Raw genomic sequence first — 72,089 nt, forward strand, 5'->3', positions numbered from 1 at the left:
GAAGAATATTTGAAAGAGCTCAAGTTGAGGCTGAAAAAGCAGCAGTTGATTTTTAAACCAATAACTTGGGCCGAGCAAATGATACTTGCTTTCGAACAGATTCGAGATTTCTTTACAAGGCACGGCATTCGATAGAGTATCAAGCATGTTGAAACCATTACGTAACATTTGACTCGCACAGTGCGAGTGCACTGGATGTGCAAGAAACTATGAACTAGCGATAATAGTGAGCTATGGCTCTGCTTAGTAAACTCTGACAATTCCGTGAAACACTGGAGTAAGTAGCATTAATTGTTACCACTGTTTGAACAAATTTACAAATGGTTCAAATGGCTCTGAGCACTATGGGACTTAACATCTGAGGTCATCAGCCCCCTAGAACTTAAAACTACTTAAACCTAACTAACCTAAGGACATCACACACATCCATGCCCGAGGCACGATTCGAACCTGCGACCGTAGCGGTTGCGCTGTTCCAGACATAAATTTACAATACGAGTTCTCATAGTGTACGGGTTGTATGGATATACAAAGATTTATGCTGATTTTGAAGTAAAGGTAACAATCAAAGACGAAAATATTATCCTCCCAGAAATACTGCTTCATTGGTCCCAATACGATACTTTACTTGTTTGTGAGAAGTGTTAATAATTGACCAAGTAGGTTGCAAAGGAGCATTTCAATCCCTGTTCACATATTAGAATAACAGACATAAACGTTACCAGATTTAAACAGTTTGAAAACTTGATGGCAACATTCAGATGAAACGATCAAGACAATCAGTAATTAATTGCTGAACAAACGAAATAAGCCATAATATAGTAACTAAAATTTCTGTAGCGAGAATGAAGTATGGCAGCAAGACCCGTCTTGGTGATAGTACCATCAGACATCACTATATTGCGGGGATGAGTGGAAGCTCGGGAATTGGACAAAATCATGATTGCACGCTTTTATGACTTTATTAGTTGCCGTTGTTACTCATGACTAGCACTCTACAAAATTTTTCAGTCCATGCTTCACGGTTATTTTTGTTATTAAAATCCATAGTGCATTAAAAAAGCTAAGAGAGTTCGATGCGATAGTACTAACAAAAGTCACACAATCGAAGGCCAATCAGAAGATCGAACAGAACCTGAGATTCCCCTAACTGTGACACAAACTGTTCCATCAGTTCGAGTGGTGAACAAACATAGCCCTACCAGTAAAAAAAGAAAGTAATGTTGCAGTGAATGCAAGTTATGTCTTGTCAGCGTTGATAGCTAAACACTCAAAAGCTTTTACTGAAGGAGATTTCACAAAAGAATATTTAATAAAAACTGCACAAACTTTTTGCCCAGGAAATACGAGGTATTTTCAAACATTCACTTTGTCTTCAAACATATTTGAGGGAAGAGTTACCGGTTTGGCCGTCAATTTAAATATTCAGACCAAATAAAAATCATGTAGTTTCTAAGCTATTTCCATTGCTTGCGTCGAGAATACGGACATTGAGGGCGTACCTCAAGTAGCCGAGCTTTTGACACTGGTTTCGACTTTTTGAGGAGTTATTAGAACGAGTTTCGATGCAAAACACTTGTAAGGCACGAAATATTTTATTCTGTTTTTGAACTCCTAAAAAAGTACGAACTGCCCCTGTCAGTGTCAACTTCTGTAGCTACAGATGGAGCTTCAATGACTGGAAAAAAAATGGCTTTGTGACATCGCTGGAAAAAAAGAAGCGAAATTTATGATCGATTGAAAATTCATCTTACAGATCGTGCTATAAATGAAGAATTATGTACAAAGGTAATGAATGTGGGACCTGTGTTAAAACCTACAAAAAACTTTAACTGCTTTAAATATCAAGGTTCAAAACAGCGACAGTTCTCTTTTCTTTTGTCACACTATACGCTGGGTATTCTGCGCCACCATTCTTAAACGATTCTGAAACTTGAAAGAAAAAACCAACACACAGGGCTGTTTCTGCAGAAGATCGTCACAAGACCTATCCTTTACGACTGATACAACAAAAAACATATCTGATTTACATCTCAAACTTCTAGGAAAAGATCAGATCATCGGGAATATGCGTGATCAATTTAAAGCATTTAAACATAAGCTAGATTTTTGGAGAAATCAGTTGATAAATTACGATTTAATGTACTTTTTGACATGCCCTATGAACAAATCTAGTTGGTGAAACATCACACACAACACATATAGAAAAAAAATCTTGATGCTCAGAAACTAGTTTTAATCAAGATTTGCAGATTTTAAATTACTGGAAAACAGGGTTTTTATTCTCTTCGATTTATACAATAAATATAGAATCAGCAACTAAAAAATTCAAATGGAGGTAACTGAGATTCAGTGTGAGTCAGATTTTGAGACAAAATTTAATGAAGCTGACATACCTGAATCTTGTAAAATTGGCCTATCTGATTTGTAAGTACTCAAAAATTTACGTATTAAATTACTTCCATGTTTGGAAGCGCTTATGAACAGCTACTTTCAGCTATGAAAGCTAATAAATCTCGTGTCAGATCCAGAATTTCAGGCATTGACATTGGGTCAGTTTTCAAGTAATTACTACAAATGAATTTCCTCCCAAGATAAAGACTACAGTAGCAGAAAATTGTTAGTAGGAAAACAGTTATGCTGTCTTTTTTATTTTTCTAAATAAATTTACGTATCTACGAAAACTGAATTTGAAGTACTTTTGTTTTCTTTTTTACTTCCCGCTTAAATTTGAACCTTGTTTATTTGATCTATGTTGGTTTTTGATTTTGGCACCCTCGTGCTAAGGCTTCTCTGATAGTGTGTCACCTCTGAAGAATGCTTGCAGGCAGACATCGACGACAAAAAGAAGAGAGAATCCTTACAGCCTGTCTGCAGTAGATATTGACGTCATTACATATGGACTAGAAGAGGACGACTTAAGGAAATACCTTCCATAAGAACAACCCCAGATAACAATGAAGAGGAGTCCACTGGACTAATACTGAGTTCCGTGGTGGGCACCGGACGGTGGAGTCTTTCCGGTATAGTATGGGTTAGTAACGTGTGTCATGCTCATAGTGCTCAAGACAACAAATGGCGACAAAATTCCACATACATAAGAAGCATACTAATTTCACATGGTTAACCAACAGATATTCATATTTTTCAGGTGTCCATATTCCGAATACGTACGCGTCTTGCTTGCATTAGGTCAGGTAGGAAACTTATCTCCTATTTGTGACGAGAACAGAGCCTTGCGTTGATGCAGACCTTCCACTTTTCCTCCCCTGAAACCATATAGGCGATTCCGGTGGCGGATTTTTAAATAATTATTCTTACTTACTCCTGGTCCAACGGTCTTAGCACACTATTATTTATGTTCTTGTTGCCCCATGTCTCTCATTCGAGCGCAGTCAGTATCAATAACACATATGAAAACGTAGAAGGTGTTTGGAAAATTCCACGGAAGTCTCCTAAAACAAATAGATTCTGCTGACAGATATGTGCTTTGAATAGGAACGATTGTCACAGGAAGGAACTAATTGAACAATATGAAGTGAAGGTAAACCAGTCCTCAACCGGAAGTCTGTTTCGAGCACCACAGCGCTTCACTGAGCATATCATATTGTAGGTGGAATGTCCTGCCTTTCCTACGACATTTAACTGAGTTGCCCGCCCAGTTACAGTTTTACATGAACTACGAAGTATAAAAGGTATACTTTCAGCTCCGTCTTTGGTCACAGAGTAGCCTCTTACCAGTCTAACATTTATCAGGAATGTACAGTACACTTGCATTAAGCCAATCTTATGAAGTTATTTTGTTTATTTTATGTCTTATTGTAAGTGAAAAATGTAAGAAAAAAGTTGTACAAATCTGTAATATCATTCTGTCAATGCCATTATATGTGTCACCTGTGTATTATGAAGCTTTGATTCAGTAGGGAACGTTTAATCTATGAAACATTTTGTAAGTGCTGAAATAACAAGTGAATGAGTCAGGTTTGGTCGATACCCGGATGCGCATAAACGGACGGACGGACGGGCGCTGCCACAGAGTTAATTAGTAAAAAATTAATTACTTGTTTTGTGGGAGGCAGAGCAGTTTTCGCAGTAGCTGAAAGCGAAGAAGTTTACCAACATCACAGGAACACCGTACACAGACAGAGAACACGGCAATATTGTGAGGAGGCAAGAAGAACTCAGAAATCTCTAAAACACGGTTCCTTTCCTATTGTTGCAATAGCTACTCCTGAAAGTCGACACAGAAGAATGTATCACAAGAGGTGAAAAATTTGAAGAAAAGGGGAGAAACGAGAACCAAGAATTACAAGAGAGAATATTCTCCAAGATCCAGTGTAGAAGACATTGGGACACAGAGTTGAAGAATACATCGAGCAACATAAAACCAGAAGCAGTCTCATCAACAGAACGCATATGCGCCGTGGTTTCTCTTAGCAGTATACCGAACTGTTTTTCGTGTTGTTTTGGACGGAAGAGAAGCTGTGATTTTGCCAAATTCCATGGACTGGCTAAGGACTAGAGGCTGACAGCTATTGTTTGCTTACTGAACTTTGGAACATTTCGAAGGTTAATTTGACCAGCCCAAAGATCAAAGCCTGATATAACGTAAGACTGAACAACAATAAATGAGACGGCTCGCCACTTAAAAGATAGATACGCAGTCTTCCCGTGTTAAACTATGAAAATAAATCAACGTACTTCAACCCGGCATAATCCAGTCCCGGCTCCTATTTGGAATCAGTTCCAAAATTTTACATTGCGCGTTCTGCGCAGCAGCAATAGGAATTGTTTTTGCCTTTTTTATCAATTAACTTTCGTGTGGACCAAATAGCAACTACCATCTTGTTGTGGTTCAGAGGTTATCAAAAATATATGCTGCATTCCGGCTGCGGCAGCGCGGTTTCTCTTCGTTCTTTGACCTGCCCCTACCTGTAAACTCGTCGCAGTACATCACCGGTAGAAAAGCCGAGCAGAAACCTACCGTACTGCGACTCGCAACAGGGTGCATACAACGTAACTATTCTAAAAATCGGGAAAAGGTCTTAATTTTGAATGAAAGATGAAAATACTAGCAAAACATCGGTATATTGTGAAATTGAGAATTACAAGTTCACTGCCAAGCCCGTGCTAATCCTAACACATTAGTCATGCACAACCCCCTTCATTAACTTTAGCAAGTTTATAGTAACGCATTTCCCGAAATCTGAACAGCTACTAAGCACGGATTGTTCTTAAATGAAAATGCTCGCCACACTATTAAGGTGTCTAATGGACTCAAGGTTTTTGGTCACCGATCTGCTCAATATGCCACGCGGAATTACTGATTACTGTCTTTTCTCATACACAAATTACTTAAAAAATGTGTACTTTCTAAAAAAACACACCGGAATATAGACGCCTTCACTTTAAAACACTTTTGAAACATGTAGCGCAACTAAAACCGTCAAATTATAACTTCCTTCGGAGTTCATACTACACACGACCGTACCATTGAAAGGCCGGGGTCCGACACCTTAGACTGCTGTAAGCTTCCTCTATCTCCAAGAGAAAAGACGCGCGAAGAATACACCGTTCTGATTGGTCAGTTTTCTTTAAGGCCAATAGAAAAACGTTATTCTCCCGCGTTAGTCCGCGCTTTTCATGAGTAACCTATCCACAAATAACACACTTTAGAACTGTACTTTTTCCAGAAATAAATATTTAACATCTGATGTTTTGTTTTTATTTTACGTTATTAACCATTTTCACTTGCACTCGAACTGGCTTTCCTTTTACCACAAACTTACTTAACTTATTATGATACAAAATTCCCCGTCGTCTGCTTTTACACTGTCTTAAAAATTTCTCACGCTAGTTTGTACAGCGATTGTCACTATAACAATGATCTACATATTTACTTTAGACCACATACACGCATCATTCACACTACTAAAAACATATATAAAACTGTACAAGCATAAATAAACATAAAGCCTTCAAGAAATAAACAGAACAATTCACAAAAACATTCTCTTGATCTGTTTCTTGAATGTCTCTGTCCGCTACTGTACTCTGGTGGATGAAAAATAGAACTACGTACTCGACTGCACCCGCTTCAGACCATCTGTCAGTCTGCACGCATGAGACATTATCCCGATACGCTGTAGCTCAGTTCATATTAAACTTTTCATTTTCATACACATCAGATATTTTACAGTCAGTGCTTAATCGTGGTTCTAGGCGCGCAGTCCGGAACCGTGCGACTGGTACGGTCGCAGGTTCGAATCCTGCCTCGGGCATGGATGTGTGTGATGTGTTTAGGTTAGTTAGGTTTAAGTAGTTCTAAGTTCTGGGGGACTGATGACCACAGCAGTTGAGTCCCATAGTGCTCAGAGCCATTTGAACCATTAGTGCTTATCGTACCCTTCAGTAAGGTATTCTTATAAAATACCTATCTGTCAGTTTGTGTGATAATGTTCTGCGGTTTACTTGCTCTTAGTTCACAATGTATCTGACGTAACCACTGCTATTATCCACAACAGCTAAACTATTGAGTAATTATAATTACTGCAGACATTCTGCTATACATATGTAGATATTGTATTAGCTATTTAGTAAGAGTGCATGAGACTGTATAAATATGTTAATTGCCCATCAGAAACCGAAGCCATAGGAAAGCTACCCACAAGCTGATTCTATTGGTATATTCACTTGGCATGGAAGTAACCTGTGTTAAGCAGGACCTTACTGAAGGGGAAGTGGCACTTCGAGAGAGTTTTAATTGGGTAGGCTCGATTGTGGCTTCGTTGGTCACAGGTGTACTAAATACTTGTGGCAGTAAACCGAAACTTTCCCATTGGTGCATTATAGTCAGTGAGGGGGGACAATTTGGTTTGGTTATGTTAGTCAAGGTAGGGCGTATTCTGGGTTCCCCCAAAGCATATCAAACTTATTAAAATTTGTGAAAACAGCCTCAACTCAAACCTGATGGAAGCAGAAGAAATGAATCAAGATTTGTGCCGCAGCTAGGACTCGAACATGGATCTCCTTGCATGCTAGGTAGAGGCTCTAGCCATTACCCCACCGTAGCAAGATAAAGAACAGCCCTGCACGGTCTACCCTAATCGAATGCCCTCCCTAACAACAACTACAGTTCACGTTTTTAGCCTATTTTCCCCTTCTTCACTCGTCACTCTTGCCGAAGCTCTCTGGAATTGAAATAGCACCCGCCTAATGATAAAAAAGACAGATTCATATCCTGGCTGTCGCACAAATTTTTATCTATTCCTTCATCTTCCATCATCATCGTAGATGAAGTTGAGACTCACATGTCTCAAGGAAAATTTAATTATATCAACTGATTCAGTTCAGTTTAGTACGTTCGGTGAAAGATTTATTTTTAAATTTTAGATCAGGATATTTTAGAACCTCATTGCAACTTGGCGTCTCCATATACAAAATCACCGTGAATGGTTAAACAAGTGCTAAATGGAAAAAGAAAGTCTGGCTTCGACTGAGAGTTAAACCTTGAACCTTGGAATTGTCTCACAGTTATCAATTTGATCACAGAGTCACACGCCAGTTCATTAGAAACAGTAATTAACTGAACCTCTCGTAATTTCGACATTTGTAGCTACGCTCCTTGCCATTAAAACGGAAACACCGTAAAGGTTCCTCGCAAAAGACGTCAACTTGCCAGTTTGTAAGCTCTGTTCCATGGTAAGAACTGCTGAGTAATTAGACGAACCCCTGATCTCTGAATCTATGCTTAATTTTCTGAATGTTCCTAACCCAATATTTAATTTGTAAACCAATCTGACCCCAACAAAATGAATAAATTTGTCACAGAACGCACTCTAGCATAAATCTGCGCAACGAAAAGAAGAATGCCCATATCGTACGTAAGTGAATATTAAATACCAGATAATCACTCACAAAATCCAACGAAACTTATGTAGTGTGAACACGTTAAACATGCAGTTAAACGGAGTGAACTGAAGATGGTTCCCCCTTATTGTAAATCGGTACGCATGTGGCAGCATACTCCACCTAATATTCTGCAAAACACCGCGTATGAAAACGGATTCTTCCGGTGTTCTTTCTTTTATTGATAGAATAGTGGGGTAAAGTGTTTTGGATAGCCCCTGGGATAGAGACCATTTTTACACTCAATCGAAGGTTCGTCTTAGTGTCAGTACGCTACAGTACAGGATCAAGTATAAATATTACACACTTCTTCCTACTTAGGTAAATGGAGCAACTCGGTTGGTTCTTTTTGCATTTGATGTGGTATACGGTGGGACTTAAGGGAATTATGGAGCACAACTAGTTCATGGACCGTTCCTTAGAAAACAACTACTTTTTTGCTATTCTTCAGTGTCAGAACCGAGCAGCGGATTTCAAAATCGCTATGCAAAGTAAATGTCTGAAGTTTTTCCGATATGTTCCAAAGATCTAGATCTCGAACAGCCTTGAAACTTTTTTTGGTATCTTTATCCGTTTCCGATGTACAGAGGTTCAAAGTTACCCTACTTGTACACGTAAAATTCGCACTCAAAATCCGGTTTATGGCGACGACGTAGTTTATGAAGTGATGTAGCACGAAGAAATCTGCTGCAAAGTTTCTCCATTATCATCAGAATGGTTCTGGGAACCCCATGTTGCAATAATGAAACACATGTAATATTAGTGCACTTAAAATACGATCTGAGATGTAAAATTAGTTTTGCGTTATTTCAATTTTATACAAGTAAACTATCAAATTTTTACTAACGTATAAAGTACTTTTCATCTGATTAACATGCCCTGCGGTGGCAGCGAATATAAGGGAACCAGAGGAAAAATGCTCCTAACGGAGCACAAAAAAATTAGACTATATTCCTGTCTATTTGAGACTCTGACTGAAAAGTGGGGTACCAGCTACATCATTCTACCTTACTCAGCACCTTTAAGAACATATTCGCTATTTTTATGCTGAGAGAGAAGGAAATAGTGGCAATGGAAAGAGGCGGAAAAGTAATAAATACTGGAAGACAGTAAACAGCGTTTGTGGCGTAGAAAGAGTGAAGGAGACAACGGCAGTGTGAGAGAAGCAGAGGGACACTGTGTCAGTGGAACATAGTTGGCAGTGACGGAACAGTGCTAGCCAAAGAGTGAAGGAGCTTTAATGGAATAAAGAGAAGGAGAATGGGGAAGAGGGTGTGGGCCAGTGATAATGACAGAGAGAGTCTATGACAATGAGAACGAGAAAGAGAGAGAATGTGTGTGTGACAGTGAGAAGAGATAGCACCAGTAGGAAATAATGAAAGAGTAGCAGATGACAGAAAGGTGGGATTGTGGCTGCGACACAGGAGACAATGACAGGGAGACACAAAGAGATGATGACAATGAGTTGGGCTGAATGAGTGAGTGAGAATGAGCAAGTGGGAGTAGGTGAATATGAGAGAAGGGCTAGTGGGTGTGAATTATATTTAGGGGAGCTTGTGGGAGTGGGAGGTGAGTAGCATGTTAAAAAGAGCGCGAATATGTTTGCATGACAAAATATTTGGGAAAAATTTTAAATGTACTGCGGGAGGCTGAATGAGCTGGTAGTCCACTTTTCAGTCAGAATGTTTCAAACTGGAACGCATTCGCCTTTTTTTTTTCTTTTTTTTTTTTTTTTTTTTGCTCCGATAGTAGCATTTTACCGTTTTGTTATGATACTTGCATTCAAAAAGTTTTTTCACTCTAATGACTCATCAAAGTAACAGGAAACAGGAACATAACGTAGCTCAAAGACAAATCTGCACATACTGCTAAAAAAAGGCGAAATCATTATTACTATGTATTACACATTACGCCCCGTTGTAGCAATATACGTACAGCAAAATCTGCCACAGCACCCTGAATTCTACATACATGTCCGTACCGGCAAATTTCTCATGCATAGAGCGGGATATCTAACGTTAATAAAGAGGAAAGATGTCTACGATCTAATTGTGACCGTATTCATTCATTCTTTGAAAATACAAAGGGGGACTTGGCAAACATGTGTCGAGAAGATGGCGTCGCACCAAGCATGCATTAATCGTACATGCAATAACTGATAATTTAGAAAGAACAAATATGAGTAGTAGTAATACTGAAGTAAGAAACTATACTGATTTCAAATTGGTCAAATGGCTCTGAGAACTATGGGACTTAACATCTGAGGTCATCAGTCCCCTAGAACTTAGAACTACTTAAACCTAACTAACCTAAGGACATCACACATATCCATGCCCGAGGCAGGATTCGAACCTGCGACCGTAGCAGGCTCGTGGTTCCGGACTGAAGCACCTAGAACCGCACGGCCACCGCGGCCGGCTCAAATTGGTCAGTCAAATCATATAAACACCTTGGGTTTCTAACTACATTTGACATAAATCGAAGTTCGAAGACGCCATTAATGATATGTTCTCTGTGCACGTTTTGCAGCAAAGCTAAAAACTACACTCCTGGAAATTGAAATAAGAACACCGTGAATTCATTGTCCCAGGAAGGGGAAACTTTATTGACACATTCCTGGGGTCAGATACATCACATGATCACACTGACAGAACCACAGGCACATAGACACAGGCAACAGAGCATGCACAATGTCGGCACTAGTACAGTGTATGTCCACCTTTCGCAGCAATGCAGGCTGCTATTCTCCCATGGAGACGATCGTAGAGATGCTGGATGTAGTCCTGTGGAACGGCTTGCCATGCCATTTCCACCTGGCGCCTCAGTTGGACCAGCGTTCGTGCTGGACGTGCAGACCGCGTGAGACGACGCTTCATCCAGTCCCAAACATGCTCAATGGGGGACAGATCCGGAGATCTTGCTGGCCAGGGTAGTTGACTTACACCTTCTAGAGCACGTTGGGTGGCACGGGATACACGCGGACGTGCATTGTCCTGTTGGGACAGCAAGTTCCCTTGCCGGTCTAGGAATGGTAGAACGATGGGTTCGATGACGGTTTGGATGTACCGTGCACTATTCAGTGTCCCCTCGACGATCACCAGTGGTGTACGGCCAGTGTAGGAGATCGCTCCCCACACCATGATGCCGGGTGTTGGCCCTGTGTGCCTCGGTCGTATGCAGTCCTGATTGTGGCGCTCACCTGCACGGCGCCAGACACGCATACGACCATCATTGGCACCAAGGCAGAAGCGACTCTCATCGCTGAAGACGACACGTCTCCATTCGTCCCTCCATTCACGCCTGTCGCGACACCACTGGAGGCGGGCTGCACGATGTTGGGGCGTGAGCGGAAGACGGCCTAACGGTGTGCGGGACCGTAGCCCAGCTTCATGGAGACGGTTGCGAATGGTCCTCGCCGATACCCCAGGAGCAACAGTGTCCCTAATTTGCTGGGAAGTGGCGGTGCGGTCCCCTACTGCACTGCGTAGGATCCTACGGTCTCGGCGTGCATCCGTGCGTCGCTGCGGTCCGGTCCCAGGTCGACGGGCACGTGCACCTTCCGCCGACCACTGGCGACAACATCGATGTACTGTGGAGACCTCACGCCCCACGCGTTGAGCAATTCGGGGGTACGTCCACCCGGCCTCCCGCATGCCCACTATACACCCTCGCTCAAAGTCCGTCAACTGCACATACGGTTCACGTCCACGCTGTCGCGGCATGCTACCAGTGTTAAAGACTGCGATGGAGCTCCGTATGCCACGGCAAACTGGCTGACACTGACGGCGGCGGTGCACAAATGCTGCGCAGCTAGCGCCATTCGACGGCCAACACCGCGGTTCCTGGTGTGTCCGCTGTGCCGTGCGTGTGATCACTGCTTGTACAGCCCTCTCGCAGTGTCCGGAGCAAGTATGGTGGGTCTGACACACCGGTGTCAATGTGTTCTTTTTTCCATTTCCAGGAGTGTATTTAGACTCGCGGGGTGGCTGAGCGGGCTGATCCGCCTTGCCACGGTTCGAGCGGCTGTCCCAGCCGGAGGTTCGGGTCCTCCAATTCGAGGATTTTAGCATCAAATGGCATGGCACCAAGTAGTGAAAGAGACACTACAACAAATTGTTTGGGCAATTAGTACTTCAGGAAAGTATGTTCCATTGTTTTTTTTATTATTTTTAAGAAGAAGCCAATGAATACCCAGTTACAGCCTGGAGACAATGCTGATATGATAGCAGCAGTTACCGATTCGGGTTGGATCAAAGTGAACCTGTTCGTAGATTGGCTACAACATTTCATTTCTTATGCTAAGCCAACTGTTGCACAACCAATTCTACTTTTTTTAGACATAAAAATCACGTTTGCGTTGCCTGCTGTCTGCTTTGTAGCCACAATGGATAAATATAGTTATCCCATCATCGTATACATCAAATTGTATGCAGCCAAAGACCTGACATATTCGGAATTCTCAGTGCTTCACGTAAAAAGACAATGCGACTTTTTCATGGCTTCAAATGTACGCCCACGAATTACACGGAGTGAAGTTGCCTAACATTCCACGAAAGCCATCAATGGCATTAGCAATACAGAGAAAGCAGCAAACTATTTCCGAACAGCTCGTATTTGGCCAATAGATAGAACTAATATGATGAACGTTTCGTAGATATGTCATCAGTGACAGCTGAAGCATAGGCAGCATTGATATCAAATATGCAAAGAGCACTGACACTTGTTATGCAGGCAGGCCTGGTATCGACATGAAATGTGCAACAGTGGCCAGTGACCCCTGTAGCTGTTTAGGACAAATGGATTCCACCGAATGATATTATTAGGCCTAATGTTCTCAAACTGCCACGTCCTAAACGTTTAATGCCGGCCGAAGTGGCCGAGCGGTTAAAGGCGCTGCAGTCTGGAACCGCAAGACCGCTACGGTCGCAGGTTCGAATCCTGCCTCGGGCATGAATGTTTGTGATGTCCTTAGGTTAGTTAGGTTTAACTCGTTCTAAGTTCTAGGGGACTAATGACCTCAGCAGTTGAGTCCCATAGTGCTCAGAGCCATTTGAACCTAAACGTTTAATGTTCTTAAAAAAATTCTTTTGCAATACTTGAATGAAATTGTGAACTGGGAATACATACAATACTGGAGTTATCGTGTAGCGTGTTGTAACTACAAGTGCCGTGCTTGCGCTGTGTTCTTATTAGCAAAAACTTTATACAAACTGATTGGCAATGCAGTTCCAAATACCAATAAAGAAATGCAGTCATTGCAAAATACATTCAGCCCCTTAGGTACTGAATCTTCTGGCCCTGTTCAAAACTGATAAATTTGGTCCCTATACACACAAAAAATTAATAAAATTGCCTTACCTCTAAAGCAGCATCGGTGGAACGCGATATATTCTAGTCTCTCAGGAAGAAGAATAAATATAGTAGCTACAGACTCAGCAGTGTCCAATGCTGACTGTAATACTTTGAAACGTACATGAAATTCTTTTGGCTAATAAATGAAAACATTTCATCTACATCGTACTCCGCAAGCCACGTAATGGTGTGTGACGGAGGGTACTTTCGGTACCACTATTTGATCCCTCTAACCCTGTACCAATCGCTAACAGTGCGAGGAAAAAATCTCGAATTTTCTCCTCGTGATGAATACGCGAGATGTATGTGGGGAGAGTGTTGTCTGACTTCTCCTGAAAAGTGCTGTCCCGATATTTCAATAGTAAATCTCTCCGTGATGCACAACGTCTCTCTTGTAACGTCTACCAGTGGAGTTTGTTCAGCAACTCCGCAACGCTCTCTCGCCAGCTGAACGAAACCGCGACGAAACGCGCCGCTCTTCGTTGGATCTTCTCTATCTCCTCTATCAGTCCTACCTGATAGGGATCCCAGGCAGATGAACAATACTCAGTAATCGCGCGAGCAATCGCCTTATAAGCCACTTCTTTCGTGGATGAGTTACACTTCCTTAAGATTCTTTCGATGAATCTGTGTCTGATGTCTGCTTTTCCCACTATCTGCTTTATATGGTCATTCCACTTAAGGTCGCTCTGGATAATTAAGCCTATATATTTTACGGCAGACGCTGTCTCCAGCTGTTTGTTATCAATAGTGTATCTGTGCAGCAGTGGATTCCTTTTCCTATGTATGCGCAATATGTTGCATTTATTTACGTTCAGGGTCAGTTGCCAGAGTCTGTACCACTCACCAATTCTCTGCAGGTCGTTCTGCAAATTCTTAGTATCTTCTGGCGATGCTACTTTGGTATAAACAACTGCATCATCTGCGAATGGCCTTAAAGAGCATCCGACGCTATCTACTAGATAGTTTATATAGACTGTGAACAGCAACGGTCCTATCACAGTTCCCTGTGATACTCCGGATATTACCTTTACATCTGTCAATTTAGTTCCGTTAAGAGGGACGTGCTGAGTTCTGTCTGCAAGAAAGTCTTGAATCCAATCGCAGGTCTGCTCCGATACTTCGTAAGTTCGTATTTTTTTCACTAAACGGCAGTGTGGGACGGTGTTAAATGCGTCACTGAAATCAAGAAACACGGCATCAGCCTGAGCGCCGTCGTCCACTGCGCTGTGGATCTCACGGAGGAACAGAGCGAGCTGAGTTTCCCAGCATCTCTGTTTGCGGAATCCAAGTTGATTTTTATAGAGAATCGGTTTATTTTCCAAGAACGTCATAATTATTGAACATAAAACATGTTCCATGATTCTACAACAGATTGACGTCAATGATAAAGGTCTATAATTGTGTGGATCTGTCTTACCCCCTTTCTTAAAAACGGGAATGACCTGCGCTTTTTTTTCCAGTCATTAGGTACCTTTCGTTGCTCAAGCGATCTCCGATAAATTACTGCTAGAAGGGGAGCAAGTTCTTTCGCATAATTATTATAGAATCTTCTAGCTATCTCATCTGGTGCTGAACTCTTTCCATTACTAAGCGATTGTAGCTACTTTCCAATTCCGCAATCGGTTATCTCAATATCTGCCATTTCGACGTTCGCACGACGATCTTACGCGGTGAAGCAACTTGGGAAGACCAAATTCAGTATTTCGGCCTTCTCTCTGTTATCTTCCGTTTCACTGCCTGTGTGGTCGCCGAGAGAATTAATAGATGATTTAGACCCATTTACTGATTTTACATACGACCAATATCTCTTAGAGTTTTTACTCAGGTCGGTTGACAACGTCTTACTTTCAAAATCATTGAACGCTTCTCTCATTGCTCTCCTTACGCTCATTTTCTCTTTGTTCAGCTTTTGTTTGTCATTAAGGTTTTTACTTCTCTTGAATCTGAGATGAAGTGCTCTTTGTTTACGTAGCGCTTTCCTAACACGGCTATTAAACCATGGTGAATCTTTCCCATCCCTTAAAATCTTACTCGGAACATACTTGCCTAGGGCATATTGAATGGTGCCTTTGAATTTTTTCCATTTGTTCTCCATATCTTCGTCCTCATCACCGAATATTTGATGCTGAGTGCTGAGATATTCTGAAATTCGTATCCTGTCAACCTTGCTGAGCAAATATGTCTTCCTACCTTTCTTAACATTCCTTGTAGGACCCGTCGTCATAGATGCTGTCACAGCCTTATGATCAATGATACCCTCCCCTACGTTAACTTGTAACACCACAGCTCTAATGCTCTATTGATTTATTTTGCCTTTTGTTTTATTTAATGTTACATCATTGAGCTTCTGTAAATTTGTTTGATTGAATCGATAACACAAAATTGTATACTCCTTTCTTTGTAAAAACTTTGATGTCTTTTAGAGTGTAGGAAGTGTAATCTCTGTAATATATACAATATGAGCAAATTATATGTTTTGTCTTTGTCATATAAGCTCTTTGGTTATCTTTAAAATTTAATAATTTTATTTAAATAATTTTGTGCAGAACTACCAATATATGCAAATGTTCTGTTTTATTTAAAATGTTTTTTTGCTGTTACGTAAACTGCTTACCTTCACTTAGGGTTCTTAGTTATTTTGTATGTAAAAGGTGTTGCGGTTCCCCTTGGGAACGGAACTGTGTAGCGCGCGCAAATTGTGGTTGGCCTAGGCAGAAAAGGCGGAACAAAGAGTCAGTCGGGGACGAGCTACCAAACAATAAACTGCTCATGTAAAAGTTGTGTGTTGTGCTGGTTCCGAGAGAGGCTTTTCCTGACGCTTTCCAATGCCTCTAATGGATGGATAAAGGGCTGGAACTATTCTGGAATTGATATTTATCATCGCCACCAAGAAATGACAGAGTCCAGCAATTCTACCTCCAAATCCACCTACCAACATGCAATTGCCACCACATTGTGCAATCACTGTAATGGAACACTATAGTAATGTGTAGTGAAGGATCAGCTCATTAATGTGCTCAAATGTAAGGTAATTTATAAATTTATGTACCTACCTCGATTTTTTCCTTGTCACAACACCTCTCAGATTCCTCTGCGTTTGAACGATGATTACCAAGTGTCCTTTATTGAAAGCATATTAAAATTAATAGGGCAATAGAGTGTGCTAAGATTAATAATGTTTGTTGAAAGGATCTAACAAATATCTCAATTTTGTGTTTCACTGCAGTAAAAGTGCAGAACTGCAACTGTTGAGCGTTATATGTTCATGCTTGCTAAGTGTTTCACTGATGTAATGAAAGAGTGTTTAGTTTGCTCTGCTACAGTGGTCAAGATTAAGTCACCACCCCCCCCCCCCCCCTCGAATTGAAAGTAGTTCAAGTAGTTCAAATGCACAAAGTTACTTAATTACAGAAAGTTTCAATTACTCTTGCTGTTCAAGTCAAAATCTGTACAATATTGAATTCCTCATGTATATTAAAAGTGCATATTAATGTTGTAACAGAATCCATAGTTTGTCTATTGTGCTTATGCTATATAACGATTACTAGAAAGACAACTATCTATGCAAACAGTAACTTCTTTATTCAAAAGACAGTGAGAAGTAATCTGTTAGTGAATTCCATTTCATTTTCATTCTAAATAAAAAGGTGTTTAGTAGTGAGAGACTTAGTCTATGCACAATAACTAATTTTGCTGTGCACCATATTCATATTTCATGTCAGATAGGAATATGTTTGAAAAGTAATATTGAACCTATGTCCAAATTTTGATCCTAAAGTCCACTGTAATGGTAATATTATTGAAACCACTCAGTTTGGCCAAGCCTTGAAGGCAAAAGTATATGTCATGTTCTGTTACCATTATGCAAATAGCCATGTCCTCTTGTAACTGTTAGCACTGTCTTTAACGTGAACATATGCAGGCGACAGAGTTCATTGCACTCTCGTGTGACAAAGTATAGGCTATGATTGCCCATTGAAGTTACTTATTTTTACTTTCTTGAACAAGAATGTTACTCGTTCTTACGCCTTATTAGGCTGGCGACAGTTGTTATTATCATTTGGACACTGTGGATAGGCCAATTATTGTTCGTTACTGTTTAAATATTTACGTAATTCTGACTTTCACTTCCGATAAGCTACCTCCGTTAGGTATATCACGGTCAACACAACAAAAATCCTTTCAGAGGGTAACACTGCTCTGCTTCTTAATACTATAACTGCTTGAATAAAAATAATTTCATTATACGAACTGCCTCCAGTTTTGAGGTTATGGTATAACAGTAGCGGACGAACGTGTTATACGTAACTTTTTCGTGACAGGACTACTTGTTCTGTTGAGGCATCGTACGTAATAAACCAAATTTGGTATTTAATTGCACAAGCTACGTAAAACCGGTTGCAGTGTTATATACTGATTCGATAAGTTCAGATTTGTTTGTTGCCAGGAGGTCTAAGACGTTACCCTCAAGAGTTGGTTCTCTAACTATCTGCTCAAGGTAATTTTCGGACAAGATATCCAGAACAATGCCTCACGATTCCCTGTCTTTGGCACCAGTTTTGATGGCATATCACTCCCAATCTATACCTGGCAACTTGAGATCACCCCCTATTACAACGCCATGATCAGGAACATTGCTAATGATATTCGGCAAGCTCTGTCTGAAGCGCTCTACAACTACAGATCCGGACCCAGGTGATCTATAAAAGCATCCGATCACCATTTTTAACTGTTCTTTGATACTCAATTTCATCCAGATTAATTCACATTCGGAATCCGTGATAACCTCGCTAGATTCTATCGAATCTTTTACTGCAATAAACATACCGCCACCATTGCCGACTAATCTATCCTTACGATAAACAATCCATTCTGAACTTAGGATTTCGTTGTCATTGACATCAGGCTTCAACCAGCTTTCTGTTCTCAACACTGTATGTGCATTATAACGTTCAATAAGCGATACTGATTCTGGGACCTTTCCTTGGATGCTCAAGAAATTCACATTCGATACCGTCACAGAGCCGTATGAGCCTCTGGTTGAGACCTTGCACTCTGCTCCAAACCAGAGGATCGCGATCAACCCTGGGTACGATGCTACAAATAGACTTCCTAAACTGCACTCCGCGTGCGTTGCTAATTTCCTTCACCAAATTAACCAACCGCCGATAGGAGCCGATGATGACTTCAGAATGCAAGCGGCAGGCGTCATTCGTGCCAACATGTGCCACTAAATGCAGCCAGTTGCACCCAGTGCGCTCTATAGCCACCGGCACGGCCTCCTCCACATCACGGATGAGACCTCCCGGCAACCATACCGAATGCACACTGGGATTCTTTCCCGCCTTGTTTGCTATCTCCCTGAGGGGCTCCATCACCCGCCTAACATTGGAGCTCCCAACAAAAATATTTAAGAAATATTCAGTGTCTTTAAAAAACAATGTGGCCTATCAAGCGATCGCGTTTTTTGGTCAAGTTGTGCCACAAATTCATTGTCTCCCATGTCCTGTTCAGTACCTCCTCATTTATCACGTGCTCTACCCATGTAATTTTTAGCATTCTTCTGTAGCACCACATTTCGAAAGCTTGTATTCTCTTTTTATCTAAACTGTTTATCGTCCATGTTTGACTTCCATACTTGGCTAACATTTAAATTTCTCTTCTTCAGGAGTGCTTTTCTTGCTATTGCCAGTCTACATTTTATATCCTCTCTACTTCCGCCATCATAAGTTATTTTGCTCCCCAAATAGCAAAACTCACCTATTACTTTTAAGTGTCTCATCTTCTAATCTAATGCCCTCAGCATCGCATGATTTAATTCAGCATAATTGCATCATCCTTGTTTTGCTTTTGTTGATGCTCTTCTTATATCCTCCTTTCAAGAAACTGTCCATTCCGTTCAACTGCTCTTCCAAGTCCATTGCTGTCTCTAACTGAATTGCAATGTCATCGACAAATCTGAACGTTTTTCATTTCTTCTCCACATTTTTCTTTGGTTTACTTTACTGCCTGTTCAATATACAGATTCAATAACATTGGGAATAGGCAACAAACTTGTCGCACTCCATTCTTAACCAACACTTCCCCTTCATGTCCCTCGACTGTTGGTACTGCCGTATGGTTTCTATACAAGTTATAAATAGCGTTTCGCTCCTTGAATTTTACCCCGGCTACGTTCAGAATTTCAAAAAGAGGGAAGGAGATCTGACAAGAAAAAGAATGCAATGTGTGAAAAGCCAGCTTTTCTTACAACGGAGCGCAAAGTACCCAGACTCAACTCATCCGGTGCTTGACTCCTAGCGACTCGCAACAAACTTAGTGCATACGAAGTTGTTTCATACATGGGAGTTCTGTTCTCCAGTGAATCGGGTATGGTGCACTACTGGTATCCCTCTAAAGCACAGCGTGGACGCGGTGCTGGGTTACCTCGGCCTGCCACTGCGAGCAGTCCGCGCCTCTCCACGCAGCCGGTACGGCAGGTCAAGGGACGCTGCGCAAAGCAAAAACGTGGAGCTGCGACCCAGCGAGGCGAGGTCGGCGGCTGCCCTTCAGCCTTTCCTTTCAACGCCGCGCTTACGACACGTGCGGCGTCCCTAATAAACCGCTTGCCCTTGGAGTCTCACCTCGCTGTCGAATTGCTTTCCAATCACCGATAAATTCTCAACGTTATGCAATTCCTTCTGAGTAACAGAATTTCCATAGTGTGCACATACGAGTATCATGTGTCTCCACCTGAACTGTGTAAAAGCTGTTGAAGAGAGTATTGGGTACACCATCTGTTAGCCTCACATAGATTAATCCTGCAACACGATCTCTTCTAAAAATTCTATAAATGATGTTTTAAAAAAGTGGCTGGTATTATTAGAGGAGGTAGTACACTACTGGCCATTAAATTTGCAACACGAAGAAGAAATTCAGATGACACAAGATTTTTCGTTGGACAAATATATTATACTAGAACTGACATGTGATTACATTTTCACGCAAATTGGGTGCATCGATCCTGAGAAATCAGTACCCAGAACAACCGCCTCTGGCCGTAAGAACGGCCTTGATACGCCTGGGCGTTGAGTCAAACAGAGCTTGGATGGCGTGTACAGGTACAGCTGCCCATCCATGCAGCTTCAACAGGATACCACAGTTCATCAAGAGTAGTGACCGGTGTATTGTCACGAGCCAGTTGTTCGGCCACCATTGACCAGAGGTTTTCAATTGGTGAGAGATCTGGAGAATGTGCTGGCCAGGGCAGCAGTCAAACATTTTCTGTATCCAGGAAGGCCCATACAGGACCTGCAACATGCGTTCGTGCATTATCCTGCTGAAATGTAGGGTTTCGCAGGGATCGAATGAAGGGTAGGGCCACGGGTCGTAACACATCTGAAATGTAACGTCCACTGTTCAGAGTGCTGTCAATGTGAACAAGAGGTGACCGAGACGTGTAACCAATGGCACTCCATACCATCACGCTGGGTGATACGCCAGTGTGGCGATGACGAATACACGCTTCCAATGTGCGTTCACCGCGATGTCGCCAAACACGGATGCGACCATCATGATGCTGTAAACAGAACCTGGATTCATCCGAAAAAATGACGTTTTGCCATTCGTGCACCCAGGTTCGTCGATGAGTTTGCAATGTCATCGACAAATCTGAACGTGACAGGCGCTCCTGTCTGTGATGCAGCGTCAAGGGTAACCGCAGCCATGGTCTCCGAGCTGATAGTCCATGCTGCTGCAAACGTCGTCGAACTGTTCGTGCAGATGTTGTTTTCTTGCAAACGTCCCCATCTGTTGACTCAGGGATCGAGCCGTGGCTGCACGATCCGTTACACCCTTGCGTATAAGATGCCTGTCATCTCGACTGCTAGTGATGCGAGGCCGATGGGATCCAGCACGGCATTCCGTATTACCCTCCTGAACCCACCGATTCCATATTCTGCTAACAGTCATTGGATATCGACAACGCGAGCAGTAATGTCGCGATACGATAAACCGCAATCGCGATAGGCTACAATCCGATTTTTATCAAAGTCGGAAACGTGATGGTACGCATTTCTCCTCCTTACACGAGGCATCACAACATCGTTTCACCAGGCAACGCCGGTCAACTGCTGTTTGTGTATGAGAAATCGGTTGGAAACTCAACTGCTGTTTGTGTATGAGAAATCGGTTGGAAACTTTTCTCGTGTCGGCACGTTGTAGGTGACGCCACCGGCGTCAACCTTGAGTGAATGCTCTGAAAAGCTTATCATTTGCATATCACAGCATTTTTTTCTTGTCGTTAAATTTCGCGTCTGTAGCACGTCATCTTCGTGGTGTAGCAATTTTAATGGCCAGTAGCGTATACAAATTTTAATATTACATAACTTTGCGTACAGTTGACCACGTAGGTGCGAAGCCGGTCATGTATCATAGCTAACAGCTACTAGAAGTTACAAAGGCAACTCTGTAGTGGCTCGCCCACTATGAAATAGAAACAATGTTGCTTGGTCGCCTACTCGTGATCAAATGGGCTGAATCTGGAGCGGCGCTCGTAGAGCTGCACAGCATCGGCTAGAGGGCGCTGTGGTCGGCGTTATTCATCCCCTTCCGTAGTGCCAACCTACGAGAGCGCACCTACGTAGTGGCATCGTAGCTATCGTCCGCCCCCGGTAGCTGAGTGGTCAGCGTGACAGACTGTCTATCCAAAGGGCCCGGGTTCGATTCCCAGCTGGGTCGGAGATTTTCTCCGCTCAGGGACTGGGTGTTGTTCTAATCATCATTTCATCCCCATCGACGCGCAGGTCGCCGAAGTGGCGTCAAATCGAAAGACCTGCACCAGGCGAACGGTTTACCCGACGGGAGGCCAGAGCCACACGACATTTCATTTCATTTCATCGTAGCTATCGATGCCACAAGCGGCACTTAGATTAATCCTGCAACACGATCTCTTCTAAAAGTTCTATAAATAGTGTTTTTAAAATGTGACTGGTATTATTAGTGGAGATAGTATTACTCAAGAGTAAAAAAAAATACCCTATAGAAATTGTCCGGAAACTAGTACTTGTTGCGATATGGGACATTTTACTTGTATCGAAAATGTTCAGCAGTCAGTGATGTAGATTGTCTTTCTGTTGAGGTTCATGGCTATTTTATAATTGGCTGGTTTTTTTCCTGTGCTGAGTCCTCTGTAATGAGTCTGTGGGAAGCAGAAGATTCAAATGTCTTGCGCAGCGGATGACACAAAACTTTGGAAACAAAAACCCAACGTATTATCGTGCGTAATATGGTGTAGAAAACCTGTTGGCGTTCAAAACAGCTTCCAGTCTGTAAGCGTATTGTCATATCGCTATGTGGTTGCGGAGTATCTTTGCGGGCAGTCGCGTCTGTCGAGACGAGCACGGGACGCGGAACTGTTATGTTTTGTTGTGTCTATCTCTGCATGTAAGAGGCATTGTTAGTGTGGTGTGCGTACTGTGAGACCTTCGGTACACACACCATCAGATTATTTGACTTGTCGCTCTAACGAAGTAGGCGAGTGTCAGCAATATGTCTCGTGGTCTTATCGTGGCGTGTTTGTCTTCTGCCGTTAGGTCAGACGATAGAAATGCCACTTGCACGCTTAGAGTAGCAGATTGACGGTGACCAACTTTAAACAGAACTTGATTAATTTTCACACACATCTATTAAAACAATAAAAAGCATAGATATTACGTAACTAGATTCCGGATGCTGTTTACAATTGACAATCTGAAGTTCCTTTGGTCTTGGTACGTTAATGTTATTCTCACAAATCTCTGATACTTGACACAGTGTCTAGTCATTTATCTTCATGGCTATGTACAGGAATATGGTAATCTTATTAGGCGCAGACTGAAACTTGACTACAGACTAATGCAGACTGACTAATCGGAGGTCTGTACACTCGTTATAATACGTCGAGCGTTCAGGTATCACTGCGCGAGTGTGATCCGAGAGGTGAAAAAGTTCTACGTTAGCAGCAATCTCATTGGCTGCGTTACATATTAATACGCGGATCGGCGGAAGCAGAATATGGTTCGTCTTTATGGCAGCGCCATCTCGTAGTGCGGAGACGGACGAGCGCTGCGCCTGCGCTGTTGTGCTTAGCGCGGCGCGCTCTAGTGGAAACGTTGTGTGCGCGCCGACTACGCGGAACTATGTACACAACACTTCGCATGGAAATTGAAGTGTTGCTACAAGTGTCATTGTGGTGTCACCGCCAGACACCACACTTGCTAGGTGGTAGCCTTTAAATCGGCCGCGGTCCGCTAGTACACGTCGGACCCGCGTGTCGCCACTATCAGTGATTGCAGACCGAGCGCCGCCACACGGCAGGTCTTGAGAGACGTCCTGGCACTCGCCCCAGTTGTACAGCCGACTTTGCTAGCGATGGTTCACTGACAAATTACGCTCTCATTTGCCGAGACGCTAGTTAGCATAGCCTTCAGCTACGTCATTTGCTACGACCTAGCAAGGCGCCATTATCATTTGCTATTTATCTTGTGATGCATGTACCGTCAGACCGATGTTCACCAATTATGGATTAAAGTTAAGTATTCCAGAAGCTACGTAACTTTTTTGCTAGTCTCTATTCCTTTAACTGTTCCAGACCTCACGCCAGCCTGCGTGAGCTTAAACGCGTGCCTTTCGGCTATCTCATAGTGGCTTGGCTGTCTTGCCAAGTCACAACAGTCATTACAGTAAAGTGATAAAATAAACAAATGATTCAGAGGGAAGTGCGTCAAGCAGTAATTTAAAAATGAGCAGTGCTGCTCATAACGTATTTGTGTATCCTCTCGTTGCATGTCGTACCGTACTGTATCAATCATCCGCGCAATGTTCGGTCACCAGGAATGAACTAATGTGAATCGGTAACACTATTTACCACGAAAGAGAGCATTTAAGTGGCAGTGTCTTGTAGCGAGCGTGTGAACGTGCGCTCGATCATCGCGTTCCGCATCATCAACGATCACCCGCGTCGTGTCGGTTACGCGCACGCTCGTACAACTGAGAACTGTGAACTGTGAAATTTAACTTTGTGAACAGTGTTAAAATTTATTACTAGTGTCAAGGAGGATTGGTACCAGATATCTGTGTTTGCGTGACGAGCGTAAGAACTTTCGTGCGATCATTCGGCTTCCGCATCATCACCAATCACCCGCGTCGCGTCGGTTACGCGTACGCTCGTCTGAGTGATATTGTGCACTGGTAATCACCCATTAATTGGGATAAACACTTATAAATTAGAATGTAAGCAGTGCACCCTGCGACTTTCTTTTATCGTCTCAGAATATAGTTGTTCATACTAGACGTAGAACAGTGTTGTGTTCCGACGATGAGTAGCTCCCCTAAAACCGCTTGCACATTTCGACAGATAATTTCAGGCAAGCCAGCAGCAGTGTGGAGCAGAACAGTACGACCCCCACGACATTACCTGGTACGTGGTGTGGACAGGGCGCACGGTCAAGAAAAGTCGAAACGACAACCATTTTAAAGGTACCTCACCCATTTGTACTCCCGGGCGTGATACAAGTCGTCTTGGAATGAATAAACACAATTCCATTATCTCTTTCGAGAGAATCTTACGCCATTGTTCCTGCAAGATGATGCCAAGATCAAATAACGACAATGGAGACGGATAGAGATCGCGTACCAAAATGGCTCTGAGCACTATGGGACTTAACATCTATGGTCATCAGTCCCCTAGAACTTAGAACTACTTAAACCTAACTAACCTAAGGACATCACACAACACCCAGTCATCACGAGGCAGAGAAAATCCCTGACCCCGCCGGGAATCGAACCCGGGAACCCGGGCGTGGGAAGTGAGAACGCTACCGCACAACCACGAGATGCGGGCGATCGCGTACCCTTCTCTCCAAAGTAGACCACAAAGCTTCAACAATATTCAGATATGGTGACAGTTGTGGCTAGGGCAGATGCGACAGTTGACCCTCGTCCTCACAGAACTAGTCTTTGTCGATGCGAGCTGTGTGAACATGGGTCATGTCGCCCTGCAACACAGCGTCATCACTGGAGAACAAACATTGTACCAAGGGATGGACCTGATTAGCCAAAGTGGCCACATGATCCTTGCCAGTAATGCGTCTCTGTGGGGATACCATTGGGCCCACGGAATACCACGACAAGGCCTACCAAATCATCATCGAACCCCCAGCATGCTTCATTATTTCGGGACGTAAACTCTGCCAGAAGTAGGAAACGGTCTGAAACAAGTTTCATCCGACCAAATGACTTTTCTTCTATTGCTTCATAATCCACGTTTCATGACTTCGGCACCATGTTCTCCTGTTAAAAGCATTTGCTTCACTGATGAGTCGTTTTGCTCCCGTTTTTGCAGCGGTGTACCGTAGGTCTCTAGAAGAGCGTAACGTTCCAAAAGATTGGGAAAGGGCACAGGTCATCCCCGTTTTCAAGAAGGGACGTCGAACAGATGTGCAAAACTATAGACCTATATCTCTAACGTCGATCAGTTGTAGAAATTTGGAACACGTATTATGTTCGAGTATAATGACTTTTCTGGAGGCTAGAAATCAACTCTGTAGGAATCAGTATGGGTTTCGGAGAAGACGATCGTGTGAAACCCAGCTCGCGCTATTCGTCCACGAGACTCAGAGGGCCATAGACACGGGTTTCCAGGTACATGCCGTGTTTCTTGACTTCCGCAAGGCGTTTGATACCGTTCCCCACAGTCGTCTAATGAACAAAGCAAGAGCATCTGGACTATCAGACCAATTGTGTGATTGGATTGAAGATTTCCTAGATAACAGAACGCAGCATATCATTCTCAATGGAGAGAAGTCTTTCGAAGTAAGAGTGATTTCAGGTGTGCCTCAGGGGAGTGTCGTAGGACCGTTGCTATTCACAATATACATAAATGACCTTGTGGATAACATCACAAGATCACTGAGGCTTTTTGCGGATGATGCTGTAGTATAACGAGAGGTTGTAAAATCGAAAATTGTACTGAAATGCAGGAGGATCTGCAACGAATTGACGCATGGTGCAAGGAATGGCAATTTAATCTCACTGAAGACAAGTGTAATGTGCTGCGAATACATGGAAAGATAGATCCTTTGTCATTTAGCTACAATATAGCAAGCGGAAGCAGTTAATTCCATAAATTATCTGGGAGTAGGCATTAGGAGTGATTTAAAACTGAATGACCATATAAAATTAATCGTCGATAAAACAGATGCCAGACTGAGATTCATTGGAAGAATCCCAAGGAAATGTAATCCGAAAACAAAGGAAGTAGGTTACAGTACACTTGTTCGCCCACTGCTTGAATACTGCTCACTGGTGTGGGATCCGTACCAGATAGGGTTGATAGAAGAGATAGAGAAGATCCAACGGAGAGCAGCGCGCTTCGTTACAGGACCATTTAGTAATCGCGAAAGCGTTACGGAGATGATAGATAAACTCCAGTGGAAGACTCTGCAAGAGAGACGCTGAGTAGCTCGGTACGGGCTTTTGTTGAAGTTTCGAGAACATTCCTTCACCGAGGAGTCAAGCAGTATATTGCTCCCTCCTACGTGTATCTCGCGAAGAGACAATGAGGATAAAATCAGAGAGATTAGATCCCACACAGAGGCATACCGACAATCTTTCTTTCCACGAACAATACGAGACTGGAATAGAAGGGAGAACCGATACATGTACTCAAAGTACCCTCCGCCACACACCGTCAGATGGTTTGCGGAGTATGGATGTAGATGTAGGTGTAGACAGATGTAATTCCAGCTGGCCTCGCAGTTCCCTGTGTTATTTTGGCCACAAATTATTTTATATTCCGGTCAACCGCAGCTGTTGAAAGGTAGGTTGTTAGGAAGAAAACCGCTTACAGCTGGCAAAATTGTTGTTCATCACATCTGGTTTTGCGGCTGAAAGCCGTATAACCAAGTGCAACAACGTTAAAAGATCATTGGCTCCATTCTTTTGCCTCCAGGAAAATTTTAAGAAATGGAGCACGTTTACTTTACCTTTCGCTCGCAGCCGGCCGAAGTGGCCGTGCGGTTAAAGGCGCTGCAGTCTGGAACCGCAAGACCGCTACGGTCGCAGGTTCGAATCCTGCCTCGGGCATGGATGTTTGTGATGTCCTTAGGTTAGTTAGGTTTAACTAGTTCTAAGTTCTAGGGGACTAATGACCTCAGCAGTTGAGTCCCATAGTGCTCAGAGCCATTTGAACCATTTTGAACCTTTCGCTCGCCATACTATTGACAGTATTCTGTGAATGGTAAATTTCGACTAGGAGCAATGAGTATGCCTATGATCTTTCAGCCTTGTTGCACCTGATGATGTGGCATTAAACCGCGGAATTGGTTGTGTTTTAACAGCTGTCAGCGGAGTTCTCCCTCACATTGGTGCTGACAGGGTTCGCAAGTGTGACATTCAGTTCTGAAATGACTTTCGCAGCTGTCGTCCTCGTATTTTTCCTGACAATACTCTTGAAAAACCATCTGTAACGATCACTCAACGCACACATTCTTCAGCGTTCTGACTCAGAGAATTATAATTTTCTGCTGTTTGCAGTATAAATGTTCGGTACGGTGCGTCTTGAAACACCAGACATTTCGGCTACCTACGTTACGGAAGCACTTGCCAAACGGGTGCCAACAATTCTCCCACGTTCGAATCCACTTAAGTCCGACATAATGCACTCACAACTACACCGAACACTGTTCTGATCTTGACTGACGCCTGCAACGTAGTCAGGGCGTTGCACAGGTGCCGTCTGTGCTCAAATACAGGGTGTCTCAAAGGAAAGTTTATATCTGATGTGTCAGAATAAAAAGGAGGTTGAAGTCTTTTGACAAAATCTTTATTTACGATTGAAATATACAGTTTAGAAATGCATTTCTTTAAAATAAAGTCATTTAAATGGGATCTAACACGCAGACGGCACTCATTTAAACTATGAACAAAAGTTTGCATGATAGCTCGGCATTTGAACGCTGGAATGGCTGCTACTTCGCTACGGATATTTTCTTTCAGTTGTTCCAGAGAAGTCAAAATATTGACATAACTTTACATTTGACATATCCCCACAATAAAAAGTCCAAGAGGCTTGCATCTGAACTACATAGGGGCCAATTTTGCCATCCCTCTTGGAGATCAATTTGCCGGCGAACGTTTCACGAACTCGCAGTATAGGCGCATTCGACGTGTGTGCTCTGACTAAGTCTTGCTGGAACTATCTTGTTTGGTTATAACCAGGAAAGTTTTGCAGTTGAGGCACCAAAAACTCAGTTAGGATAGTCACATACCATTCCGAATTCACTGTAAGTGCACGATCGCTCTACGGACCAATTATTCGTCGAGCCGACATAGCAGCCCATACAGTAACTTTTGGCGAATGCAGGGGATTTTTCATGCTTGTGTTTAGGATTCATTGCACTCTATAGCGACTCTATAGCGTATAATAAGAGTAATGAGTAGTGTAAATCCAAGAACATCATGCCGAAACTTATTCAAAGAATTGGGCATATTAACCACAGCTTCTCAGTATATTTATTCCTTAATGAAGTTTGTTGTAAATAATACATCTCTTTTTCCAACTAACTGCATAGTACACAGTATCAATACTAGGAATAAGAACAATATACATAAAGATTTAAAATCACTTACTCTTGCCCAGAAAGTAGTCCAGTATTCAGCAATGTATATTTTCAGTAAGTTACCAGCAACCATTAAGAGTTTAGTTTCAGACAAGGCACAATTTAAACATAATTTAAAAGAATTTTTGGAGTCCAACTCCTTCTATTCCACCCATGAGTTTCTCAACAAGTGCAGTAGACCATTTTAATAAAATTTGTTATACTTTAATTTTTGACAATACTTGGTTGTAACAGCCAAGTAACTACCCACGGTGTGAATGATGGATGTATGAAAAGCAGATGTAAGTCTTAAGTCTGTAAATAGTGTAAGTTTAATTTTAAATCTTGTACATAATCTGACTGTTCTTAACTGAGGATCACTGAAATGAATAATTTACTTTAATTTTTGACAATACTTGGTTGCAATAGCCAAGAAACTAGCAAATGTCTGAAGAATGGATTTAATGAAAGCACATGTAAATATTAAACCTGTAAATATTAGAAGTTTAAATTTAATTCCTGTGCATAACTTCACTGTTTATTGACTGAGGATCATTAAAATTAATGAAACTCAAGTTTTTCTAATTACATTTTTATAATGTGTTTATCTGACGTGTTCCACGCCCAGGAGGATCCCCTCTTTTATGGGTCTATGGAATGAATAATTAATCTAATCTAATCTAAATCGTTCAGATGAAAATGAGCGTCATCAGAAAACAAGACGTTGTTAAATAAAAGGCACCCAGCCATAGCATTAACGAAGTGCAGCCTATGTCTGGCACACTGAGGCTTACATTCTTGAACTAATTGGATTTTGCAAGGGTGCAGTTTAGGGTGTTTTTTCCGGAATTCGGTGCACTGATGATCTACGCACATTTAAAGAGCCGGCACTCTTGCGTCTGGAAAGATTAAGATTCTCATGAACAGCAATTAACTCTCTCCACCGATTCGCCCACTCTTGATGGTCTTGGTCGCCCGGATTTCGGTTTGGCGAGAGTACAAACAGTCTCCTCAAACCTTCTGATCCATTCCCGGATGTGGGAACACCTGGAGCATCATTTACATTATGCAGACCTCTGTGCTGCAGTCACCGAATCACAGTTTTTGTAAAATTCTCGCACACAAAATGTGCGGTTCGCTCCCGAGAAGCGCTCCATATCGATTGAATTCCTAAAGGCAAACCAAGCGATGAACGTACGCCTCACTCTCTTCCGACTTGTTGCGCGTGTACAGAGAGCTCTTCAAATGTAAACTTTCGTTTGAGACACAGCACAGTAGCCCAACCTGCAGGGTTGGCTAGCATCTCCATTTAAGCTGAACCATATTCAGGGTGGTCCATTGATAGTGACCTGGCCAAATATCTCACGAAATAAGCGTCAAACGAAAAAACTACAAAGGACGAAACTCGTCTAGCTTGAATGGAGAAACCAGATGGCGCTATGGTTGGCCCGCTAGATGGCGCTGCCATAGGTCAAACTGCGTTTTTCAAATAGGAACCCCCATTTTTATTACATATTCGTGTATTACGTAAAGAAATATGAATGTTTTAGTTGGACCACTTCTTTCGCTTTGTGATAGATGGTGCTGTAATAGACACAAACGTATAAGTACGTGGTATCACGTAACATTCCGCCAGTGCGGACGGTATTTGCTTCGTGATACATTAACCGTGTTAAAATGGACCGTTTACCAATTGCGGATAAGGTCGATATCCTGTTGATGTATGGCTATTGTGATCAAAATGCCCATCGGACTTGTGCTATGTGTGCTGCTCGGTATCCTGGAAGACATCATCCAAGTGTCCGGACCGTTCGCCGGATAGTTACGTTATTTAAGGAAACAGGAAGTGTTCAGGCACGTGTGAAACGCCAACCACGACCTGCAACAAATGATGATGCCCAAGTAGGTGTCTTAGCTGCTGTAGCGGCTAATCCGCACATCAGTAGCAAAAAAGTGGTTCAAATGGCTCTGAGCACTATGGGACTTAACTGCTCAGGTCATCAGTCCCCTAGAACTTAGAACTACTTAAACCTAACAAATCTAAGGACATCACACACATCCATGTCTGAGGCAGGATTCGAACCTGCGACCGTAGCGGTCGTGCGGTGACAGACTGTAGCGCCTAGAACCGCTCGGCCACTCCGGCCTGCCATCAGTAGCAGACAAATTGCGCGAGAATCGGGAATCTCAAAAACGTCGGTGCTGAGAATGCTACATCAACATCGATGTCACCCGTACTATATTTCTATGCACCAGGAATTGCATGGCGACGACTTTGAACGTCGTATACAGTTCTGCCACTGGACACAAGAGAAATTACGGGACGATGTCAGATTTTTCGCACGCATTCTATTTAGCGACGAAGCGTCATTCACCAACAGCGGTAACGTAAACCGGCATAATATGCACTATTGGGCAACGGAAAATCCACGATGGCTGCGACACGTGGAGCATCAGCGACCGTGGCAGGTTAATTTATGGTGCGGCATTATGGGAGGAAGGATAATTGGCCCCCATTTTATCGATGGCAATCTAAATGGTGCAATGTATGCTGATTTCCTACGTAATGTTCTACCGATGTTACTACAAGATGTTTCACTGCATGACAGAATGGCGATGTACTTCCAACATGATGGATGTCCGGCACATAGCTCGCGTGTTATTGAAGCGGTATTGAATAGCATATTTCATGACAGGTGGATTGGTCGCACGTTCACCGGATCTGACGTCCCCGGATTTCTTTCTGTGGGGAAAGTTGAAGGATATTTGCTATCGTGATCCACCGACAACCCCTGACAACATGCGTCAGCGCATTGTCAGTGCATGTGCGAACATTACGGAAGGCGAACTACTCGCTGTTGAGAGGAATGTCGTTACACGTATTGCCAAATGCACTGAGGTTGACGGACATCATTTTGAGCGTTTATTGCATTAATGTGGTATTTACAGGTAATCACGGTGTAACAGCATGCGTTCTCAGAAATTATAAGTTCACAAAGGTACATGTATCACATTGGAACAACCGAAATAAAATGTTCAAACGTACCTAAGTTCTGTATTTTAATTTAAAAACCTACCTGTTACCAACTGTTCGTCTAAAACTGTGAGCCATATGTTTGTAACTATTACAGCGCCATCTACCACAAAGCGAAAAAAGTGGTGCAACTAAAACGTTTATATTTCTTTACGTACTACACGAATATGTAATAAAAAATGGGGATTCATATTTTTAAAAAAACGCAGTTGATATCCGTTTGACCTATGGCAGCGCCATCTAGCGGTCCAACCATAGCGGCATCTGGTTTCCCCCTTCAAGCTAGACAAGATTCGTTCTTTGTAATTTTTTCGTTTGAGGCTTATTTCGTGAGATATTTGTCCCGGTCACGATCAATGGACCACCCTATATATTTCCTGTCGGTCTCCATATTTTTGTCCAACACAGTAGATCATTACGTACACGTCGTTGTTGGCATCTACATATATACTTCAGAAACTAATTTTCGATGAGTCACTGATACATTTCCCTTCATCTCACTTCTACTAGTGAATGATCCACTTCGCCACATGTAAACCATGTTGAAGGAAATAATTTGTGTCCTGACTCCTCTTCGAACGAAAGTTCTCAGAATTTCAACAGTAAATCCCTCCACAATACACAACGTCTATCTTGTATTGCCTGTCACTTGAGCTTTGAACATCTCCATAAAGCTCTCGCGATTTATTAACTGCCTAATGATGAAACTCACTGCTCTTCATTCGATTTTCTGTAGCTGTTCTTTTAATGCAGCCTCGTAAGAGTCGCAGACTCATGAACAATAGTTAGGAACCAAGTGTATTGCAAACATCGTCTTTCGTGGGTGATTTATATTTCCTTGAATTCTTCCCATGACAGTCTGGCGTTATGTTTTAGGTACTACCGGTAGCTCTCGGTGCTTATTCCGAGACACCTTACGGTTCCTACTGTTCCCGATGATTTTTCAGTAACAGCGTAAGGAACCGCAATGGTTCTCCACCTGTTTATGCGCAGTGTGCTGCTGGCGAACTGCCAATCACTCAGCCACTCATCGATCCCCCGCAGCCGGCCGGAGTGGCCTAGCTGTTCTAGGTGCTACAGTCTGGACCCGTGCGACCGCTACGGTCGCAGGTTCGAATCCTGCCTCGGGCATGGGTGTCTGTGTTCTCCTTAGGTTAGTTAGGTTTAAGTAGTTCTACATTCTAGGGACTGATGACCTCAGAAGTTAAGTCCCATAGTGCTCAGAGCCATTTTGAACCATTTTTGATCCCCTGCAAGTCTTCATTTCGCTACAGTCTTCTGGCGTTGCAACCTTTCCGTAGACCTCGCGGAGCTTCCTGTGTTACTCATTAGATATACATTAACGGAAAAAAATCTCAACACCAGGAAGGATTTGTGCGACAAACGAAAGTTGGTAGGCGTGATTCTGTATCTGAAAGGTGACATCTACTCAAGGTTCACAGCGATCACATAAGAGCGGCCCTAGTAGCACCACTATGGGGATGCAAATTAGGTTTGCTTTAGACACACCTTGTAACGGTAGTGAGCATTAGGTACCTGCGGAATTTGATGTGATGAGCTGATGTTCCCTTAAGGTGACTAAGACGTCATTATCAACATTCATTGAGTTTGAACGCGGTCCTGTAATTGGGCTACGAGAAGCTGGATGTTCCTTGTGAAGGACTTTGCAGGAATGAAGCAACTGTACGTGATTGACGGCAGCTGTGTGCAGGAGAATGTATGGCCGCAAGATGACAGGGCTCCGGACAGCTGCGTGTCACCACCAAGAGGGAAGGTCATCCTGTTCGACGTATGGCTCTGGGGCACCGTACATCATCTACAGCAGCAATCTGGGTAGCAGTTGGCACCACTGTGACTGTTACAAATGGGTCACTTCGAGGACAGCTTCCGGAAATACGTCTTGTAGCGTGCATTCCACTGACCCCAACCCGCTGCCATTTGCGATTTCAGGGTGTCCACTGAGAGCTCATTGGAGGACAGGGTGGAGCTCTGTGTTTTTTGATGAAAGCTGATTCTGCCTCGTTGCCAGTGGCGGCTGTGTGTTGACTACAAGGAGGCCAGGTGAGCGCCTGCAACTAACCTGTCTGCAGCCTTGGCACACTGGATCTACACCTGGGGTTATGGTTTCGGGTGCGACTGCTTATGCCAGCAGGAGCGTTCTGTAGTTATTCCAGGCACCCCGACTGCAAAACTGTACGTCAGTCGACTGATTCGACCCATTGTGCTGCTATTTATGATCACCATAGGTTCAAATGGTTCAAATGGCTCTGAGCACTGTGGGAGGTCATCAGTCCCCTACAACTTAGAACTACTTAAACCTGACTGACCTAAGGACATCACACACATCCATACTCAAGGCAGGATTCGAACCTGCGACCGTAGAAGTCGCGCGTTTCCGGACTGAAGCGCCTAGAACCGCTCGGCCACCGCGGCCGGTTGTGATCACCATTCCAGGGGCTGTTTCCCAAGACGATAACGCTCGCCTACAGATCGCTGTTGTAGCCCGACAGGCTCTATAGAGTTTCGACATCTTGCCTTCGCCTGTTGGATCACCAGATCTGTCTCCAATCGGGCACACATGGGAAATCATCGGACGATAACTCCAGTGTTATCCACAAACAGCTTTAACCACCCTTTTATTGCCTGACCAAGCGCAACATACATGGAACTGCATCGCAAAAACTGACATCCGGCACCTTACAACAAAGTGCATGCGCGTTTGCATGCTTACATTCAACATTCTAGTGGGTACACTGCTTATTAATGAACCAGCATTTCACATTTACAATGGATTACCTCATGCTTACGTTAACCAATGATCTTGCAGAGTCAATCACTTAAATATGTAATCCAAGAAAATGCATTCCCGAAATTTTATTACTTTACATTAACTATTTTTCGCGCTGCAAACAGTAACAGAACACGATTATTGGTTCTCTAGTGCGTGAACAATATAAAGAGTGAAATGCAGTTATGTTATTCGACCAGGGAAATACCAGGAACGGTATTTTGTTATGGTTAGTGCTCCACAGGGCGTAGTGGGGTGAGGTCCGGGTTATTAAAGTACAGAATGACAACTCAAAACATTTATTAATTGTACACAAACAATTTATTGGTAAAGAACTTGAGAAACACGCCAAGGAATATAGTAAAACAATTTACATAAACACAATAATACAATTGGTATTAGACAGTGGGTCTGTCCAGAGGATACAAACGTCAAGTTGAGCACTCATTTACAGATTACATAAGAAAATGATTCTGGTAAATGACAAACAGACAATATTAGCCGTAGTCAAGACCTAAGAGCACAATTCTTATGGATCTAACTTACAACTGTGGCTTTTAACTTCCTTCTAACTCCTTCTCAGAAATGAATATTACAATCCAATCCCAACTCGAATTTAACTCTTTTAAATACGATAACCATACTTCGTGAAACAGTTATTATACAGAGAAGAATAAGTCTCGAAATAAATCTGACTTGGATGAAAGCTCAACATTTAACAAGCGTATCAATAAAACACTCTGAATAAAAAAAATTACGAAAAACTGCACATCATAAAGAAATCATCCGAATGGGACGGCAATCGGTAGATATGATGTACATGTACAGACACATAATGGTTACAGGTACAGAAAAGTTAGGTGACTTATTCAAGAGAAAGAGCCTCACAAACTGAGCGAGTCACTAACGCCTCGGTCCACCTCTGACCCTTATGTAAGCAGGTATTCAGCTCAGCATTGATTGATAGAGTTATTGGATGTCCTCTGAGTGATATCATGCCAAATTCTGTCTGACTGGCGGGTTAGATCATCAAATCCCAAAGTAGTTGGAGAGACCTGTCCCTACTGCTCCAACCTTTCTCAGTTAGGGAGAGACCTGGCGAACTTGCTGGCCGAGGTAAGGTTTGGCAAGCACGAAAACAAGCAGTAGAATCTCTGCCCTTGTGGACGTAGATTACCTCGCTGACATGTAAGTCCAGTATGGTTTGTCAGGAAAGGCAACAAAACAGGGTGTAGAATATCGTTGACATATCGCTATGCTGTAAGGATGCCACAGATGACATCAAAGGATCCAGCTATGAAATGAAATGGCACCCCGGACCATCACTCCTGGCTGTCGCGCTGTATGACGCCCGACAGTCAGGTTGGTATGCCACAGCTTTCTGGGTGTATACAGACACATCTTCACTGGTCATTGGGGCTCAGTTCGTACCTGGACTCATCCCTAAAGACAACTCTACTCCAATGACGCCGAATGTCCCTGACAGCGCTGCAATTGGTCTTGATAGGGTACACAGGTCGATGGTACTCAGCGCTCGGCGCTCAAGTGGCGCCGTGAGCTCAACCCCCTCTATGTGAGCTGCCTATCAATGAGCTCAACTCACTCTATGTGATCCACCTATTAATGAGCTCAACCCTTCTATATGAGCTGCCATTAATGAGCTCAACCCCCTCTATGTGAGCCCCCTATTAACGAGCTCACTCCCTCTATGTGAGCCGCTCATTAATGAGCTCAACCCCCTCTATGTGAGCCGCCTATTAATGAGCTCAACCCCTCTATATGAGTTGCCTATTAATGGGCTTAACCCCCTCTATGTGAGCTGCCTGTTAATGAGCTCAACCTCTCTGTATGAGCTTCCTATTAAGGAGCTCATCCTCCTCTATGTGAGCTGCCTATTAATGAGCTCAACCCCCTCTATGTGAGCCACCTGTTAATTAGCTCAATCCCCTCTATGTGAGCCACCTATTAATGAGCTCAACCCCCTCTATGTGAGCCACCTATTAATGAGCTCAACCCCCTCTATGTGAGCCGCCTATTAATGAGCTCAACCCTTCTATATGTGCCGCCTATTAATGAGCTCAACCCCCTCTGTGTGAGCCGCCTATTAACGAGCTCAACCCACTCTATGTGAGCCGCCCATTAATGTTCTTTGTGGTCACAGAAGCACCAGCGGAGCTATGATAATGATGACAGCTGCTCTGAGTGCCTCTCTCACGATTGCTGGGTTTTACGTTCTATATTCTCTATATACATACCGCTTCCTTCTAAGTACTGTGTTCGGCGATGGCTCACCGATTACTGCCAACGTCGTCTAATAGCGACATATTTTCTATTCAAATGTCGAGTAATTCGCCGATTACTCCAAACGCCTTCTTGGAGCCCAATTACACGTCCTCTCTCAACTATCGACAGCTGTGTATATTGTTCATGCTCCTGTTTGCGTGGCATACTTACTTTCCAATTAAGCACATTCGTGAAGACTTTATGCCCAAGTATCGACATGTCCACTTTTTACTATACTTGCCAGTTGTGAGCTGAAATTGCACTACAGCGTCACACATTCATCTAACGGCCGCTAAGGTTTACAATTTTGCATTTTCCATCGATACTTGTACGAATATCAGTTTGTGATCCATTCTTATAACGCCTTCGTGGTGCGTTGGTATTTTTTTTTTTTTTTTTTTTTTTTTGTCTTCGAGAGTGACTTAAAATTACATCGCATCAAATCATTATCATTACATTCTAAAACCCCAAAGGCAGTCCAGTAAATATGAAATAATTTATAAAATTGAACTACTAGCCACTACAAGACATTTCGTAAAATACAGTACATACAATTTTTACATGACGCTCTGATGCACAGTAGTGGACCAGTTAAATACGGCAAGCACTCGGATAAAACCTATTTAACGACACCACTTCTTCCACTTAGGTCATACAACACTAATGGCCTACACCCGCAGTGTTAACAAGTTCATAAACACAAGCCCCAGCACCTAAGTGGCGCTGGAAGTTATCCTGTGGTGAGTCCTGTTTTAGGGCTGACTGATTTATTAGTCAGTATCAAGAGGTAAGAATTTTGATATGCACCACCCTTCGGAGGATGCACGTTGATACTGTGGCAAAAGGGGTACCGAACGCTAATTTACTTTAGCCACCATACAAGTATTAATTAGGATGCACGCTGATACTGTAGCACAAGAGTTACCGAACGCTAACTTACTTTAGACCTCGTACATACGTTAATTAGGTGGACAATTTCTCTTAAATACAGTGATTAAAGAAACTATATGGTAACCCCTCTAAAATATGTGAACTGGAGAAGGAAGTTAACTGATGATCACGATCCAATAAGACAATGTGCTAAGTTAGAACAAACAGATTTATTTCCGCAAGGAAAAAAACTGATTCTTCTATCTTGACACAGAACATTAGAGTGGCAGACTGTGCAAAAATCACGAACAGAAACAAGATTTAGCCGGCCGGTGTGACCGAGCGGTTGTAGTCGCTTCAGTCTGCTACGGTAGCAGGTTCGAATCCTGCCTCGGGCATGGATGTATGGATGTGTGTGGTCTCCTTTGGTTAGTTAGGTTTAAGTAGTTCTAAGTTCTAAGGGACTGATGACCTCCGATGTTAAGTCCCATAGTGATCAGAGGCATTTGAACCTAAAAAGATTTTCTATTGGTTTGCTATCAATAAAAGCCTATGTTTCCAGTTTGACTACAGTAAACGCGTTGTCGACTCTACTGTGAGTGGAGGACCCTTAATACTAACGAGGAATTTACCTGACTCAAAACGCTGATTGACCACACTTAGAAAAAACGCGGGATTGCGTGCAAAGACAGAGGCGCTGTATGCGGCTACTGCAGATGACAACAAGGTGGAAATTGGTGGTAATGTGGCTCGGAATTCCCTGTCTGCCGTGCTGCTACACTTTACCGAAACGACAGACGTATGACGTGAATCCGACCGTTACACAGTGACGATGTGGGAGCTGCCCCAGCGTCCCGTCTGCCGTACCCCGGAGTGGAGCACAATTAATTCGCGTTTAATTTTCGACCGGGCCGCCGCGGCTGCTCGAATCTCTCCATGGATACGCAAGAGATAAAAGGACTTTTCTGTACGAGCGTCCAGAAGCGAGTTCTAGATCTCTCTCTCTCTTGCACCGCAACATGGACACCTATAAAGTTGCTCTCGAAAATTGCCAATCCTGGCATAGCAACGAAAGCGGCACCAATCACGACCCGAAACAGACGCTCTCTGCTCCCACTACAACAACAGAAAAACGCGCTGCATCAGTCTCAAGGCGTCCCGCAAAAACCAAAAAGTAGCTTTGAACGTGGGCTGACGTCACTGTCCGCCCACCAATCACAGGCAGCGCAAGGTCAGCGTGCGTGACAACTCAGGCGTGGGGTGCAATGACCGTGTATGCAGATTTGCTAGTCTACGTGCGGTGTCTCTCAGGCGGGCGTCCCGTAGGGGCAGAGGGCATTTTCTGCGAATTCGAACACCCCAGGCAGTGCGGGCACTGCAGTCCAGCACTCTGCCGTGTGGCAACAAAACAAGGCTTCTAACAACACAGAAAACGAGCAGTAAGGCGATTTGGCCGTGTTACTGTGAGGCCAGCAAAGGAAACAAAAGAAAAATTCGGAGTAGGTATTAAAATACATGGAGAAGAAATAAAAACTTTGAGGTTCACCGATGACATTGTGATTTTGTCAGAGACAGCAAGGGACTTGGAAGAGCAGTTGAATGGAGTGGACAGTGTCTTGAAATGAGGATATAAGATGAACATAAACAAAAGCAAAACAAGGATAATGGAATGTAGTGTAATTAAGTCGGGTGATGCTGAGGGAATTAGATTAGGAAATGAGACACTTAAAGTACTAAAGGAGTTTTGCTATTTGGGGAGCAAAATAACTGATGATGGTCGAAGTAGAGAGGATATAAAATGTAGACTGCCAATGGCAAGGAAAGCGTTTCTGAAGAAGAGAAATTTGTTAACATCGAGTATAGATTTAAGTGTCAGGAAGTCATTTCTGAAAGTATTCGTATGGTGTGTAGCCATGTATGGAAGTGAAACATGGACGATAAATAGTTTGGACAAGAAGAGAATAGAAGCTTTCGAAATGTGGTGCTACAGAAGAATGCTGAAGATTAGATGGGTAGATGACATAACTAATGAGGAGGTATTGAATAGGATTGGGGAGAAGAGAAGTTTGTGGCACAACTAGACCAGAAGAAGGGATCGGTTGGTAGGACATGTTCTAAGGCATCAAGGGATCACCAATTTAGTATTGGAGAGCAGCGTGGAGGGTAAAAATCGTAGAGGGAGACCAAGAGATGAATACACTAAGCAGATTCAGAAGGATGCAGGTTGCAGTAGGTACTGGGAGATGAAAAAGCTTGCACAGGATAGAGTAGCATGGAGAGCTGCATCAAACCAGTCTCAGGACTGAAGACCACAACAACAACAACAACAACAACAACTGTGAGGCCCTTCCCCGCTTTAACGTATTGTCTTCGCTTCCTTCCGGAAAGGTCGTCGGCTCGCCACATTGACATGACCCCTGGTCACAATGCCTCGGTCGAATGTAGCTGCCGCTTACAGCGGCCGAAACGTAACATTAAGAAAACAGGTCCGTCCGCTCACAGATGAAATTCCCCATACATGCAGGTACTGTGGGCTCAATCACCGACTCGTGCCTCGCATCCCATTACACAAATAAAATGATAACATGTAAATTATGTCCTACTTGCATGATGGTTCAAATGGCTCTGAGCACTATGGGACTTAACATCTATGGTCATCAGTCCCCTAGAACTTAGAACTATTTAAACCTAACTAACCTAAGGACAGCACACAACACCCAGCCATCACGAGGCAGAGAAAATCCCTGACCCCGCCGGGAATCGAACCCGGGAACCCGGGCGTGGGAAGCGAGAACGCTACCGCACGACCACGAGGTGCGGGCACTTGCATGATGAGTTGCTAAAAAAAAAAAATGGGAAATGACTTGATGGGCCTTTCAACGAGAGTGGTGGGGTCAGAAGGGCCTGTCACCTTTGATGGCCACTATCAAACTTGAATCGCCGGCTGCAAGACCTGAGCAAATTTCCTTATTTAAGCCGAACCAGACGAGTTCGGAACGATACCTCAAAACATCCAGTATGAAATCCACAATCTTGGAGAAGGAGTAAACACAGTCTAGATTAAACGAGCCAATTTAGGTACCAGTGGAAACGTACCGCTTGTATTTCATATTCCTTCGAATGCTGTGTATCCATTAACAAAAAATCTGCAATCATTAAAATTCAGCTGCACTCTTATAATACTCCAATGTATCGTAGATACAATTCATACAGTGCTAGGCACGTATCCAGATTTCGGTACAAATACCGAACAACATCCAACAGCAGCCGGCAGTTTAAAAGTACTGCCCATTAATTTTCTAGTCGAGGGCCCATAACAGACTGCCCGAACACGTCGCTCTGGGCACTCTTCATAGCAACTGCTTAGAGGCGGCGCCACCGCAAGTAACCTAACATCCTTATGACAACTGGAATGTATCGCCAAGCAGAGCTTCCGACATTATGTAGTGACAGAACAATATTATTGATTCCGTGGTGTGTCAAAGTCATATATAGTGAAATGCTGTTATCTTATTACTGTCGCGAAATAGCATCAGCGATATTTTGTTATGGTTAGGAAATGGTGTTAATCCTCAGGTGCGCGTCATACACGTGTTTGTTCCCAAAGACTTGCAGACAGGAAATCTCAGCAAGGACGAGGGATCGTGGAGAACCAAAGTACAGTTCGCACGTCCGACATGGCGGAGCGAGTGCTGCAAGGAACGGAGAAAGATTCAGAAACAAGTGTTCGACGAGCAGCAGCGTTAACCACTTCCTTGCGTGTTCAGTTCTGCACGAGCAGTTATTTGACCACTATACGATCCTACTAGACTACAATTCTGCCAATGGATTCTAAAACCGGGCACTCGAGATGCGCACTTCACCGCTTCCATTTTATTTACGGACGAGGACGGCATTCCCATAGCGCGGGACAAAATATTTAGACTCACCCACCTTCTGTGGGCAGATATAAATTCACGAGCGACTAGGGAAACATGACACGTGTTTCGCTTTAGAATCAACGTCTGAGTAGGAACTGTGGGTGACACACTCACTGGGCCACACACTTTAGCAAATCAACTAACGAGTGCTATTCATTAACAATTTCCACGTGATAATTTATTGGCACTGTTGGGAAACGTTACTCTTGCAGAATAAAGACTACAGAGTTGGTTTTTGCATCATGACTCACTACGCTATTTTTTACCTTTCGTACCTGACAAAACCGGTTAATGAGCTAAAGTTTGGCTTCACCGTAGAAAGTATCTAAATTTCGTAGTCTGCGGAGATATACACTACTGGCCATTGAAATTGCTACGCCACGAACATGACGTGCTACAGACGCGTAATTTAACCGACAGGAAGAAGATGCTGTGAAACGCAAATGATCAGCTTTTCAGAGCATTCACACAAGTTTGGCGCCGCGCCGGTGGCGACACCTACAACGTGCTGACATGAGGAAAGTTTCCAACCGATTTCTCATACACAAACAGCAGTTGACCGGCGTTGCCTGGTGAAACATTGTTGTGATACCTCGTGTAAGGAGGAGAAATGCGTACCGTCACTTTCTCTGCCTCGTGATGACTGGGTGTTGTGTGATGTCCTTAGGTTAGTTAGCTTTAAGTAGTTCTAACTTCTAGGGGACTCATGACAATAGATGTTAAGTCCCATAGTGCTAAGAGCCATTTGAACCAATCGTACCGTCACGTTTCCGACTTTGATAAGGGTCGGATTGTAGTCTATAGCGATTGCGGTTTATCGTATCGCGACATTGCTGCTCGCGTTGGTCGAGATCCAATGACTGTTAGCAGAATATGGAATCGGTGGGTTCTGAAGGGTAATACGGAAAGCCGTGCTGGATCCCAACGGCCTCGCATCACTAGCAGTCGAGATGACAGGCATCTTAACCGCATGGCTGTAACGGATCGTGCAGCCACGTCTCGATCCCTGAGTCAACAGATGGGGACGTTTGGAAGACAACAACCATCTGCACGAACAGTTCGACGACGTTTGCAGCAGCATGGACTATCAGCTCGGAGACCATGGCTGCGGTTTCCCTTGACGCTGCATCACAGACAGGAGCGCCTGCGATGGTGTACTCAACCACGAACCTGGGTGCACGAATGGCAAAATGTCATTTTTTCGGATGAATCCAGGTTCTGTTTACAGCATCATGATGGTCGCATCCGTGTTTGGCGACATCGCGGTGAATGCACATTGGAAGCGTGTATTCGTCGTCGCCCTACTGGCGTATCACACGGCGTGATGGTATGGGGTGCCATTGGTTACATGTCTCGGTCACCTCTTGTTCTCATTGACGGCACTTCGAACAGTGGACGTTACATTTCAGATGTGTTACGACCCGTGACCCTACCCTTCATTCGATCCCTGCGAAACCCTATATTTCAGCAAGATAATGCACGACCGCATGTTGCAGGTCCCGTACGGGCCTTCCTGGATACAGAAAATGTTCGACTGCTGCCCTGGCCAACACTTTCTCCAGATGTCTCATCAATTGGAAACGTCTAGTCAATGGTGGCGGAGCAACTGGCTCGTCCCAATAGGCCAGTCACTACTCTTGATAAACTGTGGTATCTTGTTGAAGCTGCATGGGCAGCTGTACCTGTGCACGCCATCCAAGCTGTGTTTGACTCAATGCCCTGGCGTATCAAGGCCGTTATTACGGCCAGAGGTGGTTGTTCTGGGTACTGATTTCTCAGGATCTATGCACACAAATTGCGTGAAAATGTAATCACACGTCAGTTATAGTATAATATATTTGCGCAATGAATACCCGTTTATCATCTGCGTTTCTTCTTGGTGCAGCAATTTTAATGGCCAGTGGTGTACGAAGGCGTGGTATATTGCATCACTCCACACCCGTTAACGACAGCCGGCTGGTGTGGCCATGCGGTTCTAGGCGCTTCAGTCTGGAACCGCGTGACCACTACGGTCACAGGTTCGAATCCTGCCTCGGGCATGGATGTGTGTGATGCCCTTAGGTTAGTTAGGTTTAAGTAGTTCTAAGTTCTAGGGGACTGATGACCACAGATGTTGAGCCCCATAGTGCTCAGAGCCATTTGAACCATTTGAACCGTTAACAACAAACAACCTATACACAAATCCGAGGATTGCCAGAGGTGTTCGAATGAGCTTGTGATTCTTTGCGAGTAAGTGAATAGTAACAAAACTGAACCCATTGTCTCGTGTCAACAGACAAAGGATTATCATACGACAGTCTGTCCCATAGGTCGACGAATGTCCATAGGTAGGTTTATAGGACTTTTTCTAGTGGTTTAGTCAGTACTATCTCCGTTAAGCTATATATAGTTACTGCCACTGTAGACCAATGAAACCGCATAATGAGATAAATTTCAAAATCGATAATAGTAATCTGTTCACAGCTTGTGAATATCTCTTGGCACGTCGCAGCAGTTCGACCCGTGTTCGATTCCCGGACGGGTCGGAGATTTTCTCCACTGGGTGCTCAAACTGTGTGTTGTCCTCATAACGATCTACGCAGAAATCGCCAAAGTGGCGCCAAATAAAAAGTCTTACACCAGGAGGCCAAACTCCACAAAAGGGGACTCACGGGAAAAATGCTACACGAGCATTCAGTTTCCTGACGCATCCCCAACTCTGGCGCAACAAATCGGGTAAGTTTGACGTCTAACCAGAACATATACGGTTAGAATCCTAGTCGTAAAACATGCCAGAAACGTAGCCTGATAAAGGGTACAGGATCTGGTTACTAAATTGAGCCACACCGTCCTGCGATAAATTTCCGTTTCTTCTAGACACGAACGAGGTGGTGGGTAACACACTGGACGCTCATACGAGACATACGAGAGGATTCCGGTTTAAATCCCAATCTGACCATTCATGTTTTGGTTTCCTATTGATTCATTGAGCCAAATAAGGCAAATGTAGGGATGGTTCATTTGAAATGGCCACGGCCGATTTCACCCACATCTACCTACAACACAGAAATTACAATTGGGCAAACATTTACGCGTTTGAAGCATCAGTCTTTGATAACAAGATTTCTAAATTGATTACTAGTTTCGCTCATTTATTACCAATTCCAGATGTGCCTGTGTTTTAATAGTTTTATAAAATATTTAAAAAAATTATTTATGGATTCTTACGTTACTTCTTGGTAGAACAATTCCCTATATCCGGTTGAATAGCAATTACACTGTTTTTGTTCAACTGATTTTTGTTTATTTGAAACTAGTATTCGGCTTATTAGGCCAGGTTCAGGAAACAAGTGACTGATGTCTGCTAAGGACCCTTAGAGTTAGTGTCCCTTTCAGACACTAGTAAGTTGTTTCCTGAAGACGGCCTAGCAGCTGAAAACTAGTTTAAAATAAACAAAAATCCGCTGAACAAAAATAGTATACTTGTTGTTCAACCTTAAGCAATAAAAACTTTTATTCAATATCGCAAAATGCAAATAAACGTGATAAATCTACAAAACAAACTATTTTACGTGACCCAAACGGTGTGACCAGCGTCGGCGGTCAGAGGTTCATATACATTCTACAAATTCAAACATTGTATCAGTATACTCTTCAGTGTAACGATATCACTATTCATTGACACTAGTAAAAAGTGGCTGTTTTGTATGTCACTTCAATTAACGACACGTTGAACGGAACCGAAAATTTCCTCGCTCGTACTATTTGGAAGGGGATTTCAAATTACATTGCTTTACCGATAAACCAGGAAAAATTCCTTAAATCTTTACCGGTATCAGGGGACTGAAACTATTTTTGATTTTATGGATCGAGTTCAAATGGTTTAATGGCTCTGAGCACTATGAGACTTAACGTCTGAGGTAATCAGTCCCCTAGAAGTTAGAACTACTTAAACCTAACTAACCTAAGGACATCACACACATCCATGCCCTAGGCAGGATTCGAACCTACGACCGTAGAGGTCGCGCGGTTCCAGACTGAAGCGCCTAGAGACGCTCGGCCACAGCGGCCGGCGGAACGAGTTCACTTTGACCTTTAGATGAGACAGGTGTCCGTGATAACTAAGTAAACTTTAGAATGCACAGTATAGATCACATTTTAATTTATTTGAATAGACAGCCATTATCAGATCTTAAAAGAATCTCGCGTAGTTACGTATTTAGATAAGCTGAAGAATGAGTAACGGTACAGTTTGTTTTTAATTTATTTCTGGGACAATTTGTCCATTGGACAATATGTCCATTGGACAATGTTTTCAATTCTCCCAGATAAAAATTAAATATGTTTATGTGTCTGTTCGTGCATGACTGATTAAGCAAACCAGTATCTGTGACGTATAATTGAGGCGAAATGTCGTTTTAATACTGCCATAGACCATGTTGGTTATGGTCTTGTCTTTGTCCTTACTATTGTTGCTGTTACTAGTAACTGAGACAACAATAATCTACACAATACGATCCGATTTATTCAAGGGCCGTATATGCTGCTGTTCACTGAAACAATGCAATTTCATGTACTATCCAGTCTCATTACGAAGTATATGTCATTTTTCATAGGTCTAGATCAAGATCGATTTTTGAACCATGACTGTCTATCAGTGGGAATTATCGTGTTTTGCCACGAATGTTTTATAAATTGGCTCTAGAAATGATTCGTACTAGATATATCAAATTTTCCTGAGAGTTTGTTGAGGACCCTTCCAGGAAAATTCTATTGCTGACTGAGCTATCCAAGTGCGCCTTAACTGCACTTCCGCTAATTTCTCTCTCTCTCTCTCTCTCTCTCTCTCTCTCTCTCTCCTAATTCCAAAATTCCACCGAACATTTCCTTCACATCTCGCTTGACTAACGTATCAGAAAGGCTACTGCTGAGAAATGGGGAAGTTTCCAGAATGGAAAGTTCCTTACAGATAAAAACTGCTTGCTGGACTGGGGAACGAACACAACTTCTGCGAAAGTGGATTTTTTCCTGTTATAATTAGTAGTACTATCATTACAGACGTCATCCAGTTATATTTGCGGAGTAGCGAATATGGATAACTTTAAAACACTGTAGTTGTAATCTAAAGCGCCCACTGGTTTTCGGTGCAAGAGGTGAAGAGGAGGCTATAAAATTCCAAACGTTTCATTTCATCAGATAAAGAACATAGGTGAAGCATCGTTGACAAAGTAAAATGACGCCGGTAACTATGGTTTGAAGGCACCCCATTGCACTCAAGCTGAAAAACCAACTTGCAGTAAGCATTACAAAATCCTTTCCCAACAAAGTTACACCATGGTAGCATCTACGTAATATCGAATTAGGTGCAGTTACAGCGAGCGGGAGAAATCTGCTTTGGATCATGCCTTTTACAACGACAGTACCCTCGCGGTGTACGCTGCAGGCCCGTCGGAAGTTCCGGGTTGTTTACCGCAGAATTTTCCACTCGGGAACTACTCCTGTCTGCCGCCAGCCCAGTCGACGTAATTGCGAAGAAAATAACCGGGTAACTCTTCGCTGTGGAAGAACACTTGCTCCAGTCATGACTTGCTCCTAAGACGTCAAGGACTTTGGATTACTGCCAAGTAACTATGGAAAGAGTAGGCCTATCGAAACAAACTTTTTGCACGTCATTCCTGTTAAGGGCCGAGACAACGTATGTGACTCATAGCTTTACCGGTTTAATGTGCTCTTCTACTGTATCGTGAGACAGCCCTTGAGGCGCTAACAGGTTAAGGAATTTTTAAACACATCTGTAATGAGCTGCAGTCACGAACATTTAGAGACCACTGCGGAAACATCTTGGTTTCTGTTCTATGATGTAATAGCGTCCTAATTGTATAACTCCAAGCCCTCTAAAGTGTTCAAGGTTCTATCACGTAATACAAACGAGTTTAATAGCTCTAGTCAAAATAGGCGCGCGCCTTACAGCTTCCTTTCCTGACCGTGACATGGTTGTGACCAAGCTACTAATGGAAATAAAGGACAGGCGGCGAGGTTGCAAAGGTACGTAAATAAAAGTCGCAAACAAACTCAGGTAAACAGATGTTCTCGCGTCCGTCGGCCGTCGTAATTTAATATATTATTATTGTTATTATTATTTTTTGATTGTTGCCGACTTACAAGGTGGGCCTTAACAAAATTAATATGTTTCATTTAATTTTGATTTTACGATTAAATGCTTTCCTGAAGTTCTCCTTTTTAACAATATTAATTTCAAATTATTTGTTACGTTAATGAATGTTAGACTCGCTGAATCTTAAAACATGAGCATATAAGCTGGACAATGTAATAAACTTTTCATATTAATTTCCTCGGCTAGTCAGCTCACTTTAAAGCAAAAGATCTTTAGTTATTAATTACAACTGTGGCCCACAAACACGCGAGAGTATTATTTCTTACCTCCGTTAACCATTGCCACGTAGTCGGAGTCCTGGCTCTGGCTCTCGGCTACGGTACTGAAAATATGAATCTTAAAGCTACGTACTTTCAGCAACGTCGGGCGGCTGTGGAGAAAAATTAATATTATGTTAATAGCGGGCGAGTTTTCCGCTTCCACAAATTTTTCATAAGTTAATATCGCCACGTAATGGCATCGTTGGCTGCATCGGCCGCTGCGATTGTTGAACTGTAAATTACTTGAATGCAGGTTAATTCAAGGAAGGCGGACATGAAATCTGGATCACCTCTTACAAATTAAAAGTGCACAATAATATTAAATCGATATATATATAATCTGCTTAACTCATACAAATATGCTTACATTTGCCAGCACTCGCAAGGTGTCCGTCTATACACAATCAAGACAAAAGAAGAAGAGAAGACGACTAAAAAATTAACAAAAGAACGTATCTTGTCATCTCTTTAGATCATTTTGTTACATTTCCTTGCACTCGAAACCTACCCAGAGAAATTATTATTTTACGGCTACATGATAAAAATATATTATTCAATTTTTAAATGACTCTTCTTTATAAATACTGTTTTTAAGTATTTTCGTAATATAGCACTGGGGACTCTGGGGACTCTATAATGTCTTGAATGAAACCCTCATAAAAAGATGTAAGAAGCTCACTTAATTTATGTAACGACACTGAAATAGGTTGTGAAATATGCTTAAATTGTTGAACTCGTACAAGTTACTGACAACTGCAGTCACGGCTGTCACCAGGACAACTTCACATAGAAAAAATGCCGAAATACACCTCAAATGTGGGTGAGAGAGGAAGAAAATGTGTCAAGTGATAGTACTGTGACTGTGAAGCTCTTGGGCTTACATAAGCTGCGGAATAAATGGCACCGAAATTCGGTTGTGGTTCTACTTCCTGTTGTGGGTTGGCAGGAGAGCCAACACCGTTACTAGAGGAAGCCGAAAGGCACGCGTTATAGCTCACACAGGCTGGCGTGAGGTCTGGAACAGGACAAGGAAATTAGAATTTAGAAAAAACGGACGTAGCTGGTGGAATACTTAACTTTAATCCATAAATGGTGAACGTCGCTCTTGACTTTACATTATTCGCCGTGTCAATAGTAACTGGTAATGGCGCCTTGCTAGGTCGTAGCAAATGACGTAGCTGAAGGCTATGCTAACTATCGTCTCGGCAAATGAGAGCGTATTTTGTCAGTGAACCATCGCTAGCAAAGTCGGTTGTACAACTGGGGCGAGTGCTAGGAAGTCTCTCTAGACCTGCCGTGTGGCGGCGCTCGGTCTGCAATCACTGATAGTGGCGACACGCGGGTCCGACGTATACTAACGGACCGCGGCCGATTTAAAGGCTACCACCTAGCAGGTATGGTGTCTGGCGGTGACACCACAAGAAGAGCAGGATTGCATCTAATAATTTCGATACAATCCTTGTGTGATATAACAGTATGTTCTTCACACATAGTTTGTTCTTTCTATGAACTTCAATCATAGGGAGAACACTTTTATATGTAAATACCATCGACTATTGTAGAAAATATTTGTATTACATTCATAAGAAAGTCCCATAGTGTATTAAATGAGCTAACGGAAAAAATCCTTGCACATGAGAGGAGGCGAACACGGTCCTTCAATTTTGTAATCCATGTCCTTGTCTATCGTGCTGCACCAAAGTTACGTCAGTCCCTACTTCAGTAATGCTCATAGTAGTATCTCTTGAAGACTTTTACTGCCGATGATATTTATTTGTGATAAATCGCACCGAGGTTGACGTGTCTGACTGATGAAAACTGGATACTGCAAGTATAAATACGAAAATAGTAAAATACGATAAATGACACGTCATTTTGACGTTACTTCCGAGTAACCCGATCGGTTTGCTAGTTTCTCCCAATGGACTGGGGTTAGCTGCTAGTGGCATGGCTAGTAGGGGGAAAAGTGGGGGCAGTTGTGTAAGATGAGCCGCGCAGGCTTTAACGTTCTGTGTTTTCGAGGTGGCTGTTGCTGTTTAACGGACATACACAGACTGTTTTGGAAGAGGCCGCCTAACAGAGCGTGGAACAGGCAGGTAGCCCGATCTTTCGTCTCGTGACCGAAGCGGACTTTGCGAGTATGGTTAGAACATATTAAAGTTCATTTTTCTCAGATGGAAATTTGAAATGGGGAGCTCTTGTGTATATCTTTATCCTCTTTGACTTCAGACTGTGATCCTAAGCTGTTTACTGAGGAGATGGTAGGAACTGGTCGGTGACGATTGCAGTGTGGTTTTGACAGTCCACTACCGGATTTGGATGTCTTTTGACAGTAATAACTTTGCTACGCAAATTAATTAGTGGAATTGAGGAAGCGACTGTTTTAATCTTGTGTCGCGGGTCTAAACAAGGCTAGTGACCCTTATTTACCTTGATAGTATTTATGCTGTAGTGCATATAGATTACCCAGGACCGTCAACAAACTTTTCGGGGGAAGTGTGCGGAGCAATACGTCTTGTGGTTTGTCTCGCGCACCGCACGGCGCAAAGAGTTCGTGGGCTCTGGCCGCGACTTTGTGGAATTTCACGTGACGCTGCGGAAGCTCCGTGGCCAGAACAAGATGGAACGTTCCAGCTCACTCGCTCTTCGACCTCTAGCAAGCCTTGTCTACCTGTGAGACTACTGCTGCGTCAGCCAATAAATGCACAAAAAGCAATGTTCATTGTACTGCATATCGATGTTGCTCGCAGTTTATACTCTTTAAACTAAATTGGAAGCGATGGAAAGTCGTAGCAGCGGTCGCGTCTTTTAATACTTAAAAACAGCAGAAGGAAATAGATCAAAGAAGGGAGAAGGGTTGTAGCATTTCGGGTATTACACTGAAGCGCCAAGGAAACTGATGTAGACATGCGTATTCAAATATAAATATTAACAGGCAGAATTCGGTGCTGCGGTCGGCAACGCCTATACGACAAGTGTCTTGCGCAGTTGTTAGATCGATTACTGCTGCTACAATGGCAGGTTACCAAGACTTAAGTGAGTTTGATCGTGGTGTTATAGTCGGCGCACGAGCGTTGGGGCACAGCGTCTCCGAGATAGCGATGAAGTGGATATTTTCCCGTACGAAACTTTCGCGAGCGTATAACGAATATCAGGAAACATTAAACCACCGACATCACTGTGGCCGGAAAACGATCCTGCAAGAAGGGGACCAACGACGACTGAAGAACATCGTTTAACGTGACAGAAGTGCAACCCTTCCGCTAAGCGCAGTGGGTTTCAATGGTGGGACGTCAACAAATGTCAGCGTGCGAACCATTCAACGAAACATCATCGAAATGGGCTTTCGGAGCCGAAGGCCCACTCGTGTACCTTAGATCCCTGCACGACACAAAGCTTTACGCCTCGCCTGGGATCGGCAACACCGACATCGGGCTGTTGATGACTCGAAACATATTGCTTGGTCGGACGAGTCTCGTTTCAAATTGTATCGAGCGGATGGACGTGTACAGGTATGGAGACAGCCTCATGAATGCATGGAACCTGCATGTCAGCAGGGGACTGTTCAAGCCGGTGGAGGCTCTGTAATGATGTGGGGCGTGTGCAGTTGGAGTGATATGTGACCCCTGATACGTCTAGATACCAATCTGACTGGTGACACGTACGTAAGCATCCTGTCTGATCACCTGCATCCATTCGTATCCATTGTGCATTCTGACAGACTTGGGAAATTCCAGCAGGACAATGCGACACCCCAAACGTTCAGAATTGCTACAGACTGGCTCCAGGAACACTCTTCTGAGTTTAAACACTTCCGATAGCCACCAAACTCCCCAGACATGAACATTATTGAGCATATCTGGGATGGCTTGCAACGTGCTGTTCAGAAGAGATCTCCACTCCCTCGTACTCTTACGGATTTATGGACAGCCCTGCAGGATTCATGGTGTCAGTTCCCTCCAGCACTACTTCAACATTAGTCGTGTCCATGCCACGTCGTTTTACGGCACTTCCACGTGTTCGCGGGGGCCCTACTCGATATTAGACAGGTGTACCAGTTTCTTTGGCTCTTCAGCGTATGAAAGCAATCATTTATTTGATATAATTTTTTTGATATATCAAGACAGCTTTCCTAACTAACATTTCAGTTTCATTTGGATGTTCAATTTTGATGCCCCAGTAGTGACCATCGTAGAGGAGGGCTATCAGTACTAGTACAAAGCTTAGAAAAAGGAGAATTCACTTCACTGTTGTTAGGAAAAGAAGTAAATTCTTCTATTGAGTTGCTGCAGCAGGATATTAGATACATTCGTCACAAAACAGATATAAAGGAAATGCAGGCTTTCCGAAAGTGCACCCACTTCACACATAACAGTGTTCTATTGAGAAACTACGAAGGCAATATCGCCGTGTATAACAGAGACAAAACTACTGTCTAGTCTTTTCGTAATGACGCTCGTAGCTCCCCACACATCCCATCTGTTTGCTACGATCGCCCCTCCTTTAGACTCGTTCTCCGCTTTGTCACCCGGGTAAAAGCATGCGAAGTTCAGAAGAACGCGAAATCCCGAAGACTGGCTAAAATTTACAGACGCGAGAAATTTGCCACGGACTTCAATGTGAGATGCCTTTAATTGGTTCCACAACGAAACATTGTCTCGAAATTTCGTAGAAAATCCGAAGAAATTCTGGTCGTATGTACAGTACACAAGCGGCAAGACGCAGTCAATACCTTCGCTGCGCAGTGCCGATGGTACTGTTACCGACGACTGTGCCGCTAAAGCGGAGTTATTGAACGCAGTTTTCCGAAATTCCTTCACCGGGGAAGACGAATGGAATGTTCCAGAATTTGAAATACCAACAGCTGCTAGCATGAGTTTCTTAGAAGTAGATACCTTAGGGGTTGCGAAGCAACTCAAATCGCTTGATACGGGCAAGTCTTCAGGTCCAGATTGTATACCGATTAGGTTCCTTTCAGATTACGCTGATACAATAGCTCCCTACTTAGCAATCATATACAACCGCTCGCTCACCGATAGATCTGTATCTACAGATTGGAAAATTGCGCAGGTCGCACCAGTGTTTAAGAAGGATAGTAGGAGTAATCCATCGAACTACAGACCTATGTCATTAACGTCGGTTTGCAGTAGGGTTTTGGAACATATACTGTATTCAAACATTATGAATCACCTCGAAGGGAACGATCTATTGGTACGTAATCAGCATAGTTTCAGAAAACATCGTTCTTGTGCAACGCAGCTAGCTCTTTATTCGCACGAAGTAATGGCCGCTATCGACATGGGATCTCAAGTTGATTCCGCATTTCTAGATTTCCGGAAAGCTTTTGACACCGTTCCTCACAAGCGACTTCTAATCAAGCTGCGGGCCTATAGGGTATCGTCTCAGTTGTGCGACTGGATTCGTAATTTCCTGTCAGGAAGGTAGCAGTTCGTAGTAATAGACGGCAAATCATCGAGTAAAACTGAAGTGATATCAGGTGTTCCCCAGGGAAGCGTCCTGGGACCTCTGCTGTTCCTGAACTATATAAATGACCTGGGTGAGAATCTGAGCAGTTCTCTTAGGTTGTTCGCAGATGATGCTGTAATTTACCGTCTAGTAAGGTCATCCGAAGACCAGTATCAGTGGCAAAGCGATTTAGAAAAGATTGCTGTATGGTATGGCAGGTGGCTGTTGACGCTAAATAACGAAAAGTGTGAGGTGATGCACATGAGTTCCAAAAGAAATCCGTTGGAATTCGATTACTCGATAAATAGCACAATTCTCAAGGCTGTCAATTCAACTAAGTACCTGGGTGTTAAAATTACGAACAACTTCAGTTGGAAAGACCACATAGATAATATTGTGGGGAAGGCGAGCCAAAGGTTGCGTTTCATTGGCAGGACTCTTAGAAGATGCAAGTCCACTAAAGAGACAGCTTACACTACACTCGTTCGTCCTCTGTTAGAATATTGCTGCGCGGTGTGGGATCCTTACCAGGTGGGATTGACGGAGGACATCGAAAGGGTGCAAAAAAGGGCAGCTCGTTTTGCATTATCACGTAATAGGGGAGAGAGTGTGGCAGATATGATACGCGAATTGGGATGGAAGTCATTAAAGCAAAGACGTTTTTCGTGGCGGCGAGATCTATTTACGAAATTTCAGTCACCAACTTTCTCTTCCGAATGCGAAAATATTTTGTTGAGCCCAACCTACATAGGTAGGAATCATCATCAAAAGAAAATAAGAGAAATCAGAGCTCGAACAGAAAGGTTTAGGTGTTCGTTTTTCCCGCGCGCTGTTCGGGAGTGGAATGGTAGAGAGTGTGGTTCGATGAACCCTCTGCCAAGCATTTAAATGTGAATTGCAGAGTAGTCATGTAGATGTACTGACTTATATGGTATCCCGGATTGCTTTCAATTGTCTGCTTTTGATCATTTAATAATGCTTCAAAGTGCTCTACTCGAGGAGACGATCTTTTTTGTAGCCTAAGTAATACGTCATTTCTACGACGATCATGGTACTATTTAGGGACTAGAATTCTGCCCTGTTCTTCGCAGGGGTGTCCCGGCAGAGCAACTAAGCGGTATGGTCCTCTCCAGTTGTATCCTTTCGTCTGGGACATTCAGGAAAGGACTCCAGGGCGCAAAACGTGAAATGTAGACCTACTGGGTCCTTGCCTTGTCGTCCTGAATAATGAAGAGTGGTCACTAATTAAGTGCTCAAAGCATGGCTCAATATTTCTGAAGGGGACATCCAACGACTTGTTGAGTCCATGCTACGCCGGTAAATCTGAGATTCGAAAGATATAAGGAGATATCCCATGACTTTTGTCAACTCAGTATAGGACCCAATCTGAGACTGGCGCCAAAATGTTGAATTTGTATAAAGTGTGTGTGTTACAAATAGAACCAAAAACTGTCATGGATGGAAGTGTACTACGGAAAAGGAGGGGAAGATGTGTAACCTCCCCCTCACTTATCGACCTTAAGGACAGTGAAAAATTAAACCGCGTGCACCTAATGGAAATTTTGGAAAAGCAATCGTCACCGAAGTTAATTAGTCGGTAAGGAGGGAGGAAAGGATTACATCTTGATGAAAGGAAAAATACAAATGAAACTGATGGAAATTAATTTGGAAATGGGTATAGTTAATAAAGAAAGTAAATGTGCGGTCGTTACGTTAACAGTTAACTGGCGTTAATTAGATATTTGAGATTTGGGGAAAATTACGGTCGCCAGTCCTACGGACAACTACTACAATAACTGAAAAAGAAAGGTTGTTGCACATATAATTAGCACTAAAAGCGTGGCAACTGAAGGTTGACACATGTTGTGTGAAAACTGAATATTTCTCAGAAGCAATAAATTTCGCTACACTCTGACTTAATTTAGCAAAAGAATTAATAAAACCGGGAAAGTGAAAGTTAATTTAGTGATTGAATTTAATAGAGAACGTTGTTTCTGAAGCACTACGAAATTCAATAAAATTAGGTTAGTCTTGGGCTACCTCAACAATCATTTCAAAATCTACTTGAATCTACACGATTTAGAAATAAGAGATTTAACTTTGAACATGAATTAAATGATTCTGAACAATTAACAATAGTAATATTTAGTATGTACCAAGCTGTGCTGCAGTCACAGGTAAGCTAAAATATGGTAATAAAACTCGCACTCTTAATTTGTGCTTGCGTAATCTAAATACTGTAGCCAGCTATGAATACATTAACTGAACTTTGAAATTAAGGCAGTGAAATGGAATGATATTACTTTAATGCTGGCGTATGAATTTCAACGACACTCGGGTTCATTCCAGAAAAGGAAGGGACCCTACTTGGTAATGCAATTGGGACAATGAGCAACAAAGGTTCATGCTAAGTTGCTGTATTTTAGTGATGCAACAGTTTTAAAAGCTGAGGTCTGCCATACAGTTCTAAAACTTTACGTGCTTCCAGTCTTCCTTGTTGGTTGATTGAAGGTTTGAAGCCGTCGATCGAGGAGGTGGTGACAGTCACTCATTGTCGGCCGTCGCTGTTGCAGAAGCTGGATGTCGGCGCGCTTCCTTCTCGACACGGTCATCAGGCGAAACGGACTCTTGATGTGCGCCAGCTAATGCTTCCCGTCCGCGACACCGTGTCAGAAACTATCATAGCAAGTCGAGCGCAATTACAACCTGCGAAACCCCGAAAAGGTCCGCAGCTCGTGGTCGTGAGGTAGCGTTCTCGCTTCCCACGCCTGGGTTCTCGGGTTCGATTCCCGGCGGGATCAGGGATTTTCTCTGCCTCTTGATGACTGGGTGTTGTGTGCTGTCCTTAGGTTAGTTAGGTTTAAGTAGTTCTATGTTCTAGGGGACTGATGACCATAGATGTTAAGTCCCATAGTGCTCAGAGCCATTTTTTGAAACCCCGAAAGCGCGGCAACTCGCGGGAGCGTCGCACAAACACACCTGCTCCACCGCCCTACTCCAGCCAGACTCCCTCTGCTCTGCCCACGCTCCACGCGGCCGAGTTAACACTACCAAAGATCCTAACACTTTGGTTCTCCACACGGCCTATCGATGTAATCGTTCGATAGCATAGTTTTCCCTAGGCAAGACCCAGCGTAAAAATACAAATAGTATTTACAAAACAAACCAGTTATACATCCACATAAATGCATAAATATATACATATAGACAGTAAAACAATTACAATATATAAAGACACAGAAATGTCATATCTTCAGCTAACAAAATAAGGAAAAAAAATTATAATACAATAGATGGAAATAGGAGGATATGCATTTACGGCGTTACAGATTGACGTCAAGTGATAAATGGCTTGTTTGGAGAAACGTTCTCGAGCCGGCCTCGAGCGTAGCGAAAAATGGCTAGTCTTTTATTAAGCACGCAAATATCCACCCAGTCTGCAATAGGTGTCCTGCAGGTATGGCAAGAAATAACTAAAATGGAATAAACAACTGGATATTGAGTAATTTGCAGAAATCGTAATGATCATTTATCCGCGTTAGTTAGTTATTACAAACTTCCAATATTGCGTGCCATGTATCTGCCGAAGTGTACCGTTGTGCTCGTGATATCTTATGATAAATATATGAATATATCGAGCATACGATAATCGTATTGTCATGAAAATAAGCAGTCACGTCGTATTTTTAGAAACAAATATTCCATTATACTTACCTGTGTAGGAAAGCATTTGCTAAACATGGAGGTAACAATGCTAGTACAAATGACTCACTATGAATCTCGGTCTACTTTGAATTAAATGCTTAATCAGCAGAGATCTAAATAATGTTTAATTCACTAGACAACACATTTTGGGTTCTACGGAAATAATACATTAGACAGTTCTTATTGCGGTTGCTGTGTTGTTACAGCCTACACATAGAAATTCAGGGCTAGCAAACTGCTGACTTTCCTCATAGGCAGAAATAAGTAATTCGATAAATGTTACTTGCGCGAGAAAGCATTAGCATGTAACCTTTTCTTGCACTGGTGTGAATTCTCTGTTTCGTGTTTTATGTCCACTGGTAGACGTGTTAATGAATTTTGTATTATAATACAGGATGCCATTTTATGGCCCTTAGACATGTAGTAATCCGCTGTTGCAGCTTTGGAGTATGCCTATGACATTAAAAAATTACCATCACACAGCGCATGTGGAAGAGCTCCTGGAACGAGAAGATATTCGACGACTGGACTGGCCTCTCCGTTTCCCCGACTTAAATCCCACTGAGCATGTGCTAGATGCAGAGCGTCCACATGCACATCGATCCTCCAGCAATTGTCAACCGCGTTAGGGAAGGAATTGAACGCCCTGCCACAGGAATTCCTTCCCAACCTCTTTGCTAACAAGGGAGCACGTTGCAGGGCAAGCTCTACCGTCCATGGTGTTCACGCACCATGTTAAGAACCATGTCCTGCCTTTTTTAATGTCCAGGGGGCCTTCATAAATCTCGTCGACTTCGGTGTAATTATTCTCTTTGGATAAAAATGTTATTTCTGTTCGTTTCATTGCATACCTCATTCAGTTACCTTCTGTACTGTATTGTAACAGTTCTTCGTATGTATGGGCCAAGTTTCGTGTAGCTATGTTACTGAACAGTGACACTTCATGCGAAAGCTACTGCCGTCTTTCAGTTTTGCACGTCAGTTTAACCAAAATTCTGTCCTTCGAATTTTACGTGGAAACTGATTAAAGCATGAGGGCCTGTGAAAGACAATGTAGACATCAAGTGTTTACATAGAGTCGTGTGTAGTAATAGCGTTCGTAGGTGTTGACGTGTGAAATGGGAGATTAAGCTTCGCTCCTCAACATGATGTTACTTACGACGACGCGAACGACGTAACAGCTAAAGCAGCTTCATTCGATAACACGGCCGCGAATGAGAGAAACCGCGCACAGTGGGTAGTTCCAGGAGGGGAGAAATTTCCTGGAGGGGGGAAATTTCCCAGAGGTCAGTCGTTGGCCGTGGTCTGCCTCAATGTCCAGTGAATTCTACGCCTGCGAGCAGCACGAGTGGCCTGCTCGATCCTTGGCCTGTTTGCTGAAACCTGTCTAACCTGCAAGTTTCCTACCAGTTTCTCCAACGACGTCAGACTTACGCGAAAAGAAACAGCTGGAAGACTTGCCGTGCCTTCAGTTCTCATTTAACCATATCGGTCACTACGGGAACGTACTTCAGAAATCCATCACTGATTCTTAACCATAGTATCTTTGAAAAATATGTTTCTATGGCTTTACTCACTCTGTTCTACACTAAATCTTGTCCCTCATATGCTCTTCTCTAGTTTGTTTTGTTTGTTCTTGTGTTCACTCTTTTTTTTTCTTATTCTCTTTGCTGAGGGCGTTTGAGGAAACTATGAAATATTTAAATCCAACAAAGCAGGAAAATTATTTCGAATCAGCGGCAAGGGCTACTCGGAGAAAGTAAAGTTTCAGGAAGAAGACTGATCGTTTGCGCGAACCTTGCAGAAGAAAATAACTTTTATTGAGATAGAATTTACGATAGACTGCAAAGCTTGATACATAAACCTCAAATCTAAATGCAAGGCGTAGCTACTGACAGAAATATGAATTGCGAAAATAAAATTTACGATTGGAGTACTACAAGTCTAATATTTACAGAGAGCACACAAAAACAAATATTATGACAACTGCAGGAGAACAAAAAAGCAGCAAGAAGACATTTGCCAAAAAAACTAAGCCTAATTTTCGGAAGTATTAATGATTAATAAACCTATGGAAATACCTTATACTAATGAATGCAAAATGTACTATAAAACTGAACGCAACATTAAGTTAATACGTAAGTAAAGGCCACACTAACCAACACAACACAATAACTTACACTTTTTTGGGCATTTTCATTCAATTTTAAGTCCAGAACGCTTTTGCCGAAATTTAATGTGCAGAGATATAATTTTCAGACTACAAAAGCGTGTCGTACACTCTAATGTTATATCTAGAAAATCATGCCGACATCAATTCGAATAATTGATAGTTTGGCGTTTCACAATAAACATAATCGTAAAATGCTTTTTTATTCCAGTCTCTGATCACAAATGAATTCTTTAGACTATGACCGGTTTCAGTCTGTAACGACCATCTTCAGATCTAAAATATATAAACATATGCATCTAGTGAGCAGTGTGTTTTTTAACATAAAACAGCAATATGTATCACAATATACTGTCATACACTAGGGAAATGCACAGATAAAAAATAGTATAACGTACTTTTCTTACACCATGTCCTAAAGTGATACGACCATAGTGGCATCGTCAAAACATATAAATACAATCAGCATAGCAGCGTCACATAGATTTAAAATATGGTGTAGAATAGGCCACATCGTCCACACAGTGATTATTGCCAACTAGCTACTTAGGTACAGTACCCTCCAGCTTCTACGTAATGTGAATTTAAGAGTAAATTAAGGATCTTTATGTTGGACAACATTACCTACTATATTGAAGTATGTTTTAATACAAGCTCTTTGAATCAAAGTTCTAGGTATTTTTTTAATCAACGTTATCACTGTAATACAATAATATTTCATAATGTTCGCACGGAAATAAAATGCACACATTTGACTTTCTTCCATGGATCCCTAGCCGCAATATCCATGGAATACGATTAGTGTAATGTGATGTAATACGGCGCACAACGAAAAATACTGTATACTTAGCGAGCAGCCAATCTATTTGCAAAACAGTAAATGCAGATTAGAAAAAAAGCGTTCCAGCAGGATGCTGCAAAATTAAAAACAAAAGTTAGTAGATTGTAGTACCCAGATACCTAGAATTTCTTTTGCCAATTCTGTGACAGAATTCATAAAAAAAAGGCAGCTGAGATTTTGGTATAAGACATATAAATATATTAAAAATTTATGGAGTATATTAGACAACAGTGCCATTGCAGGGCTCAATGTAATGAATAAAGATCAAGTCTTTGACACCAGGCCCAACCCCTCGGGAAAGCTACTGTTACATTGAACATTACAACTCAATGTGTTTCCACTTTCTGACGACATAAACAATGGAATTCAGACACTACATAAGCACACAGAACATGTCGTTTGGGACCAGCTGGAGGGACGTGTTTCCACTTTCTGACGACATAAACAATGGAATTCAGACACTACATAAGCACACTGAACATGTCGTTTGGGACCGGCTGGAGGGACACTGTAATCTTTTCTGCCATCCAAAATATGCCCACTATAATGTAAAGCACATTAATCCTCTCTCCCTCTCTCTCTCTCTCTCTATCAAACACACACACACACACACACACACACACACACACACACACAAACCACAATTTTTTTAAGGAATTAAATAATTAAATGAAATAAAATAGGACTTACTTCACACTTAAAGCTAGGAGGAGACGCAAACTAATGAAATCAGATCCAATTTGTATATGATTAGCGTTAGAAATGACGCTATACCAAATGTTTTGAAAAATAACTCCGAAGTTCCGGTAAACAAGGTATCGTTACTAAGATGAAATCCTGACTTATTACCATTAAATTACTATAGAACACCGTGTCCCCTGCGGTGAGGCAAGTAAAAAAATGTAACGCTTTATTATAACGTACAATAAAGATCGCAATTACACTCCTGGAAATTGAAATAAGAACACCTTGAATTCATTGTCCCAGGAAGGGGAAACTTTATGACACATTCCTGGGGTCAGATACATCACATGATCACACTGACAGAACCACAGGCACATAGACACAGGCAACAGAGCATGCACAATGTCGGCACTAGTACAGTGTATATCCACCTTTCGCAGCAATGCAGGCTGCTATTCTCCCATGGAGACGATCGTAGAGATGCTGGATGTAGTCCTGTGGAACGGCTTGCCATGCCATTTCCACCTGGCGCCTCAGTTGGACCAGCGTCCGTGCTGGACGTGCAGACTGCGTGAGACGACGCTTCATCCAGTCCCAAACATGCTCAATGGGGGACAGATCCGGAGATCTTGCTGGCCAGGGTAGTTGACTTACACCTTCTAGAGCACGTTGGGTGGCACGGGATACATGTGGACGTGCATTGTCCTGTTGGAACAGCAAGTTCCCTTGCCGGTCTAGGAATGGTAGAACGATGGGTTCGATGACGGTTTGGATGTACCGTGCACTATTCAGTGTCCCCTCGACGATCACCAGTGGTGTACGGCCAGTGTAGGAGATCGCTCCCCACACCGTGATGCCGGCTGTTGGCCCTGTGTGCCTCGGTCGTATGCAGTCCTGATTGTGGCGCTCACCTGCACGGCGCCAAACACGCATACCACCATCATTGGCACCAAGGCAGAAGCGACTCTCATCGCTGAAGACGACACGTCTCCATTCGTCCCTCCATTCACGCCTGTCGCGACACCACTGGAGGGGGGCTGCACGATGTTGGGGCGTGAGCGGAAGACGGCCTAACGGTGTGCGGGACCGTAGCCCAGCTTCATGGAGACGGTTGCGAATGGTCCTCGCCGATACCCCAGGAGCAACAGTGTCCCTAATTTGCTGGGAAGTGGCGGTGCGGTCCCCTACGGCACTGCGTAGGATCCTACGGTCTTGGCGTGCATCCGTGCGTCGCTGCGGTCCGGTCCCAGGTCGACGGGCACGTGCACCTTCCGCCGACCACTGGCGACAACATCGATGTACTGTGGAGACCTCACGCCCCACGTGTTGAGCAATTCGGTGGTACGTCCACCCGGCCTCCCGCATGCCCACTATACGCCCTCGCTCAAAGTCCGTCAACTGCACATACGGTTCACGTCCACGCTGTCGCGGCATGCTACCAGTGTTAAAGACTGCGATGGAGCTCCGTATGCCACGGCAAACTGGCTGACACTGACGGCGGCGGTGCACAAATGCTGCGCAGCTAGCGCCATTCGACGGCCAACACCGCGGTTCCTGGTGTGTCCGCTGTGCCGTGCGTGTGATCATTTCTTGTACAGCCCTCTCGCAGTGTCCGGAGCAAGTATGGTGGGTCTGACACACCGGTGTCAATGTGTTCTTTTTTCCATTTCCAGGAGTGTATATTGCACAAGCATCCGAAGTTACTAATTTCGTCCAGTTGCCATCCTCTTACACTTCTCTACGCTATCGTCGACACAAAGCACCTCATCATAAATGTACGACCACTTACAGTGCGTAGCAACACTTACGTGAAGTATCTGTAGTGTGCACGTGAAGAGCTACTTTGTGTCGGAGATAATGTCAGTAGGAATCTGATGATAGTCACCGGCCAAAACTAGTAACTTCGGAAGCTTGCGTGATTTTGCCTTTGCATTGTCATAAATTGCTACTGTATTTGATCGTGTACTCTTACAGTTCCACTTGAATTGCAAAAAACCACTGTTATAATTTACGTGAATCACACAAACGTCGCCTGAAATGAGTGTATGTAGTAGCAGAAAAGTCGAACTTACGTATGACAGCTCTCAGAATGTAAATAAATTTGTCACTGAGTAGCTACCAGCGGCAAACAGATAGCACATCTGAAAGTTTCATCACTGATAAAAACTCAACCTGATGGGGTGTAGCTGGGTGCCTTAATATCGCACACAAATGGAGAACACGCTTTGTAAAGGCGGTATGATGTGGCACGAATTTTGATATGAACCTCACCATAAACGCAGGTGCACAAGTGCAGCCAGTAAACGGTACAGAGATGTGTAGGGACGGTATGTTCATATAAAAATACATCGAAAATAAAGGGTTGTAAGTACCTATTAACTACACTTTATGAGTTAATTAGTTTGAAAACAGCCGGTTTTATAAACCTAGTATTAGGCAGTACGTGAAACTGGTAACCTATATGAAAAAAGAGCGAGAGAGAGAGAGAGAGAGAGAGAGAGAGAGAGAGAGAGAGACGGCAAAGTCGCGTACACGAGGTCAACCAGCGAGTCACTGACACAACCCTCTCTCTTTTTAGAAACTGATGTTTCAAGTTTTATCCGTTGTCTGTGATACATAAAGAGTTTTCACTCTGTCTCACAAAGTACTTCCTTCTTTAGACACATATAATGTTTTATTATAGCTACTGCGGGCAGTTAAAATAAAGGAAGAAAAGATGTCCAGAAGGATGTAACAATACAATGAAAGCTGTTCCACGGAAACAATCAGCAAACATGCACGGGAACAAAAGAACATATTCCACTCCTATTTAAACTACGATAAAAAAGAACATATTGGCTACTGGAACACAGAGGAAGAAAAACACAGATAGGGAGAAATATAATGCAATATTCATGTGTGCCCACCAAAAACTTAAATAATGCAGAGCACTTAAATGTAAACCAAGCAGGATGATCTACGCCACATAAGAAACTGACTGTGCAATGTGCGTAACACAGCAATAGCATCCGCACCTACGTGACTACTTTCCAATTTCTATTTAAGCGCTTGACATAAAATTCACAGAACTATTTTCGGGCTATTTCTTGACCGTTCCACTCTCGAGTAGCTCTTGGGAAAAATGAACACCTAAATCTTCCAGTGTGAACTCTGATTTCACTTATTTTATTACGATGGTAATTTTTCCCTATGTAGATGGGAGTCGATATAATATTCCGACGGAAAAGTTGGTGACTGAAATTTAGCGAAAAGGTCTCCCCATAACGAAAAACACCTTTGTTAAATAATTTCTGCCGCCATTCGCTTATCATATTAGCGAAACTCTCTCACCTGTTTCGCGATAATACCAACGAGCTGCACTTCTCTGAACTGTTTTTGATGTCCTCCATCAGTCTCGTCTGGTTAGGGTCCCACACCACACACCAGTAGTCCAGAAGAGGATCGACAAACGTAGTATAGGTAGTCTCTTAACAGATTTGTTACATCTTCTAAGCATTCTGCCAATAAAACGAAGTGGTTGGTTCGTCTTCCCCTCAATTTTCTGGGTGACGTATCCAATTTAAGTTGTTCCTGACTGTAATCCCTAGGTATTTTGTTCAAAATTGGTAACCTTTAAATAAGTGTGATTTACTGTGTAGCCGAAATTTGACGGACTTGCCGTACTACTCATGTGGAGAGCCTCACACATTTTATTGGCTAGGGTCAACTATCATTGTTCACACTGTTGAGGCAGATGCCATGTGTAAATCATTTTATAATTCCTTTCAATCTCCTTATGTTAGCAGACGACAGCATCTTCTACGGACAGTCTTGAGAGAGGGCTCCTAAGACTGTGCGCCAAATCGTTTTATAATGATTAGAAAGAAAAGAGGGCCAAATATCACTTCTTTTTCATTCCTGACTTGTGATCATTTACTATTATGGCCTTTCTGGCCGAAAATTACTGAGTCGACAACACTCATTACTTCGTGTGAATAAGGAGCTAATTATGCTTCATAAGAACTATATTCTCTGAATCAGTGCAGATTATGTGTCAATAGATCGTTTTCTTCGAGGTGATTCATTATGTTCAAACAAAGTGTATGTTCCAACATCCAACTGCAGATCGATGGCAATGATACGGGTCAATAATGCAGCGGACGTACATCTGCGGATCACTTCTGTTTTGTGTGTTGGTGTGACTTGTGCAACTTTCCAGTCCTTAGGTGCGGATCTCTGGTTCAACGAGCAGCTTTATATGATTGCTAATTGTGGAGCTACTTAATCAGTGTACTCTAAAACGAACTTAATTTGTATATAATATGGACTGGAGGGCTTACCATTATTAAGTATCTTCGCTACACCGAGGGTATTCTAAATTACTGATGTTGGCAGCTGCTGTTGATTCGAATTCTGGAATATTTATTGCTCCTTTTCTGGTAGAAAATCGCGTTTTGCATATCCGCTACAGTGGCACTGTCTTCGGAAATATCACCACTGCTGTCCGCCCCCTGTAGCTGAGTTGTGCTACTGCTAAACACTCATTTTTTGAATGCTATAGTTTATGACTGCAATTATCTGTCACCTTATTTATGTCATTTCATTGGTGCCATTTTTGTTACTGTTTTTGTGTAATAAAAAAAAAGTGGTCAGCGCGACAGCATGTCAATCCTAAGGGCCCGGGTTCGATTCCCGGCTGGGTCGGAGATTTTTCTCCGCTCAGGGACTGGGTGTTGTGTTGTCCTAATCATCATCATTTCATCCCCCTCGACGCGCAAGTCGCCGAAGTGGCGTCAAATCGAAAGACTTGCACCCGGTGAGCGGTCTACCCGACGGGAGGCCCTCGTCACATGCCGTTTTTTTTATTACCACTGCTATCGCGCAGTGAAGGGATTGATAATGTCTTTGATCTGATATAATTTACATACGACCAGAATCTCTTTGCATGTCCTTTCAAATTTCGAGACAAGGTTTCGTTGTGGAAACTATTAAAACCATTTCGTATTGAAGCCTGTACACGTCCAAATATAGCAGGAAACACGGGCAGTGCCAGAGATCATTTTCACAACAATTGTACAGTCATGCGTCATGTTTGGGGTAGTACAGATTGTTAGGGATAGGTTACGGATAGGCTTTGGCTGTAAAGAAGCTTTGTATTACTATTCGATTTAATAAATATATTTTTTGAAAAAGTATCCTCTATTTCACCATGTGGTCGTACACGTGATGAATTGTATATTTCTTAACTAAAAGCAGTTCATAAACAAGCACCCAAGTTGCGGCAAAGTTTCTTTCGCTTCCCTGTTATCTCTTTTTCAGCTTGTTTTTAATATTTTTCATATTGGAAGTCAGGTAAGTATTATTATAGGCAGCATCAGGCATCGTAGGCGCCACGTCAGTCAATACGCGAGGTAAATACATTTTTGAATAAGAACTATAGCCAAACAGCTTTTACGCATTCATAATAGCCACATTGCAACTTACACAATGTGACTAGCTCAAAATGTTCACGAGTGATCTTGTAATCGGATACTATCCTTTTCATTTTCTTTGTTATGGCATTATCTTACATTTACCCACATTTGAGGTGAGCTATAGTTCATCACAGCAAGTCCAAAATTGGTTCCGTATTGCTGATCCTATGTGATAAATCTTTTCTTTATATTCCGAATGTTAGAGGTACTATTATCATTCGTTAGAAGCCGCCTTTGCCACTTTCGTTTATTCGAAGCATTCGCCCTCGAATATAGCGTACTGGGTTCTGTCAGTTAAGTATAGATGCAGCAGTGGACGTAAATACAGAGCCAATCACATATTTGGCATTTTAGTTTAATCATATGTTTTTTCTGAAGTTATTGGCTTTCAGGAGGTGTCCATTCAATCAGATCAACAGGGGAGCGTCAGTTACTACGAAACGAACGTAATGACAACACCCAGTGCCCGAGAGGAGATAGTCTCCGACACGGCCGGGAATCGAACCCGTGCCCCTTCGGTTAGCAATCTGCCGAGCTGAACGCTCAGCTACCGATTTGGACGATTAGAAGTTGACAACACGGAAAAGTCGAACGCCCTTTGAAAATCTAATTCGCCCAGAAATACCGTGTGTGAATAGACCTAACTGCTTTTCAAAACAGTGTTTTTTCCTGGTGTAAAATGATGACGATGATGTTTGGTTTGTGGGGCGCTCAACTGCGTGGTTATCAGCGCCCGTACAAATGAATGATGATGAAATGGTGAGGACAACACAAACACCCAGTCATCTCGAGGCAGGTGAAAATCCCTCATCCCACCGGGAATCGAACCCGGGAGCCCGTGCTCGGGAAGCGAGAACGCGACCGCGAGACCACGAGCTGCGGACTGGTGTAAAACATGACCCAAATTGTACACAATATCCCTTACAATTGTCTGACTAAAACACAGTCATTTCTTGAATAAGTTAGTTTTAAAATCACTGAAAATATTGTTACTCGCGAAAGTGAAGTGCATATGGTGACAAAAATTGGTCGTAGGTGTGTCCGGATTAGGATCCTCTCCCATCGAAAAGAAAAACCTGAAAGTCTGGGTTACGCAGTTGGTACTAGCTGCTTAGCCTGTGGTAGTAATTCGCAGTGCTGCAGCTGCAAGATCGCCGGCTGTCAGCATCACAGGACGTGCCAGGGACAGATAGCGGCAGATGACGACACACGAGCGAGTCACATGGGCGCCGACGGAACATGTGACCAGTCCAACCGGCTGCGGGATGCCGAGAACACTGCCAGCTCGTTTCAAAGAGGTGTCAGCATCTTTTCAGTCTTAATAACGCCTCTCAGAAATTATTCACTTTTATTGACTAAAATTGTTAGGAATAGCGGCTCTGGGAAAACTTCGATGAACAATCGTGAAAAAGAAAAATAGCAGTTGCAGTTTCTGTTACTATTAAATAAACCTGTCTGCACTATGTCGCGAATTATAGGACCCAAGGATAGAAGTCAAGGTTGGTCACAACAGACCGTGAATTTAAAAACAGGGCCACACATTAAAAACGTTGCAGTAATTATTATCCTTACATATTTAATTCCGTTGCTCTCTGCCTCCTACTGGCATATTTAGCGGCTATTTAAAATAAACGTAACTGTTGGTTTACAGAATACTCAAAGTTCGAACCTGAACCATTCTGTTGCGTTGGAGGAACGCACTAAAAAGTTTTTGAATTTTTTGCGAGTTCCAATCTATGCCAATATTAAATTTGACTCATTGTATCGGTGTGGATATACCTGTGGTGTATTTAAGCTTCTCTTGAACACACTGCAGTATTGTACCACATGAGGTTCGTCGTAGATTTCATTTACTTCGATCAGCCTCTAAAATACTATGTTCTCAACTTATTCTGCAGTTAACCGTAGAAACCTTTAGTGTCGGCACCCCTGCATTTCTCCTGTTTATTATAAGATTATGTGTAACTAAAAACACAGTATTATTTTGTATTAGTTTTTGTGAATACTGTTCCTAAGATCTCGTCACAATGTTGTATACAAAAATGTGAAACCCTACATACCGTATTCAACTTTTGTAGTCGTGTCTTTCTCAGTTGCGCGTAATATTATGGTATATTGTTAATTTTTACTTGTTGACTGTCTAAGTACAATTGAATGAAACACAGTTTTCGTGCGATACGTGTTTCGCAAGACATCTTCAGTGGCCTGGATTTTTTTTTTTTTTGACGTATCTGTGATCTGACTGTGTATGCATGTATGTGTGTGTGTGTGTGTGTGTGTGTGTGTGTGTGTGTGTGTGTGCGTGTGTATGAAATGTTATTCGTTTCAGTGCGCTTTTGTGTGTGTATGCGTGAAATGGTATTCGTTTTGGTGCGTATTTTTGCGAGCGCGCGCGCGCTTGTGTGTGTGTGTGTGTGTGTGTGTGTGTGTGTGTGTGTGTGTGTTTGTGTGTGTGGGAGGGGTGACCAGAAGGTTGGAGGGAGAGAGAGGGAGAGAGAGAGAGATAGAGAGAGAGAGAGAGAGATAGAGGAAGGTATGTAATTTGTAATTTATCACTTGTTTGTTTTCAGCACTGGCTTTCTTGATGTCAAATTTTCTTGCATTTGTATAAGGTATTTCTCGTGGTTGTTTATTCTCATTATCTTCAGATCTTGTCCACACTTATAAGATAATGGTTATGGTGTTTTAAGTGTTCTGCAAAAGTGGAGTTCTTTGTTTGGTACTTCCAACACCTGCTGTGTTTTCTTTGTATTGTGTTTTAAAGTGCTTGCGATGTCTATGTATATTGCATCACAACTTTGACATTCGAGTTTGTATACTGCTGATCCCTGGAATTTATCCCTCTTGGTTGTTGTTTGGCTTAAGTTTTAATGGAGCGTTTGCACAGTTTTATACGAAATTCGGAAGCCCTGTTTCTTTAGTATGTTTGCCACTCTGTGTGTTAGTTTATATGTGTAAGTCATAGTGTACCATGTGCTTCTTTTCTGTAAACGTTGTCATTTTTTGTGTGTGTTGAGTGTGTCGGTGAGTTTGCAGCTTGCAAGTTATCATGTATTCTGGAAATGTTGTATCTGCTTTGCATTTGTGTTTTCATTTTTTGATTGAGTCTGTGTACTGTATGTATGTCACAACTGTTGTTCCTAGCTATTTATTTCACTGTACTCGTTTCTTTTGCATAGTTTCTCTGTTGAGTGGGATCCCGTTTAATCTATGTAACTTAAGTCCTAGTACAGGAAGCTTCTGGTTGTAGGGGTGATTAGATGTAGAATGTTTTGCTGTGTCTGTGGTTGTTGGTTTTCTGAAGATGTTAAATGTACGTTTGCCATTTTCTTTTATTATTCTTATGTCAAAAAAATTTATTTGGTTTTCTGTTTCTTTTTCAAATGTGAATTTTATGTTCTGATGCGTTTTGTTGATTTTAGAGTGGACTTCATCTATTTTTTTCATTTGGCTCATCTATCAGACAAATAATGTCATCCACTTATCTGTACCTAAGAAAGATTTTAAATCTTTCGTTAGTGGTTATCTGTTAAAATATCTGATTTTCTAGATGACTGATAAAAATGTTTGCTAATGCTTCTGGTATTGGGGATCCCATGGGCAATCCTGTGAGGGTGTCTTTTCTTCAGTCTTGCTTCCATAATTAACCGCAATGTCAAAACGGCCTCTCTGGTGTCTTTATCTTTCCTAAGGCCAAACTGATCGCCATCTAACCTGATTTATCAATCGCTTTATAAGTTGCAGATATTTTCTGTTCACCGCATTCCAACTCCCTACAGCTACATATGCGCACAACGTGGCCGCTCTGTGGTATGTCATTATTTTTTAGTCAGTATACGTTCAGGGAAGTACACTACTCGACCTTCTGTAATGAGTCGGTGCACCAGAATTCCGTCTGGCATCCACTCATATTAATGGAGGGCTGATAACTGACAGTGAGGTGTTTCTACATCCATACCTACACATGTACTCGCGGTCCACTTTATGGTCTGTGACAGAGGGCACTTGCGGTATCACAACCTTTCCTCCTTTCCTGCACCATTCACGAATGACGCGTGAGGAGAACGGATGTAGGTGAAGCGCCGTACGACATGTAATTTCTCTGATTTTGTCGTCTTGATTATTTCACGAGGAATGTATGGGAAAGTGCAACACGTCTTCCGACTCTTCTTGGTAAGTAAGCTGTCAAACATTTTAACCGTAAGCCTCTCCGTAGTGCACAGCGTCCCTTTTGTAGCGTCCGTTTCTGGTATTTTTTGAGCATTTATGTAACGCTTTCGTGCTTACTAAGTGATAGAATGAGGAAACTTGCTGCTCTTCGTTGGCTAATTAATGTCCTCTTTCATTAATACAACCTTGCAAGGGTTCAAAATTGATGAATAGTACTCAAGTATTGGTCGGACAAGTGTTTTGTAAGGTACTTCTTTCATGGATGAATTATATTTCCTTGGGATTCCTCTAGTGCAGTGTTTTTCAACCTGTGACGATCATCTGCTAAGGTAGAAATATCTTAAGGATGTGACAAAGTGTCACGAAATCACATTGTAAAATCGCTTTCGTTCAGCTGTGGCGCTTATTTTTATTAATGAATATGAATTTGATTTAAACCTGTAATCATCTTGTGGTTGAAGCTTCTTTGTCCGTGTTTGCTTTAACAATACATATGTTTTCGGATGGGGTCCGCCTTTAGCAAAACACAGTTTTGTTTTTACCCCAAACATGTTTCACTGTACATCTACATCTACATTTATACTCCGCAAACCACCCAACGGTGTGTGGCGGAGGGCACTTTACGTACCACTGCATTACCTCCCTTTCCTGTTCCAGCCGCGTATGGTTCGCGGGAAGAACGACTGCCGGAAAGCCTCCGTGCGCGCTCGAATCTCTCTAATTTTACATTCGTGATCTCCTCTGGAGGTATAAGTAGGGGAAAGCAGTATATTCGTTACCTCATCCAGAAACGCACCCTCTCGAAACCTGGACAGCAAGCTACACCGCGATGCAGAGCGCCTCTCTTGCAGAGTCTGCCACTTGAATTTGCTAAACATCTCCATAACGCTATTACGCTTACCAAATAACTCTGTGACGAAACGCGCCGCTCTTCTTTGGATCTTCTCTATCTCCTCTGTCAAACCGACCTGGTACGGATCCCACACTGATGAGCAATACTCAAGTATAGGTCGAACGAGTGTTTTGTAAGCCACCCCCTTTGTTGATGGACTACATTTTCTAAGGACTCTCCCAATGAATCTCAGCCTGGCACCGGCCTTACCAACAATTAATTTTATATGATCATTCCACTTCAAATCGTTCTGTACGCATACTCCCAGGTATTTTACAGAAGTAACTGCTACCAGTGTTTGCTCCGCTATCATATAATCATACAATAAAGGATCCTTCTTTCTGTGTATTCGCAATGCGTTACATTTGTCTATGTTAAGGGTCAGTTGCCACTCCCTGCACCAAGTGCCTATCCGCTGCAGATCTTCCTGCATTTCGCTGCAATTTTCTAATGCTGCAACTTCTCTGTATACTACAGCATCATCCGCGAAAAGCCGCATGGAACTTCCGACACTATCTA

The sequence above is a fragment of the Schistocerca americana genome, chromosome 2 (genome assembly GCF_021461395.2).
Source record: "Schistocerca americana isolate TAMUIC-IGC-003095 chromosome 2, iqSchAmer2.1, whole genome shotgun sequence".
Taxonomy (NCBI): Eukaryota; Metazoa; Arthropoda; class Insecta; order Orthoptera; family Acrididae; genus Schistocerca; species Schistocerca americana.